The 72,089-nt window shown below is 37.5% G+C and overlaps 1 long non-coding RNA gene across 1 annotated transcript; it reads left to right on the forward strand.

Moving 5' to 3' along the window:
- The first annotated feature begins 29,211 nt into the window (after nt 1-29,211).
- Nucleotides 29,212-31,910, forward strand: LOC110797209 (uncharacterized). Its single transcript, XR_002535777.2, has 3 exons — nt 29,212-29,546; nt 30,262-30,343; nt 31,660-31,910. It is a non-coding gene; the product is annotated as an uncharacterized lncRNA (long non-coding RNA).
- Nucleotides 31,911-72,089: the final 40,179 nt, after the last annotated feature.

Consider the following 72,089-nt stretch of genomic DNA (forward strand, 5'->3'; position numbering starts at 1 on the left):
TCACGTAAGCCACCGCACTATAGGGTTCAGTTGGGAATATTATGTATGAAATGAATTAGGATTTGTCGTGCAAGGGCACAACCCTCATGTTAATGTGCATGATGTGGAGTCTCACTTTGGTGAGGAGAAACATGGTAGTAATTTCACAAGTGTCTTGCCTTGTTGATCACAAGTCCTAAAGCATTTAAAATAAGATTGCTTTAGTTGTTGTTTATTAATTGTATGTGTGCATGTTGGTGAGTCTTGAGTTCACCTTTAATTAAAATATTAATAAACGTAAAGTGCAACCGGAACAAGCTTCAAAACTCTTGGAACGTATATACCTTGAGTATTAACAATGGGGGGAGTCTTGCCGGAAAGCTCGTACTCCTACTAATGATACAAGACGTTGTTTCATTTATATTATGCGCAGGAATTCCGTCGGTATGGCCCGACACTCGGTATGGCCCCATTTTATTATTTATTCTTTGGTGTATGGTTGGCTCCCATCACCTTTCCTTTATGGAACTTTCTTTTGGCCCGTTCGAAGCTTATTCTAATTAAATTGTGAGTCAAGAGTCGAGTCAAGAGTCGAGTCTTGTATTTACGAGTGATGGTTTATTATTATATGGCTTTTGCATGTTGATTAGTACTTAGTGAGTGATGCATGTTTTAGTTTCATTTACTCTATGCTTGTAAGTACTCAGCTTTTGCTGACTACGTGCTTTGTGTATTTTGGTCATGGCCTTTGCCTTAATGACCCTATGATGATCTTTCATTTGCACTTGCATTGATGGGGAGTAGAATAAATTAGCAGGTTGGTAGATCGGAATCATGTGGCTTGGGATGATCGAGAGAGTTGCATGTTTTCGTATTTTGAACTATTTAACTTTACTTTAATTATGTTTGAAACATTTGAATTATTTATACCTTGGGTTTTTGGGCCATTATGGTTCCAAATTGTAGGAGGCCTCAATTTTACATTAAATATGTTTTTAAAAGTTAGTTGATATTTAAATTCCGCTGCGTACTTCTGGTAATAGCCTTAACCGTTATCACGGTGGCGGTAATGCTTTAGTAATTCCTTTATTTTAAGTTGGAAAATGGTTTTATAAAAACGACGAATTATTAGGGTGTTACAAAGTGGTATTTGCAGAGCTCTAGTTTGAGAGCTGCTTTGCATTAATTTATAGTGCAAAGTGGTAAATCCTTAAACTACGATTGCAGAACTTTAGGATTTTCGAAAATTATTTTCCTAAAGTCAAAACGTATTATTTTGAGTACTCAATATTTTAAAGATCAAATATCAATTATTTTGGGTCGTTTGAAATTGGTGGAAAATTCGGATTATTATTTAATATTAATTAAATTTTTCGAAATTTTTTTTTTTTCCGAATTTTTTCGAATTAATTTCAAATTTATTTTATTAATTTCGGTAATTATTTTATTTAATTATCCGAATTATTTTAATCATTTATTTATTTATTTATTTTATTCGAATATTATTTCGAATTTATGTTTAAAATTTTCGGATTTCTTTTTTTTTATTTATCCAAAATTTATTTATTTACTTATTTAATTAATTAATAATTCTTATTAATTTTCGATTTTAATATAAATAATTTCAACAAAGTTAGGAGTTATTTCTTAATTAATTTCGAAAATTAATATTATTTTCAAGTGAGAAATGGGTAGATTAAGAAAGGGCATATTAGTTTAAGTATGCATTTTATGTGATTATGTGGATTATTAATTGCCATATATATGTTCTAATCATGTTTTATCTTGCTTTATGTGATTAATTGCATCATATTTCATGTTGAGCATATATTTGTGCATTGAAAATGTATGGCTCCACGAACTATTTATTGTATCCTTTGGGGTTGGAATTTCTATGGAAACGCGTTAGTAAGACTTTTGAGTTGTGAATTTTCAGGAATTAAGGATGCTACCTTCTAAGTTCACCAGTCTAGTATACTTAGAGAAGATGGATAATGAGATCCCTCGCACGTATGTTCAGAAGATCGTGTTTGCTTGTGACTATTTGGCCTCGACCAAGAATATGCCCCACCTTAGGCACAAAGATATGATGGCTAGTATGGTTATACATTGTTTACCCCATAAGAACCCTTACATAGGCCTCAAGAACAAGTTCAGTGACATGCATTTTGGTGATGGTACCCCTAATTGGTACAAATATGGGACTAGTGATGGTAGGTGGAAGTATGACTCTGAGGTTCTTGCTACTATCTTAGAGGTTGCGGAAAATAGCTATGAGGATGGAAAGTACTCTGCGGGTCTAGGTATGGGCTATGGAGGAATAGAAAGTGATGGTGAGGATGGCATGATCCATGATGAGCACACTAGTGAGGTTAAGGAGGATAGTGATGATGATGTGGTAGAGATTGAGAATCCTAACCCTATAGTTCCTGAACCAACTATTGAGATATCCAGTGGATCTGAAGATGAGTTTGAAGAGAATAATGTGGTTGATAGTGAGCCACAGCAAAATGATGAGGCTATGGATGAAGACTCGGATCCGGAAGAAGACTTGGATGATCCTAATGATCAAAACTTTACTCCGGAGCAATACAAGGAAAGAAATGATCGTCGTGATGACGTTAGTCTCTAGAGAAATGTAATCCTTAGTTTTATTTTTCGTTGATTAATAAAGTGGCAAAGCTACTATTTATGGTTTTTAATTAGTTTATTATAGTTGGAGAATAAATGCTATGGCATTAGTGGATGTAAGACTTATTCATTGGAGTTTTAATAAAAGAATAGAATTTCCTTTCGTTATCCTTTAAGTTCAATTCTAAATTCTAATTCTTGTGGGTATTGTTGGGATATAAACCAAGTCCCACATCGAAAGAGGAGGCAAAAATTGCCTAGCATATAAGTGTTCACAATCTCCTATGAGTATGAGGCCTTTTGGGAAGGAGCCCAAAAACAAATCCGTGCGGGCTTGGCCCAAAGCGGACAATATCATACTAATGTGGAGTCGTGGCGGTGTGTGGCCCGACAAGGTGGGTGATCCGGGGCCCAACAAGTGGTATCAGAGCCAAGGTTCGGCTGCACTTGCGGTGTGAGGAGAATCCCCTTATGTGTGCCCTCGTGATTGAAGATCATGTGTCGAAAGTCTTCCTAACAAATGTGGTGGTTAGGCAGCGTGTCCCATTGGTGAAAATGGCGGTGCAAGATGATTTCGTTTGAGGGGAGGCCACGGGTTAGTGGTCCTTGGTTTGAGGGGAGGAGTGTTGGGATATCAACCCAAGTCCCACATCGGAAGAAGAGGCAAAAATTGCCTAGCATATAAGTGTTCACAATCTCCTATTAGTATGAGGCCTTTTGGGAAGGAGCCCAAAAACAAATCCGTGCGGGCTTGGCCCAAAGCGGACAATATCATATTAATGTGGAGTCGTGGCGGTGTGTGGCCCGACAAGGTGGGTGATCCGGGGCCCAACAGGTATCGCAAAGGGATTAATTGTTATTTCTTCAATGAAATTTTATGTGCAAGGTGGTCAATAGCAACCATCTAAATTTACTTGCATCGAATAGTGGGGTGAGAAGGCCCAAAAATGGCGCGAACTCTTCCCCTAGGTTGCGCCTAAATGTGTTCTTGTTGTGAGTAGGTTTGTTGTCGAACTAGTGCCTTAGTAATGTCATGTCCAACCAATATTAAAGTTAGTATTTTTATTTATTCAGGAGAAGGGATATGGCTAACCAAGAGATTTCTAAAGTGGTTAGACAACTAGCTGAGGTAGTTTGAGACCTAGCTCAAACCAGAGCCAACCCAATGCAGGATCCGGCTGGGAAAATGTTTAAGAAAATAGCTCAAAGCAAGCCTCTACTCTATAGCGGAGAGATTGAACCCACTGTGCTTGAGAACTGGTTGTGAGAGTTTGATAAACTCATTGTAGCTGTGAATTGCCCCGAAAACCTTAGGGTGAATAGTGCTGTGTACTACTTGAGAGGTGAAGCTGATTTATGGTGGCAGCGATGTGAAAATACCCTTAGAACCACACCTAACTTTGGATGGGAAGCATTCAAAACTGCACTAAGGAACCAGTTTTACCCACCTTACCTGAAGAAGCAAAAGGCGCATGAGTTCATTGAACTCAAAATGGGAGGTCTATCTGTGACGGAATACTATTCTAGGTTTGCACCTGAAGTGGTGGCAACGGAGGAGCTCAGGGCTCAAAGATTTGAGAATGGTTTGACCATGGACTTACAGCTGTTGTTGTCTGGAGAGACCTTTACCTCGTTAGACACCCTGTACGGAAAAGCTGCTCACCTTTATGGGTTACAGCAAAGGAAGAATGGTAGTGCTGAAAAGAGAAAGGATGGTGGAAGCTCGAACCAGGGAAATAACCATCAGAATCAGGGGAATTTTAAGAAGCACAAAGGAAATGGGAATTTCCAGTTTAGGGCTAACAATGGTGGTAATCGCAACAACCAAGGTGGTGGAAATAAGTTTGGAAGGAATGGAGTACGGACCTATGAATGTAGGCGCTGTAACATGAATCACCCTGGAAAGGATTGTGATGGTAATTTGGTGACTTGTAGGTTCTGTCAAAAGTTAGGCCATAGGGAGTGTGAATGCTATTCTAAGAATGGAAAGCCTAACCAAGGTAACCACCAAAGCAATAACCGGAATAATCAGAACCGGAATGGGGGAAATGGAGGTGGAAACCAAAGGAACCACCAAGGTGGTAACAATGGCAATAGAAATGGAAATCAACAGAACCATGGAAAGCCTGGAGGAAACCAACAACAGAATGGGAACCGAAACAACAATGGGAACACCAATGGAGGTGGCTATAACAAAGGAGTTGCCCAAGGAAAGTTGAATGTGATATCTAGGCAAGAAGCGGAAACTTCCTCTGACGTCATAGCGGGTACTTTTTCTATTAATTCCGTTTCAGTTAAAGTTCTATTTGATTCTGGTGCGACTTATTCTTTTATATCAGTAGATGCTTTGGGGAAACTAGGGTTGAAAGAGCCTGAAACAATTGAAGTACCTATAGTCATACCTACTGGTAGTATAGTGATGTGTACCAAAATTCATAGAGATGTGCCTTTGACCATAGCCAAGACCGTGTTCTTATCTAAGCTAATCGAATTTGAGTTAGGAGAGCTAGATGTAATTCTAGGGATGGATTGGTTGGCCAAGTTCAAAGCCAACATAGATTGTGAGAAGCATAAGGTTCACTTGAGGTCTAGCCTAGGCAAAGTAGTGTCATATCGTCGTTTTGGTAAGCCTAAGAACATAGGAATCATCACGGCAATGGAACTCGTGAAGCTAGTCAGTAAAGGGAACCCAACCTTCTTATGTAATGTGAGGAACCTAGAGCATGTGATCAAGGATCAGACTGAGGATATTGTAGTAGTCAATGAATTCCTTGATGTATTTCCAGAAGAGATCCCGGGGATGCCTCCCAATCGACCTATCGACTTTACCATAGATTTAGTGCCTCGAACCGCCCCTATTTCAAAATCACCTTATCGAATGGCTCCAGCAGAAATGAATGAGTTAAAAGGCCAACTAGAGGATCTATTGGAAAAAGGTTATATTAGGCCAAGTGCATCGCCTTGGGGAGCACCAGTGTTGTTTGTGAAGAAAAAGGATGGAAGTATGAGGCTTTTATAGACTACAGGGAGCTCAATAAGGTCACAATCAAGAACAAGTATCCATTACCTAGGATAGAAGACCTATTTGACCAACTAAAAGGAGCTGGAATCTTTTCAAAGATCGATTTGCGTTTGGGTTATCATCAATTGAGAATCGCTGACCATGACATACCAAAGACCGCATTCAGAACTAGATACGGACATTATGAGTTCACTGTTATGCCTTTTGGGTTAACCAATGCCCCTGCAATATTTATGGACTTAATGAACCGTGTATTCTATGCCTATTTGGACAAGTTTGTAGTGGTTTTCATACATGACATCCTAGTGTATTCAAAGAGTGAAGAAGATCACGCGGAACACTTGAGATCGGTGTTGAGTACCTTGAGAGATAACCAGTTGTATGCCAAGGTCTCAAAGTGTGAGTTTTGGTTGGAAAGTTGCATTTTTGGGACATTTTGTGTCAAAGGAAGGAGTGGCAGTTGACCCTGCTAAGATCAAAGCTGTTACTGAATGGCCTACACCCAAGAGTGTGACTGACATTCGTAGTTTTCTGGGATTAGCTGGCTATTATAGGCGCTTTGTGAAAGACTTCTCTAGGATATCCAAGCCCATGATTACCTTGATGAAGAAGGAAACCAAGTTTGAATGGAGTGACCAGTGTGAGGAAGCATTCCAAGCCTTAAAGACGCGATTGACAACCGCGCCAGTATTAACCTTACCAGATGAGAGTGGTGCATACGATGTGTATAGTGATGCCTCTAAGAATGGTTTAGGGTGTGTATTGTTGCAGAACGGGAAGGTTATTGCGTATGCGTCAAGGCAATTGAAGCCATATGAATCCAATTACCCTACCCATGATTTAGAGCTAGCGGCTATAGTATTTGCATTGAAAATATGGAGACATTATCTGTATGGTGTGAAGTGTAGGATATTTACGGATCACAAAAGTTTAAAATACATCTTCACACAGAAGGATTTGAATATGCGCCAACGAAGGTGGTTGGAGCTGATTAAGGACTATGATTTAGATATCCAGTACCATGAGGGAAAAGCCAATGTAGTCGCGGATGCCTTGAGTAGGAAATCAAGTCATAGTGTTAATGCGTTAGTCGTTGCTAACGAGCTGTGTAAGGACATGCAGCGTTTGAACCTTGAAATAGTGAGTGGTGAAAGCCTTGAGGGAATGACGAATGCCTTAACCATCCAGCCGTCAATATTTGATGAGATTAGGGAGAATCTAGCTGGTGATGTGAAGTTAGAGCGAATCAAGGAAAAGATTTCGCAAGGGAAAGAGTTAGAATTCCGAATCCATGATGATGGAAGTTTGAGGTACAAAGGCAGGTGGTGCGTGCCTTAAAAGTGTGGAGAACTGAAAGAGAGATTGATGAAAGAAGGGCATAATATGCCATATTCTGTGCACCCAGGTGGTGACAAGTTGTATAAGGACTTGAAAAAGATCTATTGGTGGCCAAGGTTGAAGAACGAAGTGGCTGAATTTGTGGCTAGATGTCTGACTTGTCAGAAGGTTAAAATTGAGCATAGGAGACCTCAAGGGAAGGTCCAACCTCTAGAAATTCCAAGCTGGAAATGGGACTGTATTTCTATGGACTTCGTCACTTGTTTACCTAAGTCAAAGACTGGGAATGATACAATTTGGGTTGTGGTAGATAGGTTGACTAAGTCAGCAGTGTATATACCAATGAAGGAAACCTGGAAAATGGAACAACTTACTAAAGCCTACATTAAGAATGATGTGAGGTTACATGGAGTTCCTAAGGATATCGTATCAGATAGGGATTCAAGGTTCCTTTCGAATTTCTAGAAAAGTGTGCAGAAGAGCTTTGGTACGACATTGAAAATGAGTACAGCCTTCCACCCAGCCACGGATGGAAAAACTGAAAGGACTATCCAAACCCTGGAGGAAATGCTTCGGGCATGCGTTATTGATTTCCAAGGAAGTTGGGAAGATAGCCTAGATTTGATTGAGTTTTCCTATAACAATAGCTATCATGCTAGCATTGGAATGGCACCATTTGAGGCTCTATATGGACGAAAGTGTAGTAGTCCACTTTGTTGGAACGATATTAGTGAAACCGTATTGTTGGGACCTCAAATGATAGAGGACACCATGAACCGAATCCGAACCATCCAATCAAAGATTCAAGCGGCGCAGGATCGCCAAAAGAGTTATGCAGACTTGAAACGTAGGGATGAAGAGTTCAACATAGGTGATAAAGTGTTGCTCAAAGTGTCACCAATGAAAGGTGTCATGAGATTTGGAAAGAAAGGGAAGTTAAGCCCTAAGTACATAGGCCCATATGAAATCTTAGAAAGAATTGGAAAGGTAGCTTATAGACTAGCCTTGCGTATGGACTTGCATAGAGTGCATTATGTGTTCCACAAATCGCATGTGTTGCAACCAGAGACCATAGAATTAGACCAAAGTCTAACCTTTGAGGAAAGACCTGTCAAAATCCTTGATAGCAAAGTGCGTAGTACGCGTACTAAAGATGTGAAAATTGTCAAAGTGTTGTAGTCTAAACAAGAATCTGAGGAAGCCACTTGGGAAGCGGAGGACGAAATGAGAAAGAAATATCCCGAGCTTTTTCCCCAGGTTAGTTGAGTTACGGGGTCGTAACTCGTGTCTTTTAAGGGGGGTAGAGTGCGGTAGAATTTCGCGCTTTTTACCTTGTTTTCCCCTATTTTACGCTCAATTTAGTGCTTTCTATTGAATTTGCACTTATTATTGTCCTGTTTAATCATGTGAAGAGTACAGCAACTTAAAATTTTTGTAAATGGACGTATGGAAAGTCTCAGAAAGTCTCAAGTTTTGAGTTGAATTTTGAATTCCGAACCCAAGTTTCGGGACGAAACTTCTTTTAAGGAGGGTAGACTGTAATACCTCGTATTTTTATAATATTTATAAGTATATTTTATTATATTTATAAAGCATTTTACGATTTATTATCATTTAAATAATATTTAAATGTATTTTATTTAATGAATTTTAATTAATTAGAATATTTATTATTTTAATTAATTACGAAACGAATTTAATTCTTGAGTCGGGAAAATAAATGAGTTGCAAGTAATTTTTTAAGCTTCGGATTTTAAATAAAAAGTCCAATTCGTTTTATTAATCGAGCCCAATCCAAAGAGTTTAATTTAAATCCTAAGCTAGCCCAATTCATTTAATTCCTAAGCCCAACTCAAATATTCTAAGCCTAGCCCATCAAGGGATTAGGGAGCCTATAAATAGGACTCCCCCATCATTAAATGAGCCCCTAAAATTCATAAACCCTATTTTTGCTTTGCTTGCCCAACACTCCTCTTTCCTCTCCTCTTTTCTCGGCTCGTCCGCACGCTGCACGGCCCTCGTGCCCTCGAGCTCGTGCCCTCCTGCTGTTGCGTTGCTGCTGCTCGACCTCACGCCCCAGCGCACAGCGCCCCTGCTCCCTCGTCCCTCTCGCGCGCCTAGCGTGCTGCCCTGCCCTGCTCCCTCGCGCCCCAGCGCGCGTCCTTCTCTGCTCTCTCGCGCCCCAGCGCGCGCGTCCCTCTCGCTCGTGCCCTCGCGCACAGCGCTGCACCCACACTCTCGCTCTCTCCTTCGCGCCCAGCGCGCGCGCGCCCCTCTCCCTTGCTCGCGCAAGTTGCTGTTCGTTGCCCCTTGATGTGCGCACACACACGGACGTGTGTGTGTGTGTGTTGTTCGTGTTCGTTTTCAATTTCTTTTTCGCCCAATCACATTAATTCGTGGTTGTTCCGTGCTATAGGCCGGATTCGTATAATTCTCTTCTTCCTTACCTATTCTATTTAAATTCCGTATTTTAAATTATTATATTAATATTGTTTTGAGTAATTAAAATGCTGGGAAACGGTTATGAATATCGTGGTTTGAGGATTTGTGTGTTGTGATTCATTAGGTTTGTTTTAATTATTAAAGGAGGAATTTTCAGATTTGTTTATTCAATAAAGCATTGATTTTTATGATAATAAACTAGTTTTATTGGGATTTTCAAGTTAGGGTTTTAACCTAGACCTAATGAGTCAATTGATTAGCATAATTAGGTGATGATTTTGATTATGATAATCAATTATATTTTCAGATTTGAATAAAGGTTTAAAGTGTTGATTTTTATTGATTTTAAAGGCGGAAAAAGTATGTTTTCGTACTAGGGATTGATTTTGCAAATTGAGACGATTTTATTATTGAAAAACGATTGAATTCTAATGTCTAAAGGAGGTTTTAAATTTTATAAAGTTGCTGGAAATTTAATGAACATGGAAATAATTTAAGTTTCATTATTTTGATGATAGGAGGTGATTTCTAGTTGAGTGCTCGTTATTGCAAAGTGGCCCCTACGCTTAGGTATTCAAGGTACGTACAAGTCTAGGGCGACCACACCTTTTTGTCAATGACATTACATGATTGTAGATGATGTGAATTACATTATGTGGAATCATGTTTATTTTGGTGAACGAGCATGTGATGTGTGATGTTGGATTTATTGGATTAATTGCTGAACAAGCATGTTGAAATTATTATGAGTATGGATTTCATTGTCAATCATGTTGTTCAATATTTATGCATGTATGGTTTATTTCACATGCAAGGGATGGATTATTTATTTGTATGCTATTGTACGGGATGTCTAGCATACTTTGAGCCATTTATTCGTACCTCATTGTACTATTTATTTTACCACATGTGAAGGGTTAGCTCACGTAAGCCACATGTAGGGTTCAGTTGGGAATATTATGTATGAAATCAATTAGGATTTGTCGTGCAAGGGCACAACCCTCATGTTAATGTGCATGATGTGGAGTCTCACTTTGGTGAGGAGAAACATGGTAGTAATTTCACAAGTGTCTTGCCTTGTTGATCACAAGTCCTAAAGCATTTAAAATAAGATTGCTTTAGTTGTTGTTTATTAATTGTATGTGTGCATGTTGGTGAGTCTTGAGTTCACCTTTAATTAAAATATTTATAAACGTAAAGTGCAACCGGAACAAGCTTCAAAACTCTTGGAACGTATATACCTTGAGTATGAACAATGGGGGAAGTCTTGCCGGAAAGCTCGTACTCCTACTAATGATACAAGACGTTGTTTCATTTATATTATGCGCAGGAATTCCGTCGGTATGGCCCGACACTCGGTATGGCCCCATTTTATTATTTATTTTTTGGTGTATGGTTGGCTCCCATCACCTTTCCTTTATGGAACTTTCTTTTGGCCCGTTCGAAGCTTATTCTAATTAAATTGTGAGTCAAGAGTCGAGTCAAGAGTCGAGTCTTGTATTCCCGAGTGATGGTTTATTATTATATGGCTTTTGCATGTTGATTAGTACTTAGTGAGTGATGCATGTTTTAGTTTCATTTACTCTATGCTTGTAAGTACTCAGCTTTTGCTGACTACGTGCTTTGTGTGTTTTGGTCATGGCCTTTGCCTTAATGACCCTATGATGATCTATCATTTGCACTTGCATTGATGGGGAGTAGAATAAATTAGCAGGTTGGTAGATCGGAATCATGTGGCTTGGGATGATCGAGAGAGTTGCATGTTTTCGTATTTTGAACTATTTAACTTTACTTTAATTATGTTTTAAACGTTTGAATTATTTATACTTTGGGTTTTTGGGCCATTATGGTTCCAAATTGTAGGAGGCCTCAATTTTACATTAATTATGTTTTTAAAAGTTAGTTGACATTTAAATTCCGCTGCGTAATTCTGGTAATAGCCTTAACCGTTATCACGGTGGCGGTAATGCTTTAGTAATTCCTTTATTTTAAGTTGTAAAATGATTTTATAAAAGCAAGGAATTATTAGGGTGTTACAATTGCGTATTTTAAATTATTATATTAATATTGTTTTGAGTAATTAAAATGCTGGGAACCGGTTATGAATACCGTGGTTTGAGGATTTGCGTGTTGTGATTCATTAGGTTTGTTTTAATTATTAAAGGATGAATTTTCATATTTGTTTATTGAATAAAGCATTGATTTTTATGATGATAAACTAGTGTTATTGGGATTTTCAAGTTAGGGCTTTAACCTAGACCTAATGAGTCAATTGATTAGCATAATTAGGTGATGATTTTAATTATGATAATCAATTATATTTTCAGATTTGAATAAAGGGTTAAAGTGTCGATTTTTATTGATTTTAAAGGCTGAAAAAGTATGCTTTTGTACTAGGGATTGATTTTGCAAATTGAGACGATTTTATTATTGAAAAACGATTGAATTCTAAAGTTTAAAGGAGGTTTTAAATTCTATAAAGTTGGTGGAAATTTAATGAACATGGAAATAATTTAAGTTTCATTATTTTGATGATAGGAGGTGATTTCTAGTTTAGTGCTCGTTATTGCAAAGTGGCCCCTACGCTTAGGTATTCAAGGTACGTACAAGTCTAGGGCGACCACACCTTTTGTCAATGACATTACATGATTGTTGATGATGTGAATTACATTATATGGAATCATGTTTATTTTGGTGAAAGAGCATGTGATTTGTGATGTTGGATTTATTGGATTAATTGTTGAACAAGCATGTCAGAATTATTATGAGTATGGATTCCATTGTCAATCATGTTGTTCAATATTTATGCATGTATGGTTTATTTCACATGCAAGGGATGAATTATTTATTTGTATGCTATTGTACGGGATGTCTAACATACTTTGAGCCAATTATTCGTACTTCGTTATACTATTTATTTTACCACATGTGAAGGGTTAGCTCACGTAAGCCACCGCACATGTAGGGTTCAGTTGGGAATATTATGTATGAAATGAATTAGGATTTATCGTGCAAGGGCAAAACCCTCATGTTAATGTGCATGATGTGGAGTCTCACCTTGGTGAGGAGGAACATGGTAATAATATCACAAGTGTCTTGCCTTGTTGATCACAAGTCCTAAATCATTTAAAATAAGATTGTTTTGGTTGTTGTTTATTAATTGTATGTGTGCATGTTGGTGAGTCTTGAGTTCGCCTTTAATAAAATATTAATAAACGTAAAGTGCAACCAGAACAAGCTTCAAAACTCTTGGAACGTATATACCTTGAGTATGAACAATGGGGGGAGTCTTGCCGGAAGGCTCGTACTCCTACTAATGATACAAGACGTTGTTTCATTTATAGTATGCGCAGGAATTCCGTCGTTATGGCCCGATTTTATTATTATATATTTGGTGTATGGTTGGCTCCCATCACCTTTTCCGTTTGTGGATTATTCTTTTGGCCCGTTCGAAGCTTATTCTAATTAAATTGTGAGTCAAGAGTCGAGTCAAGAGTCGAGTCTTGTATTCATGATTGGTTGTTAATTATTATATGGCTTTTGCATGATGATTAGTACTTAGTGAGTGATGCATGTTTTAGTTTCATTTCACTCTATTCTTGTAAGTACTCAGCTTTTGCTGACTACGTGCTTTGTATGTTTTGGTCATGGTCTTTGCCTTAATGACCCTATGATGATCTATCATTTGCACTTGCATTGATGGGGAGTATAATAAAATAGAAGGTTGGTAGATCGGAATCCTGTGGCTTGGGATGATCGAGAGAGTTGCATGTTTTCGTATTTTGAACTATTTAATAATACTTTAATTATGTTTCAAATGTTTGAAACTATTTATGTTTTGGGTTTTGGGCCATTATGGTTCCAAATTGTAGGAGGCCTCAATATTTCATTAATTATGTTTTTAAAAGTTAGTTGACATTTAATTCCGCTGCGTAATTCTGGTAATAGCCTTAACCGTTATCACGTTGGAGGTAATACTTTAGTAATTCCTTTATTTTAAGTTGGAAAATGGTTTTATAAAAGCAAGGAATTATTAGGGTGTTACAGCAAAGTTCTCAACCTAAGGCCGGTCTAAGTTTTGTATGATGCAAGTGGTCGGCTTTGGGTGTCAAAAGGGTACTTGACTAAGAGGCGAATCCGACAACAACTTGCACATCCACCTAAGGGACGTGTGTGTCGGATTGCAAGTTGTTGCCGGATCCGCCTCTTAGTCAAGTGGATGTGCATGTAGTTGGAGGCTAATGATTTTTAGACTAGGGGTTTGGTTTCCTAGTTGGAGGCTAATGGTTTTGGAAAAGCCAAGTTTCGGTAGGCGCGGAAATGGTCACACACTTTGGTCATGAACCGTATGGAGAATCACCATTTCGTTGCCCCCGAGGCTAGCCCGAATGTAGAACACATCCGTATTGGGCAAGGTAGAAATTCGTTTTGCACAAATATGGTTTTCGAAATATACATGAGATGCCTAGAAATTGAAAATTGAAAATCGCATTTGAATATTGTATTTGAAAGGCTCGTTTTTTGACATTCGTTCTCAAGGTTTGGGAGTGTCCTTCGAAATTCAAAAGCAGAACTGACTCACACTCGAGAATTTGAGCAGCATGGGCAACCAGCCACTGTGAGCCACTGTGCTGGATGCAGGCAGTGGCGTTTGGCGCACGGACCTGCGCCTGGTGCCAAAGCTGGCATCCAGAACTTAAACAAAGCAGTGTCTTGTTGCTCAAAGCATGCTCGTTTTATCGAATTTGAAATCATAACTCCCCAGTGGAGTCGCCAGAATTGTAGGGGGGTTTTTCTTCCGTTGACAAATTTGTATTTCCCCTACGGAAGGCTTTTGTAATTTTTGGATTTCGAAGGAGTCGCCACCAAACATTTTTAAGGGTCCTGTTTGGAAAGACCAAAATTGACTCTATATTGGATAAGGCATTGAATCTTAGAAACGAATGGGTGAGATCCGGGCAAGGGAACGAGATGCTTATTCCGCGAGCCTTAGAAATTGTATTCAAATGCATAGCATAAAACATTTTCGAAATACCCTAGTCATAACACTATGTGGGTTTGAATTTAGAACTTGCACAAATAGAAATTCTACTTTTGTATTGTGACCACTCCGCTTTAAAGTTAATTTAAGGGAACCTAAGGCCGGTTTGTCTAAGAAATTATCTTTGTTAAGCGTGGTGTAACTTTCCACTTTGTTGTATTTAGCATGTGAGGTGATGAAATCAATAAACAAGTAAAGCATCATCACAATAGAAAATAAATGGGTAATTAGTAAACTATATCACCACCTAGAAAAGGACTAGGTGGGAAACCACATTGCCTAGAAGAACTAGGCAAGTAAAGTTGCATAAATAGAAAGTGCGGAAGTGAAAGGTGCAATATTTAAAGGCATTATTGAAATTGCGATATTGAAGTGCATAATTGAAGGGCTGAAATTGCGGTATTGAAGTGCATAATTGAAAGATGCGATATTGAATTTGAGATCCAAACGCCAAACGACTTCTTAAGAATAAATGCGTCTGACACGGATTCAAGTCTAAAAATCTCAACTTTAGGACAGGTTGCTCATCCTAAAGTGTCGTAGATTTTGGACATAGAAATTGAACTTGAAGAATTGAATCTTGAATATTATACTTGAATATTGAAATGAGGAGTCTTTAATCTCAAAGATTAGACCTTTTAATGTTAAAAAGGTTTCACGTTTGATATGCTCCATATGTTGAAATGACTATAGTTTAAGGAAGTGATTACAAACAACCTTAAACATCATAGAATCTTGAAGATGAAACTTGAACTTGAATATTGAAAAGTGGAGTCTTGAATCTCAAAGAGTAGACCTTTAAATATTAAAAAGGCCTCACCTTTGATTACTCCATGTTTTGAAAATGATTCTAGTTTAAGGAAGTGATTACAAACAACCTTAAACATCATTGAATATTGGAACTTTGTATTTGTATCATAGAAAGTGTTGATTTTGTAAAAATATGTGATTGTTGTAAGTGACACTTTTAAGAGTAAAAGTGCCAACTTTACTAATCATTTTGAAAGAGAAATTATAGAAACATGATAGTGTGAGGGGGTCGAAAAAGCACGAGGCTAATGCATGACCTCGTCCCTCGTGGGCGTGACGTTGTCAGATCAAGTGTAGTTAGATTTCCTGTGAGTTTACACCCAATCGACTAGTAATATAGGAGTCGCCATTCAGTTTTTAACGACAATGAGAAAAACTGACAAAACCCGGTTATCGTGACATAAAGGGAGTGCAATTATGTTCGACCACGACGGCCATAGGTTCCCTTGTGATCCCTGGTGGTGGGATCGCTCAACGTACACCCGCAGGGCAGAGATTGAGGGTTCGGGGGACTATTTCTCATTTTATTTAACGAATCTCGGGTTTCCAAGCAATGTTCCAGTATTTAGGCTTAATTCATCAGCTACAAGGGACAGGATGCGTTCTGTTCGACTTTTGGGTCGATTGCGACAGAACGCCGGATCAATTTCGCAGCGTGAGGCTAGGCTTAAGGCTAGAGTCAATACTCAAGTTATGGAATTGTGTGTTGTGTGTTCACGTCGGTTTTGAGACTGTATTTATAGGGAAAGAGTTTATGGAAAGATACATTTTAAGATACGAATCCAAAAAGAATCCGGAAATAAAACGGCCCTAGGCATTTTCAGCGCCCAGGGCTGGGCGTCAAAGATTTCGGCGCCCAGGGCTGGGCGTTGAAAATGTGATCTGGGCCGAGTTCTTGTCAGATTTGGACTCTTAGAATACGGAGCTTTTGAGATTTATCCGAGTCTCTTAGTGCGTATTAACTTTATGACGGAATGCGTCTGGGCCCGTTACGAACTCTAGGTTCGTTAGGAATTTAGTTCATACGTGACTCTTATTTTCGAATTATATCAAGAATGCAAATTCTATCTCTTTTAGGATTTATGTTGGAGTGCAACACCTAATTCTGACAGGTTCCTATCTTTTATGACTTTGCCACTTTTAACAACTACCTTTTACGGCAGTTACTATTCTTAGCAGGTTTCCATAAATAGCAGTTTTGGCTGAAATGAAAAGGTGATTGAGATTCGTTTTTTATAGGAGATGTGTTGCCAAGTGGAGATTTATGTTCTCATCATCGAACCTTCCCTTTCGGGAATGTGGACAAAAAAAGGTGTCTACAGTTAGCCCCCACTTTGACTAAGTCTCGAGGTGAGACGATGGTCAAAGTACTAGACGGAGTGCGTCATACAAGCCATGGTGTATGTGACCTGTTTTGCAAGGGTCTCACGAGCCCCCGAGTGATAACATTTGACTTAAGGGTCATCACTTGAAGTGTTAACACATTCCTCACGTGTCATTGGAATTTGTTAACTGATAGTATAGAAACTCCCTCACTTTGTCATTGGAAGTATCTAAAGATGTTTTCGAAATCAAAGCTATAAAGTGTAACTAGGCCTGGCGAAGCCCAGTCACGAGGTAAAATATTTTTAAAGATTCTCATTTTTTAGGGTTAGCTAAACGAGAAAACCCCCTTGTTTTTATAGGACGTAAAACGAAGGAAAATCCAGCACATCGCTCTTTTTTGGAAAAGCGGAAAACCAATCCTTTGTTTTTTGGAAAAGAGAAACCATCTTTTGATTTTTGGAAAAAGATAAACCATCTTTTGATTTTTGGAAAAAGATAAACCATCCTTTGATTTTTGGAAAAGGGAAACCATCTTTTGATTTTTGGAAAAAGATAAACCATCCTTTGATTTTTGGAAAAGGGAAACCATCCTTTGATTTTTAGAAAAGGGAAACCATCTTTTTATTTTTGGAAAAGGGAAACCATCTTTTGATTTTTGGAAAAAGATAAACCATCCTTTGATTTTTGGAAAAGGGAAACCATCTTTTGATTTTTGGAAAAGGTAAACCATCTTTTGATTTTTGGAAAAAGATAAACCATCCTTTGATTTTTGGAAAAGGGAAACCATCTTTTGATTTTTGGAAAAAGATAAACCATCCTTTGATTTTTGGAAAAGGGAAACCATCCTTTGATTTTTGGAAAAGGAAAACCATCTTTTGATTTTTGGAAAAGATAAACCATCTTTTGATTTTTGGAAAAAGATAAACCAGGAAAAGTTATCGCTGCAGCGACTAAGGACCTGCGCGGTTAGTGGCGCAGACCCCGCCCGCTGAAGGTGGGCGAGCCTGTCCGATGAGGGTGGACGCCCCGTCCGATAGAAGTGGACGAATCTGTTTTGATGTTTTGAAAATAAGGACCTACGCGGTTTGTGACGTAGACCCCGCCGGCTGAAGATGGCGAGCCTGTTTTTTCGTTTTTGAAGAATTTATTTGCTTTTCATTTTCGAAAACTGAGGACCTGCGCGGTTAGTGACGCAGACCCCTCCGGCTGAAGATGGCGAGCCTGTGTTTGTTTTTGAAGAATTTTATTTTCTTTCGAGGGATGCTCGGATTTAGTTGCAACCTGAATGTGGGTTGACAACATGCTTATACGGACCATTGTCTCGTGGTTATCGTCTTTCATGGTTTTGAGCTAGTCTTTACGGCTCAATTTTGCCACTACCTGGGTCCTTGATTGGGGGACTACGTATAAGTATCAACGGCGACCTTTGTTTTGAGGTCGTAATCCGTTTTTATCTTTTGAGATTATCCAAACATGGGACTTCGTACAGCGTAGTCTGGGAATATTGTTTTAACTTTGGATACTCTCTTTTAAAATATATATTTTCTTTCGAGCCCTCAAGCACTCGTGCTTCACGGTCATTTCTTGTCAAAGAGGTTCCTTGGGGATACGCATTTTGTAATGTCCTTGATGGTGTCTTGGATCGTGCTCGTAAGTGCGAGCGATCTTTGTAGTGGTGTGCTACTCTTAACAAAGCCGTGAGGTGCGACTTTCAGTAAAGAAATCGGCAATTTTTGGGTCGAATGGATACAGTAGGACCCTATAGAAGTCAGGGCTTCTTTTGGGCCTGGGTTCATTTTCGGCGCCCAGGCCTGGGCGTTGAAATAATTCACGCCCTAGGTTGGGCGTTGAAAATGTTGTTTGGGCTAGTCTTTTGATGACACAGTTGGCCTCTTGTTCGTTCGTTTTTTCTTCACCTGGAAATTCTACGTATTCCCTTCTCTTTTGTTTTTCTTTATTTTTGGAACGTAGAATTTTATTAGGGATCACAATGAGTTGATCTGATTTTCAGCGCCCAGAGCTGGGCGTCGGAATATCTGGCGTCTGGTCCTGGGCGTTGAAAGTGCGTCCCAGGCAAGACTTTCTCGTGATGATTTCTCAAGAAGCCGTAGCCGATTGGTGGACTACGGTGTTTGTCGCTTTGGGGCGATTATTTAAAGGAACTGTTGCTCTTAAGGCGTACAATTATTGCAATAGTCGGGCGAGTCCATATGGCCCGAGGAATATACTTTGAGGTGTAAGACTTTGATCGCTCTTGTTGTTATTTTGAACGTATATATTTTCTCTTTTTAACGTGTTCGTGAATGTTCGATACTTAGAATGTACGTGCGAACGAGAGTTCATAGAATGGCCGTTGCGTGCGGTCCATTAATCAGTTTGCTTGAATCAATTTTTTTTTGAGCAATGACTGATGTTCAATAGTTTGCTTAGAAGCTTGATAGGTTTCAGGCCCATTCATGAAGTGGGCTCAAGCATCGTGCCCTTTTGATCGTTCAAACATTTGCTTTGAGACTTTTTTTTTTTTTTTGCTATGGTCGTTTTGTAGCTTGGAGCCCCCAAGCATGCATGTTGGGATGCTTCCTTTTGGCGTATGATTTTTGTAGGTTCTTTCGAGAAAGATGCCTTGGGGTTCCGCTCGTGTAGGTGCGAGCTATCCCTTCCGTGGTAGGTAATGTTTTTCTACCTTTAATCCTTAATGTAGAAGTCGTGTGGCTTGCATTTTGAATTTGGGCGATAAGTATTCTTTGCCTCTTTTACACATGCTCTTGGTCGTGCCCGCATTAGTGCAATATGCCTTACTCTTTTTTTTAGACTTGTACCGTGGGATGGTTGAACTTATGGTGCGACGTAAGCTTGTATGGCCTAACAGCGTGTCTTAGAATATTCCTCCAGGTGTTGGGATATCATTATTTATTTTTTGCATTGGAGTACTTCATCACGCCTCGTTCAGGTACTGCTCGAACAAGTGTAGCACCTTCTGCGTGGGTGTGCACGGCTTATTACTTCTTTCGATGTGAGGATTCATAGATGTTTCTTTCTTCTTCTTTTTTGTCCTTGATTTTCTTTCGCTTTTGCTTTGGAACGACGTAAACTGTGTAACGGGCGCTTGTACGGCGAGCGTTATGTGCAGTAGTTTGATCGGAGTTTTGGTGACTTGTGATTTTCAGTTACCCTTGTTAGTGGGGTGACTTTATATATTCTAAGTAGCGTTTAGAATTTGGGAGGGGTTGTAGCCATTCTAAGGTTAGTTTTACACGATCAAACCTTAGGATTGTGCCCCTATGACGTGTGTATAGCCTTAGTCGAGAATTTGCGATAAAATCGTCATTTCGAGCATTTTTAGAGTGTTTTTCTCAGGCCCCCAATTGTAGCTACGGGATTGGCTTGGTGCTATAATGCTTGGCACACGTTTTTGTGCATTCATGGTGACATGGATCATGAATAGTTTGAACCAGAATCATTTAGTGCGAGGTACGTTCGAGTAGTGATTTGCTACTTCTCTTGTAAATATCATATTGTGCGACATTGCGATGGTCAAGGTAGTCACATGTTGAAGTGTACCTTGACCAAAAGCTAGGTGCCTTTCTTTACCCATAATCATTTTTAGAAAATTTTTTGACTCACTTGCAACATCGAGATAAACGCATACTTAGCTTAAACCAACGACACTTTATTATGTTCGAAGAGGTCTTTGAAAATTATTTGAAATTCGAGTCCTACTGTGTACAATCCAAGGTGTCCTAAGTAAGTTGACTTATAGAAGGGTTTGTACAGGATTACATGAGTGAATCAAAATACTGTTACGATGTTTAGAATGCTGTCTAAGGATTTGCTGGAAGCCAGGGTGCAGGCGTCAAGATATTACTTGTGCCCGTGTGGCACGTGCTTTAGGTTTTTAGGGTCCTCTTTTCCAGAATTGCGAGAGTATAAACCGTTTTCAAATTGACTTAGATTTACTCGGTGTATGTCTGCACAAAAGGTCAAGGTATACTTAGTTCTTTCCCTAGCTCTTTCATTTCAATTTTTAGCTCCTAGTTGCTATTATGTCTTCTCATTAATGATGCTTTCAGATTTCGATTTTAGATGCCCGTGTCATATGTCTGAGTAGGGTGAGCCTTGGTTAAGTGCCAAGTCCTATTGACAATGTCTGATTTTTTCAAAGGGGATTCGCAAGCATTTGAATTACCATGAACGGATACCCTGAGTTCGAAGGAACGATGGGGCGATGCCGTAGGACAATCCTCTTTATTGCAAGCTTACTGCCTTTACTACTTGTTGGCGATTATGATTGTGTCTAGTGGTGAAAGAAGGTCTTTAAGTGAGTTAGTTCGCTTTAGGGAGGGTCAAGTCGAGTACTTTAGAGGTAATGGACGCTTGCGCTAGCCCCCATTCAGTTGAGGCAAAGCGATCTTTTGAGTCTTGGCTAAGTGCCTAGGAGTGTGAGTGCTCCTTCTGGCAAGAGTACGTGCCCTTATTATTTTTCGATGTAAGCTCATTTTGGCATCTTGATGACTTGGATTCTTTCTTTGACTTAAATTTTTCTTTCGATTTGGATTGCAAGTAATTAAATTTCAATAAGGGACTCTATTTTTTATTCTTGTTATTCTATAGGCTTTAACATTTTTGCAAATTGGTTGGACCGAATCATGGATTGCCTACGTATCCGTCTTAAATAGATTTAATTTGAAATCAGGTCTTGCGTAGTTCTTAGCCAGAAAATGGTTTCTTAGAATGCCGATTTTAAACAAGTACGTTCGAGTGGAATCGTAATGTTTGAAATAGGGTGAAATAAGTGAAGTTTATTATTATTTTAATCTGCTGCTTTGCCGTATGCCAAAAATTTGTTTTATTTTTAAAGTACACGTATTTGCACAAAAATCTTTTCATGTGTTTTTTTGGTACGTATATCTGAATACGTGTTGTACCCCTCCAAGTGTTCGTTATTTTTCCGTCTATGTGCGGATAAAATGACGAGCACTTCTGGACAAAATTTGGCAAGCAGAGAGATTCAGCGCCCAGGCTGGGGCGTTATAGATTCCGGCGCCCGGCTCTAGGCGTTGAAAGTGATTTCTGGGGAGATTTCTTGGCGCGTTGCTTCTTTTCGTTTTGTGCCAAATATTTGCGAATCTTTTTTGCGCTAAATGCTTCTTTTTTCTTTTTAGATGAACTTCAAAGGCGCTTTGCAAAGTTTCTTTTTTATTATTTATTTTTATTTCACGTTAAGTGTAGAATGTACTTTTCATTTGTCTTTTTTTTTTATTCGTGACTCAAGACTGCTTGAAAAATGGGTTGAATGAGATAGGATAATTTGTATAGGTATTTAGTCAAGCATGAGGATTGGAAAGGGTAGAAGATCGTAGAACCTTATGTAGTTTTTGTGGTATGATTTGGATTGGTCGACTCGATTCTTTTCCTTCGTTTACTCAGGTAAATTTCGCACTTTGGGAGGTACGGGCTAAGTATTTCATGGCTCGCTCTTTTCGCTCTCCCTTTTCTCTTTCTTTTTAAGTATTTCATGGCTCGCTCTTTTCGCTTTCCCTTTTCTCTTTCTCTTTTTCTTTTTTGCTTGGGATTTCTCCCCTTTTTATTTTGGCTAAAAGGTAGATGGTTGTGGTCTTTGAGTCATGAGGCGAGACTGAGTGAGCCTCGTTTGGTAGGCCTATAGTGGACCTTTAATTTTAGTAGGCCTAGGATGGACCTTTAAATTGTCTTACTTTGCAAGCGTTTTTACTCGTTTCTTAAAATGTGCAAATAGCGTAGATTCAAAATGTTTTTTTTACTTTATTGAAATATAACGAAAGAATTACATCGAAAATAATTTTTTTTTGCTTCTTTTCAGATTCCGGGATTTAATTGGAAGTTGTGATTTAGACTCGAACTTTCATTAATTTTTCTGATTATAACCCGTGTATGAATACAAGGAGGTGGCCTAGACTCAAAATAATGACGTGGCGTAAGCCTATAATACTTGACCAAGCGACTCTCAGACTTAGGCTAATTGGACCATAACTTTCGTTGGTTGACACTTTAGATTTTAACCCTTGGGTGTTCATTTGTTGTGCGCCATTTTGCTTAATGTTGGCAAGGTAGTTAGTTGGGGAGATCGAGTTTTCATTTTTGCAAGACTAGAATCATTAGTGCGGCTTCCCTCTTAGTGTGTATTGCTTTACCCCAATGGTAGCCTTATGGCATGCCGACTTGGGTATTTTCATGGTTCGTCATGTTGCATTCATGGAAAATCTTTTAGTCCGTTCTTAGGAGTATTTTAAGGAGCGAGTGGCTCGAGAGGACTATGATAGTCGTGACCCAATGTGATCATAAGCCTTGAGGCCATTAATTTTTGCCAATGGTATTGACACCTTAGGTTCACTTTGGGGGTTGTGCGATTATGGAGGAATGATTTTCAGAATGTGACTGTTTCCATTTTGCAAATACTTGAATTACATAATATATTCTTTTTATTGGTGAGAGAGAGTATTGAGGTCGTAGATTCTTAGCAAGGGATGGGAATTACATATGGGTGCTTATTGATTTAAATGTTAGGAAGGGAGACTCAATATGGTTTAACCTTTTAACTTGCAGAACGACACCAAGCATTAGGACCGATTCTATGGACAGACAACTAACACTTAGGATTTAGATTGTACTTTGGCATAGCCTAGTCTAGACTCGGATTTATTTATTTTTTATTCGAACATTATTTTTCCTTGAAAACTTTATTTGAACATCATTTTTTGAATACTTTGCCCATGTGACATTCAAGGTCATTTTAATTAGCATGCTCGGTTTTGGTGCCGAACATTGTCGTCATAGGAGGCCTAATGACGACACAAGGAGTTATTTGTTTTATAAGTCGTTCTTAGAATCGAGTGCCTTTTTCCATATGTCCTCGTAGAGAATTTGTTGCGAATTTTTTATTGCTACGTATATTTTACGCGCGGGCACCGAGGCTGTTGTGCCTGACCAAAAGGCCAAGCAGCAACTTCAGCACCCAGCAGATGCGTTGAAATAATTGGCGCCCAGCCAGGGGCGCTGAAAATGCGTCCTTACTGGTACTTGTATTCTGTTCGTCTATTTTTTCGTACATACGACTTAATTTTGCGTGCTTGCCCAATAACGTCCTTTGCGAGTTATGCAGCGTCGTGGGATCCGTTACAGGCCGTCCTAGGCGTCGCTTATTTTTTGTGGCGATCGCTCGGGACTGCGGGACACGTATTTAGGTATAACTCTTTGGCCAATTGGTGTTTATGAATGTTTGGGCAATTTTTAAGGTCGTTGGTTTTCCGGTACTATTTGCCGCACACAATCACATAATTCGCTACACATAACTAACATTACAACATGAAGCAAAAATAATATGTCATGTAGTTTATGATAGGCTTCTATGGGTAATATTTGCGCCGGCTTGGTACCGCTTCTATCGTAGATCCAACACATGCCCCGGTCGAGGTAGTGCATTCAACAGACGAATTTCGTCCCAAGAGGCCAATCACGATGTAAGCCAAGGGGGCATGCACCAATGAGAGGGACCTTAGTGGGCGAGCGATTGGGTTTGGGACGGGTGTACTACAAGCGAAAAGTGCCGAGTGGACAACATTCGAAGCGTATGCACCCCCCGGTTGGCGATGGGTATCCTTAGTCCCAACTCCCGAGATAAAACATGCCAAGGGAGCCGAGATTCGTTATGCGGTTCTGTCCGTTCACAGTAATATGCTGATTTTCAGGACGTCCCAACTTGATAGGGAAATAAACGCGGGGTAGGATCGTTTCACCCTTCGGCTATTTTGATTACCTACGAGCACGAGTATTTCATTAACGTCCTCAGCGGAGTCGCCACTGTGAGGGGGTCGAAGAAGCACGAGGCTAATGCATGACCTCGTCCCTCGTGGGCGTGACGTTGTCAGATCAAGTGTAGTTAGATTTCCTGTGAGTTTACACCCAATCGACTAGTAATATAGGAGTCGCCATTCAGTTTTTAACGACAATGAGAAAAACTGACAAAACCCGGTTATCGTGACATAAAGGGAGTGCAATTATGTTTGACCACGACGGCCGTAGGTTCCCTTGTGATCCCTGGTGGTGGGGTTCGCTCAACGTACACCCGCAGGGTAGAGATTGAGGGTTCAGGGGACTATAACTACCGAGAGGAGTGCTCATCGATAACTCCAGAGGCAGGTTATCCTTACTAGCTCAGCATAAATAATTGAAGGGACATGCGTTAAACTTATTAAGCTATTCTGAATTGATTTTAGCAATATGCAACACATAACACTAAATCGATCGCGATTATCTTATTTAGATTGATTTAAGGTACCTAGCATGATAATTCAATTGTCCAAGGTATTATCTTATTAGGCGTGATAGATCAATCAAGTTAATAGTTTGACAATTTTATAAAAGGGTGATGAAAGTGATTAAATCATATGAGGGACACATTACAACGCACCCTTGAGAGGTGCGTTACGGTTCTCAGAAAACTAACCACTTGGCTTTGATATTTCTCCTTTTGTTTAACGAATCTCGGGTTTCCAATCAATGTTCCAATATTTAGGCTTAATTCATCAGCTACAAGGGACAGGATGCGTTCTGTTCGACTTTTGGGTCGATTGCGACAGAACGCCGGATCAATTTCGCAGCGTGAGGCTAGGCTTAAGGCTAGAGTCAATACTCAGGTTATGGAATTGTGTGTTGTGTGTTCACGTCGATTTTGAGGCTGTATTTATATATATGGAAAGAGTTTGTGGAAAGATAGATTTTAATATACGAATCAAAAAAGAATCCAGAAATAAAACGGCCCTAGGCATTTTCAGCGCCCAGGGCTGGGCGTCAAAGATTTCGGCGCCCAGGGCTGGGCGTTGAAAATGTGATCTGGGCCGAGTTCTTGTCAGATTTGGACTCTTAGAATACGGAGCTTTTGAGATTTATCCAAGTCTCTTAGTGCATATTAACTTTATGACGGAATGCGTCTGGGCCCGTTACGAACTCTAGGTTCGTTAGGAATTTAGTTCATACGTGACTCTTATTTTCGAATTATATCAAGAATGCTAATTCTATCTATTTTAGGATTTATGTTGGAGTGCAACACCTAATTCTGACAAGTTCCTATCTTTTATGACTTTGCCACTTTTAACAACTACCTTTTACGGCTGTTACTATTCTTAGCAGGTTTCCATAAATAGCAGTTTTGGCTGAAATGAAAAGGTGATCGAGATTCGTTATTTTATAGGAGATGCATTGCCAAGTGGAGATTTATGTTCTCATCATCGAACCTTCCCTTTCAGCAATGGGGACAAAAGTAGGTGTCTACAGGTAGATTAGGATTGGGATTAGGAATTACCTAGTTAGGTTTAGGCTAGAATTCCTCTTGGAGCTCCCAATTTCTTAGAAACTTGAGATTTGTATGGGATTTTTGAAGAATTTGTATTTTGGATTTTGAGTGGCAATTTCAGAATTACGACGTTCTGGTTGTGAATTGCTGCCCTAAAGTGCTGGAAATTAGGGGTTTAAATAGGAAATGAGAGGCTGATCGCCAGCTGACAGCTGCGCCCAGCGCATCAACGGCGCCTGGCGCCACAGAAGACGCTAAGCAAGGACGAAGATGTCGTCCTTGCGTTTGGCTTGTAGTGGGCGTACCCTTTGTAAGAATTGTACTGTTTTTTGGCACGTATCTTTGCTTGGTAGTTAAGGAAATTTGCGACTAAAAACTAGCTGTTTCGGGTTTTTGAATTCGGTTTTAGGGGACGAGGCCAGGCTTGCTCGGTTTTGTGGATCGGCTCCCGAATTTGGATTGCTTAGTGTCATTTTGACTGGAAAAGGCCTTGTAAAACCAATGGAGTGGTCCATTGGGTGAGATTGAACTTGGATTTTGAAATTGATTTTTAAAAATTGTATTTTGTACCGAGTTCCGTGATGGGAACGGTCTCGGGGATAAGATTTTGGATCTTGGATTTTTTGAATAAGTTTTAGCAATTGGGACTTCCGCACGGAGTTGTTCCAACCACCTAGCAAGGATAATGGTATCGTCATCATCCCAATGGGGAGACACAATTTAGGTGTCTACACTAAGTATTTGCACTCATCTATCACCCTTCAACCGATCTTACCGCGTCAACTCTCTAGGTCCCATTCACCCTCAAAGATAGCTTCTCGTGACGCCGCGAAGGCTCCGGAAAAGACAAGAATTTCAAGAGAGGAAAGAAGGCTACTCGAAATCTCGGCATGAAAATCCCGCTCCATAAATTTGACCAATTCCTCCCTCCACCGACAATGACTCAACTCAAAAGGGCCAAGAGGGCTTTTATGGTGTAACGTTTAGGCTAGGGGTAAGGGCGTGGAATAAGTTTGGGATTTGGAGATAAAACCTAAAGTGAACAACAAAATGAACTTTACTCAAGCAAATATAACCAAAACAAATTAACACCACTTATTTGGGGCACCCCCCAAGCTTATTCAACAACAAAACTAAACTATACTCTTTTTGAAATTTTCTTGATTTGATTTTCTCTTTTTTTAAGTTTCAATTGAAACTTTTCTCTTTGCCTTGTTTTTCTCTATTTTTGGTTTTTTTTTCAAAACTTTTACTTTTTTTTTTTTTTTGCTTTTGCTTTTGCTTTTGCCACTTATTCAATATATAAAACATATTTCTCCAAACTTTCCGTTCTAACTAACAACCATCATTTCTCATCATATGCATAAAAATTCAAAACCACAAAGCACAATTACACTAGCTTCACAATCACTTCTAAGGGTGAAAATAAAACAAAGGCTAACTGGCCTGTAATGAGCTAATAGAAATGAAGGGAAAAGGCTCAAATGGCTAGCAAAGGGGAAAATGCAAGCAAAAATATGAGAGAAAAATATAAAATGATGTCCTAATATATACAAAGAAAAATAGTCACCGAAAGAAATGCCTCTATCGTCCCCTAAAGTAGTTCGGTCGCGGTCTCGGGAAGTAAAAAGTCAAATTCAGGATATAGGAAAGTCAATGCCAAGGATCCAAGCCACTCAATATTTGTGTTTGAGAATTGGGCTAGAAAGAAAAAGATCCTCACATATGGGTAGCAATTACTATCCTCTCCGGTTTCAAGTCACTAGAGAGAACGTCACCATCTTACCACAAACCAAGGGTTCAAGACTCATGCTATCTAAAGTTCTAACCGACTACCTTTACACCCAAATCCTAGACTCGAACCAAGACATTCTAAACCGTGCACACCTCTACCTATTAGGAATAAAAGAATTCTAACCTACAAGTTCCAATTTTATTAAGCCCGAATCAGGAATAAATCCTAAAAACTAGAAAAACTTGTCTTGACAAAGAGAAAGAAAAAGGAAAGAAAAAGGAAAAGGAAACGAAAAAGAAAAAGAAAAGAAAAGAAAATAAATGAAAGAAAATAAAATAAAGAAAGAAAAAGGAAAACAAAAGAAAACAAAAGGAACCTAAAATCAAAGAAACTAAACAAGAAAAACTATACAAGAGCACACAAATACACGCAATCAATGGCATGAAAATCATAATGGCAACCACACAATAAAATCTCCCCCCAGACTCGAATTAGGCCATGTCCTCAAGGCCTAAAACGAAACAAGGAGGGGCACAGCTACCCATCCAACCAATGCCCGACATGAATAATGCCCGATCCCAAATAATGGAAGTGAGTTAGAAGGATAATACCGGAGATGCCGTGGGAGCAAGTCCCGCAAAGAACCGGAAAAACGAACGAACTCACCAAAAATATAATCGGGCATGGCAAAGGCGGATGAAATGAATCCACACCAAGAAAACGCACAAAAACATGCACAAGAACCCGCGGGGTTCCTCCCGGAAGCGCTTCTTTAACGTCACTAGCTTGACGGTTCCCCCTAATTCATGGGGGGTCCTTGAGGTCCATGATGGCAAATGAGCTAAGAGAGTCATGCATATAATAATGCTTAAGCCGATGACCATTGACTTTGAAGTTGTTGGTATCTTGTACCCGAATCTCAATAGCAACATGGGGGAACACTCTCTCTACATCAAATGGGCCGCCACCACTAGAAAAAAAGGTTAAAGCAACGCCCTTTTATGCAACGGTTTTACTAGCGTTGCCATATCATAGCTATTGCAACAGTTAAACAATTATACATTTGAGTAAACTTTGAGTTTGGAAAACTGTTGCCATAGAAAAACTATAGCAACGGTTGTATATTTTGATTATTCTATTGCAACAGTTTTTATGTTTTTTTATTTTTGATAAGGTATGGCAACGGTTTTGGTGAAGCATATGAAATATGTTAAAAATAAAATTAATTAATTAATTAAGGTACTAAGAGTTTCAATAGACCACATTTTAAGGCTTAATTAGAGTTTCTTAGTTAGGAAAATTCGTATGATTTTTCTTTCTGGTTTTTTTATGCGTGTACGATTTAATTACAAAATTCTTTGTTGATTTCTCATTAAATTTTGGAGATCGGTCAATGGGTTATTTTGGATGAATTTAGTTCTGAATTTTTGTAGAATTGTTTGAACAATTATATTAAACTGATTGAGATTGATTATCGGGGGCAGAGGTACACTGTGTCATCGTGTGTCACGTGACACAAGATTATTTTGAAAAAAATAAAATAAAAAATTAATCAAACCCACGGGAAAGCAGTAAGAGTTTAGAAACCTAAAACATTTTCCCGCAAACTCCTCTACAAATCTTTGGCTCTTGAATTATCGTCGGCCGTCGCCCACTCCCGACAGTTGCCTCCTTGTCGGAGTGACCCAACACCGTTCCACCGCCGACCGCTGGTCACCCACGATCCACAAAGAAACAATGTTACAAGTCAGGGTCACTCAAAGAAACAGCAGCGAAGCAACCAACCGGTTTTGAAGCCGCCGTCGGCTCGTGGCCCTCGCTTCTCCGCCACCGCGCCACTGGTCGATTCGCCGCTCTCGCTGAATCGTCGTTCCTCACCGACTCCCTGTTGCAGGTTCAAATACTTGATTCCTTTTTTAATTAAAGTTGAACAAATTCAGATTTGTTGTTGATTTGTTAGCAGAATGGTAGCAGGGACGGAGGTACCAAATTCAGAAAATAGTTGATTTGTTGTTGATTTTTTAGTTTAATTACTTGAACAAATTCAGAAGATACTTAATTTCTTTTTGGTATATTGTTGATTTGTTATTGAAATTGTTGCAGGATGTTAGGGTTTAATTTAATTACTTGCTAAATTATTATTGTTGTTAGTTTGTGATGGACTGAAAATATGAAATTGTTAACAGAATGCTGCTCAAAGTTAAAAAGAGTTTTAGGTTTATGTATTTTCTGAGTATTTCTGCTACTTGAGCCTTGTTGAGTTGTTGTACCATTATTCTGTGTTATTATTAGTTGTTACTCTGTTAGTGTTAATGTGTGATTATAATTGTGAGTGTGCCAGTGGTTCTGAAATACAGGTAAATCCATTAACTTTCCCCTCCACTTTTAAGTAATTTGTTACCTTATTTGGGAAGCAGAGTAATCACTTAGTAATGTCATATAACTATTAAATCTTAACCAGCTGACTATACAAAGGACTTTTATGAAATTTCATACTTGCAGTCACATCATTGTGTCTTGCAATACTGAAGACGATATAAAGAAAATAGACTATGAATCGGTCTGTACAAAATACAGAACCAAATCTTCACCATTTGTTATTATTTCAGTTTAGGAACTGGAGAAAAACCTTGGAACCTCGAGAAGCGACTCGTTGAAATTAGTTTGTTTCACTCAATTCACCATAATGAGGTTTGCTAATTTCTCTGTATATTTTTGGGATTAACTTTTCTTTATATATCGTGCTTCCATATATATTGTTGTTAGTTTCTTTCCCAACATTTTCAATGGGTTATGCTGAGGCACATTAATCAATTTTCTTCAAATATAGTATATTATTTCTGAGATGTAGTTTTAAAATTGAGAAAAATCAAACAACAAACTTAGGTTATTGGAGCAACTAGGGCCTTTTACATAGCTCAAGCAAACTGACTAACATAGATAAGAGGTCAACTTTTGTTCAAAGATGAGTTAAAATGCAGAATAGCTAATTTATAAGATTTAAGGGATATTAAAGATGGGTAGGCTTTGAACTACAGATCTACCTTGAAGTCCAATCTGAAGACAAAGTGACTGTAAGAAACTTTGCCTGATAAGACTCCACAACTAGACCAAAAAAGAACATAGATACACCCAATCATAGATGATTTGGGTACAATTTATGGGATGATGCAGGTACAATGTGTAGAGACTCTCATGGATACTCTTAATTGATTAAGCTATTAAAACAATGGCTTTTAGTGGAGTGTTGTATCTGACAGACTGACATGATCTGATAGCTGAAGTAGACATAGGAAAATTCTAGTGTGACCAAGAGTCTTGTTTATAGTAGAGATTTCTATGTAGATTATTTTAGTTGAAACACCAAAATATTGTTGTTTGATACAAAGATTTGTGATCTGGTTTTTGTTTTATCAATAGAGAGGCAATAATAAGCAGAACTTCATTTTTAGTAATGAATATACTAGCAGAGTGAAGATTCAAAGTTATTTCCGAAGATTAATTGACACTGTAACCAAATACTAGAATAAGCTGTTGTAGATAAATTACTAATTTCGACGGTTCATTATGTATTTATGATATACTATGTTTGTCATTTTCGTCCAAAATTCAAGTGTTTAAGTCTCATATGGGTAAAATCAGCACTTAATATATTTTTCATTAGTTAGAAGTATTAGATTGATTGTGTTTAGCCTTTAGAGACTTGTTGTTCAATTCTGTTCTGATCTGCTTTGTTGTTCAGTTCCGTTTTGATCTGCTTTGCTATTCAATTCAGTTCTGATCTACTTTGTTGTTCAATTCAGTTCTGATCTTCTTTGATGTTCAGTTCAGTTCTGATTGGTTGCTTTTTCAGTTCCGTTTTGATCTGCTTTGCTCGTTTGTGTTTCTTTCAGTGCAAATGTGTTGTGTGGTTTTCAGCTGTTGTTTTGCAGAATTGATCATATTATTTCATTTTAATTACATGCATTAATTTCTTATTATATTGACAATTATTTTTCTGTTTTCAGGATGGTATATAGAAGGAGAATGGTAGATAAAAGGATTGCATGAAGGGCATAGATTGAAGTTCATTTGGACTGATTTGGACAAATAAATTAAATACTAGATAGATTTTAGATTGCTTAAACTATTAGTTCTTTTTGGAGATTCATTAGTTTTCTTAATTGATGTATTTATATTATAACAATGGTTTTTGTTATTAGAATGATTGTTATGGATATTTTATTTTAATAATAAGTAAAACTTCATTCAAAATAAATGTTTTCTATTTGTGGTAGTTGGATTATTTTCATTTTAATGAGGTATTAAATAAACACGTATGGAATTGTTGCTATAAGCTTACATTAAAGTGCCACAACAGTTGTATGAAGAAACGTTGCTACATGCTCACATAAAAATGTCGCAATAGTTTGGCAAGAAACGTTGCTATAGGCTCATGTAAAAGTGTCGCAATAGTTATCAAGAAATGTTGCAATAGACTACAAAATTGTTGCAATATTAGAGCAATAAACGTTGTCATAGACTTTTGATAATGTTGCTTTAGATAATAAAAGTGTTAGCTTAGACACTAAAACTGTTGCTTAAAATCCTAAATAATTGTTACTAAAACTTAATAATTGTTGCCTTAGATATAATAAAACTGTTGGCAAAAGTTAAAAGTCGTTGCCTAAGAAAAGTGTTGCTAATGATAACTATGACAGCAGTTTTATAATGTTGTTGCCTAAGGCATAATAATTGTTGCTATAGAGTTAAAGCAGCGCCACCTATTGGCAACGCCATATAAACTGTTGCTATAGGTATATGGCAACATTTAATGGATCTTTGCCAACACATTTAGGCCGTTGCTATAGCCCTATTTTGTAGTAGTGGCCGCTCCACCAGGACTTGAGCTTGCCCGGAAATAATTTCAAACGAGAATTATAGAGGAGAACCTTTTCTCCTTCCTTGAAATCTCGCTTCTCAATACGAACGTCGTCATATTGCTTGGAACAAGCTTTGTAGATACTTGTCGAATCATAGGCGTTCATTCGGAGCTCTTTAAGCTCATGGAGGTCAAGTAAACGCCGCTCACCGGCACAAGAGAGCTCAAAATTTAAGGTTTTAATGGCCCACATGGCCCAATGCGCTAGCTCAAGTAAACGCCACTCACCCGCACAAGAGAGCTCAAAATTTAAGGTTTTAATGGCCCACATGGCCCGATGCGCTAGCTCGACCGGCAAATGGCAATTCTTGCCATACACAATCTTGTACGGGGTCATCCCAATCGGGGTCTTGAAAGTCATCCTATAAGCCCATAAAGCATCATCGAGCTTGATTGCCCAATCTTTTCGGTTCTTAGCAACCGTCTTCTCAAGGATGGACTTAATTTCCCGGTTGGTTACCTCAACTTGCCCACTTCTTTGGAGGTGGTACCCCAAACCACTTTGTGATTCACACCATATTTCTTCAAAAGTGCCTTGAACTTCCCATGGGAAAAGTGGGATCCTCCATCACTTATCACCGCTCTAGGGACTCCGAAACAGAGGAAGATAATCTTCTTGAAAAGAGAAAGCACCACCTTATGATCATTGGTGGGTGAGGCGATTGCTTCCACCCATTTAGAAACGTATTCAACTGCCACTAGGATGTACAAATTGTCGTAGGAAGAAGGAAAAGGGCCCATGAAGTCAAAGCCCCAAACATCAAACACTTTTAGCTCGAGAATGGAAGATTGGGGCATCTCTTGCCTCTTAGACACATTACCCATGCGTTGGCAACGATCACAAGCTTTGACAAAGGCCCATGCATCCCGGAATAGTGTGGGCCACCATAGCATACTTTGAAGGACCTTGGAGGCGGTTTTATCACCTCCCATATGCCCACCACAAGGAGAGGAGTGGCACATGCGGAGAACATTAGCAAACTCATCATTCGGTACACACCTCGGTAATAGCCCATCCGGGCATCTTCTCAACAAGATAGGCTCATCCCACACATAACACCGAGCATCATATTTCAACATCCTCCGTTGTTGAGTAGAGAGATCCTCGGGGATCGCTCCACAAGCTAGGTAATTCACAATGTCAACGAACCAAGGGAGAGTGGAGCTTTCGACCATATACAAGGTATCATCTCGCAAGGTATCCTCAATTGGCATATCATCCTTAACCCCATCCCCAAGCTCAAGCCTATAGAGATGATCGGCTACCACATTTCGGCTCCCTTTTTGTCACGAATCTCAATGTCGAATTCTTGGAGGAAGAGAACCCATCAAATGAGCCTTGGCTTTGCCTCCTTCTTGTCCATAAGATACCGGATTGCCGCATGATCCACTAGTAGAAAAAACCCCTGTTGAAGCCCCCTTGTTGCAGCGTACATGTGTTAATACGCTTCAACAACCAGTCGGTCAACGTGGGTCAAACCCTTTAAAGGGTTATTGCAGCGTACAATTTAATTGTTCCCTGCAAAAAAGTTTGTTGTAGCGTACATTTTAAAAGCCCCCTGCAATAGCTCGTTTTTGTTGCAGCGTACTTGTTAAAGCCCGCTGCAATAACCCGGGTAAAAAAAAAAATCGCTACAATATTCGTTTAAACTAATTCAAAACAAATTAAGCATCTCTCGCGCTCAACTCCCTTCTTCTCCCTTAACTTTCCCTGCGTCATCCCCTCAAAAAAAAAACCTTTCCCTTCATCGTCAATCTAGCTTCTTCGTAGGTGGTTCTGGCCTCCTCGCCAGAGGCCACCTATTAGCTTGCTCGGCCGTTGGTTCGAAGGAAAAACTTAGCTTGCTCGCGCTGGTGGTTTCAAGAAAGAAAGTTGCTCGCGTCCTATTTTCCGTCAACCTCTTCGTCGCGGCTAGTAATCTTCCCTGTCCCCTCTTTTAGGTTTGCTCAATTCGTTTACCTGATTTACGTTTTAAGAATTAGGGTTTGTTCAATTCATTTTTGGGGTTCTGTGCGTTTGTTCAATTCTTTTTTAGGGTTTGTTCAATTCGTTTTTTCAATTCGTTTTTAGGGTTCAATTCGTTTGTTCAATTCATTTTTAGGGTTTGTTCAATTTGTTTTTAGGGTTTGTTTAATTTGTTTGTTCAATTCGTTTGTCCAGTCACTGTAGCTAGGCCTAACATGCTAGGAATATGTGAGAGACACTGACAAAATAAATCAATGTAACAATGCAACTATTTGCTATGCGCATGCTCTGCTAGATTTCCCTGAATATAGACTTAGTGAGGTAGTGTACAGTTATTGTCACTGACTCACTGGTTTGGCTTAACTTCCCTTGCTTTATTCCAAATCATGTTTTGATGACGAGTTCCGGTCTTCACGTTATGATTATATTTTTGCCTTCATCTCTGTTCCACATCACAAGATTTTTGCTTAAAAGACATCCCAATTTGAAAGTGTAACAATTTTTTTCATGAAAGTACTATTCTTAGAGGTCGTACCCAGTTATTCTCATAAAGTTATGAGATCTCCATAGAGTCCAAGAAGTCAATGATCTCTTTGCAGCTACCATTTTTCCATATGATATGTAAGGTCGGTTATTAGTTTGTTGTAGTGTAGATTTCGGGTGATAATCATTCTGGCTTGTGAGTATAATATTTAGGTCAGCATAGCTTCTTCATCCCTGAAAATAAATCATTCGTGATAGCCTCAATCTCAAAATAGTATAATCCCCTTCCCCCCCCCCCCCCATTTGTATATATGTTTTAATTTTTTAACAGAAGATTGATTAGTTAATTCGGCTTTGGTAGGCTGTCGTTGAATATTCAGCTGATGAGGATATGGAGGAGACAGATGTTAAAGATCTAAATTTAAAGCAATCTCTGGAGTCTTCTACTTCGCAGATTAGCCAGCTAGCTCTTTCTAACAGTGCTACTGGTAAATCTTCATTGAATTCTACTGTGGGATCAGATACGGCCAATGCAGGTGTAGATATTGACAAAAAGATCCGAGCTTTAAAAAAGAAGGTACCATTCCTATCTAAGTAATTTTCGACCATAAATTGAGTATGAATTTTTGATAATTGGTTAGCGATGATCGAATTTAATCTCTGTTTCTGAAGGGTCATGAAACTGAAAAATCTTTATCTCACTCTTTTTCTTAACTCTCATACATATTTTATATGTAAAGTTCTTGAATGAGAATATAATCCCTTTGAGTGATTTAGGAACTTGTATTTTTTTTCTTACTACTACTATGTCCGTTTACAAATAAGTGAATCACTTAAGTATTCCTTTTTTGGATGGTGTTTTTGCTTGCTCTCTCCCCTCATCACATGGGCACTTTCTGCCTCTTTTGCAAACTGATGGAGAATTCTTTGCAAACTTGGATTGGTGCAGTAAATCCAAATTTTAAATCACAGAGCGTATGGAAAAGATATATTGCTTCAATTTATTGGTCTATAGTACGTGACACTTACAATTTATTGTCTGATGTTTGTGTTATTACCAGCTAATAGAATTAAGTTTGTTACTTTCTTGAATTCAAAGCTTTTACACATTGACAATGAAGTGATTTTATGTCTATACAGATTGAGGATCATGTTGGAAGTGTTAATGATCTTGCCTTCTCTTATCCTAACAAATAATTGTCTATTGTTACATGTGGAGACGACGGGCTTATTAAGGTTTTTATGGTTTTTTATTTTATCAATGTCACTCTATTTGGAATGGATTCTTAGACCTTGAATGTGTTTAGGTTTGTGATGCTGTCACTGGGGCCAAGCAGTATACATTTGAGGGTCATGAACCACCAGTATATTCAGTATGTCCACATCACAAGGAAAGTATTCAGATAAGGTTCTGTTTTTATCATTGAGTTTACTCAAATGTTACCTTCAATTTCTTTGCTTTGGTCCGTAATCAGAATGGTCATAGTGGTTATTTTTGTAGAAGTTACACTATATTTTATTGGATCTTCTTTTGTAGGAACTGGCAAGTAGAACGTCTTATATGTTTTACTGTATTTTGTGGTTTCAGCCATAGATTAATAAGTGTATTTTCTACTGCTTGATTTACTTCGTAAAAAGTGAAAGTTGCATCTCGTTTCAGCTCAATTTCTCGACTGCAACGGAAGGAAATATAAAAGCATGGATGTATGACAATGTCAATTCAAGAGTAGATTATGATGTGTCGGGCCACTCATCAATAAGGATGGCTTATAACGCCGATGGGCTAAGGTAAAGATAATACCCCCATCAAGTGCATCTCTGTCATAGTTATAAGATTAGTAGATAAAATCAGCTGAAGGCGAAGTACTATTACCAAAGAACTAGGCGCTCCAGTGGCTGCTACTTTTCAATTTCACGATGATAACTTAGGTTCGATCCCTGGTGATTGTTACTTTCCTTTCCTGGACTAACAGGCATCTGGAAACGTCACCCTTGACACAGTTCACCATATTGGACTAACCGGAGTGACCTATATTTCTAGGTAAGAACAAAAATAATTGGTTCATCTTTGCAAACAGTATGTGTTATTGACATCATTTATCATCCTGGATTCTGCTATTTTTGTGGTCAAAACTTGTGGTCCTAGAAGTTATTTCGTTGAGCATATGGTAATGTAGGAAATAATTATTCAAAAAGATTCAGAATAAATAAGCTTCTTATTTATAAGATCAAGGAGTCTTGAGGACGCCCTTCAACCCCCGGTTTCAACTAAAGCTGAAAGGACGATTTTGTAGGGAATGCAGAGATAATACATGACAATGAACAATTCTGTCAACCTCAATTTTAACTTGACATGGTTATTTACCGTTGATACTGGGTTTAGTTACTTGGTTAGACTGCATTTCTGTGAGATCTTTGCTAATATAACAAAGGTAAACCAGTTTTTGTTTAATATCTACCTCAACAATCAAACTGCATCCTCTGGATATGATATCATTTCCTTGGCAACCAGCAATAGGATACCTAATGTTCAGGACTTTGTGGTGCTTCTTCTCGATAGTAAAGAACCTCAGCAGAATCTATGGCTTGCACTGCATCCAGATTAGTGGTACTCCCAAACCCAATTACTATAACTCATTTCTGAATGGAGTTGAGATATTTAAGATGAGCACCCCCACTGGTTCTCTTGCTGGCCAGAATCCAATTCCTGCCCCCACACTAGACTTCATCGAATCTCCATCAGGCTCGTAGAATATGATCTGAAGGGGTGCAATGGTCTGTGGTCATCTGTTATAAAGTCCCTAACCTAGGGATTATATTCTGTTTTCATCTCACTTTCATGTTCATCAGATCTTTTTTCCGAAGTCAATTTTATACCAAACAGCACCAAGGGATTATATTCTGTAGTTCCTAACTTCCTAAAATAATTCTACTAAAGTGGTTTCATCTTGATGTAAAAACTGCAGGAAATGTTTCCATCAGAACGAGCCTTCACTTTTATAAATGTGTTTTGATATAGTGTTCATACTTTGTAGCATGCAGAATGAAAAGATTCATTAAGCATATCATGTTTTATAAACCTATTTATCCATGTCTCTGGAAAAGTAAGTGTTACTAAGGGTACCACTTTTATATTATCTTCGATTCTACTGAAAACTGAAGTGTAATAGTAAGGGAAATCAAAATGTTAAAGAGATGGTTTTGACTCGAGTTCATATTATTTGTTAATCTCTCATTTGGAACTAGATAGTTAGTCCTGTACTGGAACATCGTAACTTTTGCAGACATAAATCCTTGTTCCTTTTTGCCCCTTGGTTTCATTAGGAACCATTGGAAATATTTTTGGTGGAAGTAAGCATAGAAACTACTTCGTGTAAAGCATCATTGAAATTGAGCTGATACCACATCCATACATATATGTTGCCGCGGTAACTAGAAGGAGGTTATTGATTAGACAATGAGATTTAACTGTCACATTAGAATTTGCTATGCCCCAGAGTTAAGTCTTAACTGAACTAGAGTTGCAAACACGAATACAATTTGCTGATGTTAATTTCTTAATTGGGGGTCGAGTTTATATGACTGCAAATTTGATTCTATACTTCACTCACCACCCTTCTATATGTTTTACTTGATGCAGGAACACCCTAGGTACGATGATTAATTACCAAATTGTTGTTGGGCATGAATCAGAAGGTGGCATTACTCCAACAAAGGGTGACGAATCACAAGGTATTAGTACGATTACAAAGACCATTAAAGGCCGTGGTCCCCCCTCAGTAGACTCCCTGTTTTGCTCATCCCCTTCGTCAGCTAAAGTTTCCTGCGAAAGACCTCTTGATCTTAGACTTTGCACAAAGGCGCTACCAAGCTGCGCTACATCCTTTTCAATTAGGCTCCAGGGCGCAGGGAACTGTAATTGTGAAAAGGTTCCGGTCTTCACGCCCCTACTACTGCTGTGCAGCCTTTCCCCCTCTTTGATGTAATGATTGCTGAATTCAATAAGAAATTTGTTGCTCCGGTTGTTAAAGATGTTTTTCGGTTGAAAAGATATGTCTTGAGCAATCGAAGAAGAGCTTCGCTTTAGCTTTAAAACAAGCAAGGGCTGAGGTTTGAATATTTATGATCTCCTTCTCATCGAGATTGTCCTCCCGCCCCCACGAAATGTAGCTTATGCAGAACCGCTTAATTAGTCCCCTAGAAAACTTTTGAGAAAGAGCTCCTGATCGAGCTTGTGTAAATAGATGTTGCCTGGTAGGGCCCAACTTTGAACTAATATACCTAAGAACTCATTTCAAACTTATTACATTATTAATATTATTAATTTTAAGTTTCCAAGACTCAATACAATCTATTTATGCACATTTGAGATTTGTTTGGTCGTCATAGGTCATATTTAGGCTAAAATGAATTTCCGCTCCCAACTTTGAACTAAAGAACCTTAGGACTCATTTGATTCTTATTACACGATTAATATACATAGTTTTAACTTTCTAAAACTCATTCGAATATAGTTTTGCAAATTTAAGGCTCACTGGGTCGTTATAGGTCATATTTACAGCTAAAATGACATTTCCACTCCCAATTTTGAACTAAAGAACCCAAGGACTCGAATGATTCTAATTACATGATTGTTATGTATAGTTTTAACTCTCTAAAACTCATTCCAATCTATTTATGCACATTTAAGGCTCACTGGATCGTTATAGGTCATATTTAGAGCTAAAATGACATTTCCGCTCCCAACTTTGAACTAAAGAACCTAAGGATACATTTGATTCTTATTACATGACTAATATGCATAGTTTTAACTTTCTAAAAATCATTTGAATCTATTTATGCACATTCAAGGCTCATTGGGTCGTTATAGGTCATGTTTAGGCTAAAATGACATTTCCGCTCCCAACTTTGAACTAAAGGACCTAAGGACTCATTTGATTCTTATACATGACTAATATGCATAATTTTAACTTTCTAAAACTCATTCAAACCTATTTATGCACATTTAAGACTCTTTGGGTCGTTATAGGTTATATTTAGAGCTAAATGACATTTTCGCTCTCAACTTTGAACTAAAGAACCTAAGGATACATTTGATTCTTATTACATGACTAATATGCATAATTTTAACTTTCGAAAACTCATTCGAACCTATTTATGCACATTTAAGGCTCGTTGGGTCGTTATATGTCATATTTAGAGATAAAATGACATTTCCGCTCCCAACTTTGGGTCGTTATAGGTCGTTATAGGTAATTAATTAATTTTTCTTACTCTTAATTGATTCGTATTCTAGACTATTAGTACATTTTAATTAGTTGCTTGAATGTTAAAATGTGACATTTTATTTGCATTTGATCGATCTAATGCTCCCATCAAATTTTTGTTTTTGTAAAGGTTTGTACTCCGAGGACTGCGCCTTATGCTAGTGAGGAAATTGACGTGGTTCGTGAGCAATGGGCGAAGGTTTTTACTAGCAAGTATTTATTATTGACCTGAGCGCGCTTGATCGAGTTGGTTTAGATGTTATAGAATAATCTTTTATGTTAAAATGTATGCGTACGTGAAATTGGAACGTACATACATTTATTTAAACGGAAATTTCATGAAATGCCCTCGAGTTTTGCTGTAATTCACCAAACGCCCATCAAGTTTCAACAATTCATATAATACCCCTCACAATCCGTACAAATTCCCACCATGCCCTTACTGTTAACAGACGTTAACTCTCCGTTATGGGTAGTTTACCATTTTGCCCTTATTTTCCTTTTGGGCGCCATAACCCTTCCCTACCCCTGGTTACCCATTCCAAAGTTCAAAAAAATCGCGACCCTGTAACTCCTTTGCTTCTCTCTCTCTCCCCTGTTCTTCCTCCTTCATCCACCATAATTGCATCAATTAATCACTCAAAAACACACTAAAGCTTCAGTTTTGTTACTCCCCATTCTATGTGTAACAGAATAACACAATGAACCTAGTTGTTGGAGGCGGTTCGTCGCTAAAAATTGAAAACACGTAGTAGAGCTCTGCGATAGGAATTGAAGAAGGTTTGAGGTGATGAAGATCTGGGATTGAAGAGTTCCTTAAGCTTCTGATTGTGATTTGCAAAATTTTCGAGTTAATTGTTGTTCATGCTCGATTTCTGCCATTGTTGCGCCCACTTCTTTGACGTAGGGAGCTTAATTGGTTAGGAGCTTTTGGTTTGTGACTTTGTGAGTGTGAGTTTTTGATTAATTTCGATGAGTGAGGACTCGAAATTCCTGCAATAAGTGCTTAGGTGCGGTGAAAATGAAGGAGAGGAAGAAGGTGGCATTGTGGCTTCCATGGCAGCCGAAATGGAGAGAGAAAAGAAAATGGCGAATTGGACATTATTTTAGTGTTGTATAATGTGATGTCGTGGAAAAATGTGATGTCTAGGAACATTTTGATTAATGGGTATGTGTAATGTGGTGATTTTGGGAGTGCTTGAAAGGTGTTCGATGAAATGCCTGAACGAAATTGTGTTTAAAAAGAGGCATCAGTTTCAGTTTTTAGTTTCTAGGAGTTGGATGATTTGATACTTCTACAAGTATGTTACCAAGATAAATGTCTGGATTCTAAAGGAAAAAAGATTATGAATGTGTTGTTTGGACTTGTACATGCTTTTGTACGTGTAGTTCGTCCTTGGTAAAACTTATCAAATGTTGGTAGAGGTGCTAAAACATGTTTGCTCCTCATATCAAATAGTAACTCTGTAGCTGGTGATATCATCTCAGATTCTCAACAGATGGAAAAGAAGCTTAATTCACTGCCCTCATAATAGACCAATTTTATTCTTGGTTTGGTGTGTGCTATTGAGGATAATAAGGCATAAGTTTTGGCTAATTTTATAGGGACATGCTAATTCTGCTTGAATTGGATGAGATTAATTAATGTAAAGCTAAATCATTTTTGTTGCATATTATTTTAGATGGTGCCCATTCTCTGAACTCATATTCTGGTATATTTATGACTACCATTTGTTGAATTCAATTACCAGGGAGAAGTATGTGTTTGTGTTTGAGTTAGCTTGTACTATATATATCTCTTTGTTATCAACAATACGATTCAAGGCTTTCAATCATTAATATCACTCTTGTCAGAGTGCACAAATCTCATAAAATTAGCAAAGCAAAGCAAAAAAAACCTCTAAATTAGAAGAACCATTCATCAAAGGGGTTTTTATAGCCAACCATGACTAACGACTACTTTTCAAACACAAAAACTAGAAGTTGAAACATTAGAATAGCTATATTTAAGTTTGGGGCATTTGGTGAAATAAGTTTCAAAATAAGGGCATTAATGGTGAATTGAAAACTTGGTTAATGGAGGACTTACGGCACGTTATTAGTAAGGGTATGGTGGGAATTTATACGGATTGTGAGGGGTATTTTATGAATTGTTGAAACTTGATGGGCGTTTGGTGAATTACAGCAAAACTCGAGGGCATTTCATGAAATATCCGTTATTTAAAGGTATATGGTACGTGCACTTTGGTTTTGAGATATATACAAAACACAGTTATTGTTTTTATATTTGTTATACAGGTTGCGATATTCTATTAATGTTGTGACAGGTTTCGATCTATATTTGGTGCAAGGCACTCTAGCTATCCCTAAGCAAAACGAAAAAATTCCCGCCAAAAGTGCTTTGTTACAGCGTACATATATATATGTACGCTGCAACAAGTGCCAAAAATTTGGCAAAATTCTTGACTTGTTGCAGCGTACAAATAGATATACCCTGCAACAGGTTGGGTTTTTTACAGCGTACAACAATTTGTACGCTGCAACAAGTCAAGAATTTTGCCAAATTTTTAGCACTTTTTGCAGCGTACATGCATATGTACGCTGCAAAAAAGCACTTTTCGTAGCGAACATTGTACGCTGCAACAAGTTCAGGCTTGTTGCAGACCCCCCAGTTGCAGCATACGATGTACGCTGCAACAGGGGTCTAAAAGCCCGCTGCAATAAGGGTTTTTTCTACTAGTGATCGGTGTACACAATGGTTTTTGAACCCACCAAGTAGGTCAGGAATTTCTCGAATGCATGGACAATTGCAAGGAACTCTTTTTCGGTGGTAGTATAGTTGGATTGGGCTTGGTTGAGCGTCTTGGACATGTAATAAATAACATGGAGCGTTTTATCCTTCCTTTGTCCTAAGACACCCCCAACCGAATAGTCGCTTGCATCGCACATGAGTTCAAAATGGGGGGACCAATCAAGGGCTTGCACTATAGGAGTGGAAACCAAGGCGATCTTGGTTCTAAATCGATATACGAATACACGCCAATCAATGGTATGAAAATCATAATGGCAACCACACAATAAAATTTTCCCTCAAGCTCGCCTTGGAATCCCCGGCAACGGCGCCATTTTGATAAGGCGTTTTCCGTGTCGTTGAATCGGAATGCACCAAATCAAAAAATATTTGTAAGATCCTAAACCGACACACCATATGAATTATAATGGCAAGCTAAGGTATCGTCCCAAGAGAACGGTTTATTTTGTGTCTAAGAACCAAGCTAGTTTAGAAAGAAAATTACAAAGAATGTGTCATAACTAAGGAAATTAAGCTAATTAGGCAACAATTATGGGAAGAGTTAGGGAATCAAGGGTCAACTTGGGTTCATTGGGGAAAACGAGATGCAATGTAAGCATGATAATGTAAGGATATGCAATTAAGGAAGCAACCAACAATTATGGTTTGGCACCCCTCTCGGTTAGCAAACCTTGCCAATTCTAACTCTAATGATACGCTTTCGCGTCACCTTAGAACTAGGATGGGAAACTAAATCAACTAGCCACTTCAAATTCATTCATATACTCTCAATTTCTTGACAAATCCAAGAAGAACGCTCCAATTATAATGACAAGCATAGTATTTGCAACTACTAAACCAATCAAACATGGAAATCCTAAATTGCAAGTCACAATTTAATCACATCACCAATCAACAAATCAACTCTACATCCCCAATTACTCCCCAAGAATCACCCCTAACCCTAACAATTGACTACTCACTACACATTGTTGGGGGAATTAAGATAGAAGTTGAAAATTGAGTTAAGAATCATCATGCTTGAATCGAAAAACGAAATGGCAAAGCAAACAAGCAATTAAACTAGAATTCCCAAGGATTCAATTGAGATCAAAATTGAAAGAAATAGCAAAATTCAACAATCAAAACAATTAAGAAAAGTAAGGCAAGAATTGAAAAGATTAAGGAGAAGATAAGTTACTAAATGCTTGAAGAATCTTGAACTTGAAAGCAAAACTTGAATTAATCTTGAATTTCTCTCTCTAGAATTTGAAACTAATTTCTGAAAATGTAATTCTAAGCTATTACAAAACTAAAACTTAAAATCTTGTGAAATAATAAAATCGAAATCTATTTATATGTTTCCAAAATTAGAGGCTTAAATTCGTAAAAAGGGCAATCCCGCGTCGACGTGCGAGCGCATTGACCCTTGTGTGGGCGCATCAAGAAGTTCGTGTGGGCGCACAGAAATTATGTGCATCCACACAGAGCGACGATTCGATCAGCAGCTACGTACTGTGCGAGCGCACAGAATTCTTGTGCGGGAGCACAAGGTTTTGTTTCATCCTTTCCTTTTCCATCCCTTGTGTGGTCGCAGATCTCCTTTGTGTGGGCGCACAAACTTCTTGTGCGAACGCGCTGTTGAATCTTGTGCGAGCGCGCACATTTATCAGTTACTCCCCAAATTGGCATCAGGTCTGTGCGAGCGCACATACTTTCTGTGTGGGCGCACAGACTGGGATCTTCCTCTATGGCTCTTTTCCTTCACTGTGCGAACGCACAAAATTCCTGTGCGATCGCACATGCCTGATTCTTGCACAATCTACCCTTGAACTCCACATTTTCTAAATATATACCTATAAAAGCACAAGGTGGAAAAGAACATATAAATGGCACTAAAACTACATAAAAATCACACAAATCATAACAAAAACGATAAGAAAACCTAAGCATCAAATATATATTTTCAAAATATTAATATTTTTATAACTTATTATAAAATGTAGTTAAAGATATTGGTGGTCAAAGTTGTGCTTTGGAAAGTGTGTTCAGTCAAAATGGTGCGAGTATTAAGGGATGGAGGGAGTAATCTATGAGTCAAGAGTCGTGTCGAGAGTCGAGTCTTGTTTTCATGATTAATTGTTTACTTAATTGGCTTTGCATGTGATCTAATTTATCGTTGGAATGAAACATGATAGACATACGATTTCATTTTAGCTTGTTTGTACTCGGCTTTAGCTGATTATGTGCTTTGTGTTTTGGTCATGGCTTTTGCCTTAATGACCCTATGATGATACATCAATTGCATTTGCATTGTTGGGGAGTAGTCTATCAATAACAGGTTTGTTTAGAGGTGACTTGTAGGACAAGTAATCTTTCATGGGTTGATTGAGAGAGTTTTTGTATTTGCATTATTCTAAACTCTAATTATTTTATCTAGTCTAGACTATAACGTTTATAACTAGTTAATGGATTTTTTTGAAAGTATTTTGGTTTGGGTCGTTATGGTCCAACTTGTATGAAGGCCATTAACTATTATTATTGTTTTAAAAGTTGATTAATTCTGTTGCGTAATTCTAGTAATAGCCTTAACCGTTATCAAGGTGGCCGTAATGCTTTAGCAATTCCTTATTTGGAGTTGGAAATTGGATTTAAAATAGTAAGGAATTATTAGGGTGTTACAAAGTGGTATTGCAGAGCATAGCTCTAATTTGTGTTATTTTGTAGTAAGTCATATTACAAAGTGGTACAATAGAGTGCAAGGTAAGAAGCTACTTTGTAGTAAGTAAGACTACAAAGTGGTTATCAGAAGCTTTAGGTTGCAAAGTGTTATCAAGAATCCAATGCTACTTTGTAGTAATACCATGCAAAGTGGTATCAAGAAGCCAATGCTACTTTGTAGTAAGTAATTCTACTAAGTGGTAATCAAGAGCTTAATTTAAGTCATATTTTGCATTAAATAATAGTGCAAAGTGGTAATTCCTCAAGATACGATTTAAATGGCTACTAAATAATAATTCATACTATTTGAGTGATTTTGCGGAACTTTAGGATATTTTGAAAGTTTATTTAGCTAAATTTAAAAACGATATTTTGAGTACTCAACATTTTTGAAAAGTCAAATACCAAGTACTCCCTCCGTTCCTAAATATTAGTCATATTTTGACTTTTCAACTCATTTCAACTCAATATTTAAACGTAAATATCTCCAAATACGTATGTTAAAAAAAATATAAAAACTTGATATTGTTAAACTACATATTAAGACGGACAAAATAAGATATCACGTGAATATGTTTTGAAGTACGTACTGGAAAGAAATTAGAAGATTCTCTTCAATTGTAAATAGTGTCAAGATTCCAAATGGGACTAATATTCAAGAACATGGGGAGTATTTGAGTTTATTGGAAATCAAGTTGAATTTCTAATTATTTAATCATTTATTTAATTTCAAATTTTGAGATTTCAATTTAATTTCGAATTTTAATTTGAATTTATTTTCCAAAAGTATCATTTATTTATTTAAATTCGGAAAAGTACTTATTTAAATTCGATTTTAATTATTTTTAATTATTTGATTACTTAATAATAATTTTCGATTTTGATTCAAATAACTTCGATTATTTAGGAGTTATTTCTTAATTATTTTAAAAAATTATTATTTATTTTAAGTGAGGAAATGGTAGATTAATAAGGGCATATTTAGTTAAGTATGCATTAAAGTGTCTTTTATAAAGTGTTTACTTAATCGAATTCATTTAAAGCTTTGATCATATTTTATTTTTCTTTATGTGATTAATTGCATCATAATTCATGATTAAGCATGTGCTTGTGCATTGGAATTGTTTGGCTCCACGAACTTAATTTGCTTTCTTTTAGGGGTTGATTTTTTTACGGGAACACGTTAGTACGTAAAACCTTTAAGTTATGTGTTTACAGGGATTAAGAATGTTGCCTTCGAAGTTTTCCAACCTACGACAGCTTGAGAAACTTGATAGTGATACCCCACACCTTTATGTGAAGAAAATCGAATTCGCATGCAACTACTTTACCACATTGAAGAACATGCCTCACTTAAGAAATAGAGACATCATGGCTGATATGATCATCTAGTGCTCGCCTTATAGGACCCTTACATATCCCTTAAGAACAAGTTCAAGGATATGCATTATGAGGACGGTACGCCTAATTGGCACAAATACGACACTGGGGATGGTAGGTGGATATATGACACGAAGGTCATGACCACTATTTTAGAACTGGCTGAAAGTTGTTTTGAGGATGGAAAACTTGCTGAGATTTTGGGCTTAGAGTTTGTGGAGGGTGATGATGAAAGTGAAATTGAAATGGAGGATAGTAATAATGGTAATGATGATTAGGTTGTTGAAGTGGAGAATCTGAACCCAGTGATCCCCAACCCTACTATTGATGTATCTAGTGAGTTTGAGATCGAGCCTGAAGTTGACTGTGAGGTCAATAGTGTGAATCAACAAGGTGGTGAAGTGATGGATGAGGATTCTGACCCAGAGGAGGATATGGATGATTTTTTAGATCAAGAAACTTCTCCTCAAGTTTGTAGGGGAGGTTGGATAGAGGAGTATCCATAAGCTTTCGAAGTTGTAATAGTTAGTTATTTTCTTTTATGTTGTTGAACAGTTAAGTAACAAACTACTTTTATGGTTTAGGTGGAGTAATCTTTTGTTATGATGTAGGAATCTTATTAAAACAATGGAAGTATGTAGTTTCTTTTGTTAATCTTCAAAGTTATAAGTTCTAAGTTATTCCAAATTCAAGTGAGTTGAGTGATTAATGCAAAGGGATTATATGCTTATTTCTTTAATGAAATTCTAAATGCATTGTGGTGTACATGTATACCGCTTAACTATTTGATAATAGCAAATAGGAAGGAGGGCCGTAAGTGGCATCACTCTTTCCCATGTGTTCAAAATATTTGATGCTTTATTGCATTTAAAGTGATTTACTTGTTTGAACTACAACCTTAGTATTGTCTATGTCAAATCCAGTTATTGAAGTTAGTCTTTTAATCCATTCAGGAGAAGAGATATGGCTAACCAAGGAATAGCTGATGTGGTTAGGAAACTAGCTGAGGTAGTTCAGATCTAGCACACACTAGGCGGAACCTAGTTCATGACCCGGCTAGGGAAATGTTAAAAGTAGGTAGCTCAAAGTAAGCCTCCACTGTACCAAGGGGTGTCTGACTCAAGTGTACTTGAGAACTGGCTAAGGGAATTTGATAAGTTGATAGCGGATGTAAACTGTCCCGAAAACCTTATGGTTAATAATGTTATGTATTACCTTAGGGGGGAAGCTGATTTGTGGTGGCAAAGGTGTGAGAATGCTTTAAGGGCTACACCTGTATTTGGATGGGAATTATTCAAAATTGCATTAATGAACAAGTTTTACCCACCGTACCTGAAGAAACAGAAAACCCAAGAGTTATTGAGCTGAAGATGGACAGAATGTCTATGACCGTGTAATCTTCCAAGTTTATAGAATTGTCTAGGTTTGCACGTGAAGTGTTGGCTACGGAAGAGCTTAGGGCTCAAATGTTTGAAAATGGATTGTCAATGGATTTGCAGTTGTTGCTATGTGGGGAAACCTTTAATTCTATAGACACCCTGTATAGAAAAGTTTCCCATCTGTACGGACTACAGTTGAGGAAGAGCTCTGGTGAGAAGAGAAATGATGTTGGAAACCAAGGTTATGGAACTAACCAACATAACTGGGGGGAACTTTAAGAAGAACAAGGGGAATAACCATTTCCATATCAAGGGAAACAACTGTGGGAATGGCAACAAAAAATATAACAACAACAAGGGTAATGAAAACCAGTCTGGGAGGAACGGAGCGAGAAGCTATAAATGTAGGTGTTGTAATACAAACCACCCTGGAAAGGATTGTGATGGTAATGCAGTGAATTGTAGGTTTTGTGATAAGTAGGCCATAGAGAATATGAGTGTTATGCCAAGAATGGGAAGCCTAACCAGAACAATCACCAGAAAAATCACCAGAACAACAACCGGTACAACTAAAACATGAATGGGGGATATGCTGGTAATAATGGAGGAAACTAATAATGGAGGAAACTAGAGGGGTTACCAAGGTGGTAACAATAACAACAGTAATCAGAATAATGCAAAACCTGGGGGAATCGAACAGCAGATTGTGAAGGAAATATGTCCTTCACCCAAGGTGCATTAAGTCTAATACCAAGGTTCAGATTAATTGCAAACAATTAATTCAGTGAGATCAAGTGATCGGAACAGCTAGCTGGAGCAATGCTTCCGATCAGTGAGTTCTAATGGATATTGAACTCACAACTTACTCTTGACTGAACCTACAAGGTCACACCAATGACACGTAACAGATTAACGGATTAAATAAATTGAAAATTCATTTAATAGCCTTTCGGGATTTAAGTTGGAAACGTATTATACGATACGACCTTACATCGGAATCGTATATCGTATCGCGAATATTTGTAAGCTAGGCGAGACGAATAAATCGTATCATACGACGGTGATTCGTCGTATACGAAACGATAAATAATATATCGGAAATATATTTAATCGTGAATACGAGGAGCGGCCCACGAGCCGAATGCACGAAGCACTCAAGGCCCATGGGCGCACGCACGACTAGGCGAGCAAGCAAAGCAAACGCAGCAGCAGCGAGGCCCTTGTGGCGCGGAGCTGTGCGCGTGTGTGTGTTTGGCGTGCAGGCTTGCTAGCCGGCCTTGCCTCATGGCGTGGTCGGTTGGTAAGGTTATGTAAATAACCTTACAACCTATTTTCCAACTTAGCACAATCATAACACAGTACACACACCCCTAGGAGAAAATAGAGAACCCTAATTCTCTTTGTGCCTCCATAGTGTGTTCATCCCAAAAGGCGAAGTATCTTGATCGATTGTCTAAGCTACGATAATCAATACGCATCTGATCGTGTCGGTGAACCAAGTAGAGGAACGACAAGTGGAGTTCTTTGTTCGTGTTCGTTGATAGATTATTGTGGAAAACACGCTTCGAATGTATGTTTGCTTAATCTGTGCTTTATACATGTTTCCTGGCTTTGGGGTTTGTTTCCGCACATGTTATTATGTTTAACTGTATTCCCCTACAGTGGTATCATGAGCCTTATGTATTCAAAGCATGAATTAGCATGATTTTATTGTTTTTGCATCTGTCGAAATTTTTGAATTTTTTGTTGAATTTTCGAAATTTTTACGAATTATTGGATGAATTGCGTAATAATCAGGTCCGAAATCAAAAATGTTCGTTTTTCGAGTTTTAAAACCCTAATTTGATTGAAAACGATTTTCTAAGATCAAATCATGGGAACGGAATTGCAAAAACAGGCCTCGAAGTGTCGTTTTTTGGTCGTTTTTGTTAATTTTTCATTAAAAATTAAAAGTGTCGGACAGTAATTCAATTAAAAGGTCGACCTAAACTACTTTGAATTGCTTGAAATTTTGCCACAATGTTTCTGGGTATATTCTTGATCTATGGTAAAAATTTCAGATTTTTCCGATAAGTATAAACCCTAATTTTGCCTTTCCCCATTTCCTAAAATTTGAAACCCTAATTGAATTTAATTAATTTTGGTTTAATAATTCTGTTAATTGGGAAAGGGGATATAATTTCATGGGTCAGTGGCTAATTTTAAAAATTATTGGATTAAAATTTTGAATGGTTTCGTTAATTTTAATCGCACTTAAACCAAATTATTAAAAATCTGAAATTTAATTGTTTATGAACGATTTAAAGCTTCGGATTTTATTAATTAAAAGTTCAAAATTTAATGTTGATTCGTTCGTTTTTAAAAGTTTGAATATTGTTAGCCCTTGATTTAATAATTTACGAAATTGGATTGTCGTTGGAATTTATTAAATCGGTAAAAATCGTAGTTTTTCGAAAATAAAAATCGTAACTTTTTGAAAAAAAAAATTAATGCAAGTCCGTGAAATTAAATTAAATTTTAATTGAGTTTTTCGTATCACGAACAAAAGGCACGAACACGAGTGTGGTGGACGTATGGCTCGTCGAGCCATACGGGCTGCTACACGAACGCCGAGCCGCAGCGACACGGGCAGCAGCAAGCATGCTGCGTGCCTCGTGCGCGTTGGGCGAGGAAAGGGCAGGCGGTATGCTTGCGGGGCTGCGACGAAGCAAGCCGCGAGCCATGCGACGTCCAACACACACGAATGCACAACACGCAGCGCAGGGGCAGCGATGGCTGCAGGCACGCGCGCGCGCGAGGGCCTGGGGGTATGCGAGCCTTGCTTCAAGACAATGCCAAGATAACAAGTATTTCTAAGTTTAGAACTTTAAGTTAGCATTTGAACGAAGATTCAAGACGATGCCAAGCTAACAAGGAGGTGATGAAGATTGAATGCTTCAAGACAAGAAGTTTTGGGCCATACTAGATCACCATTTATTTATGCAATTTAATATATATATATATATATATATATATATATATATATATATATATGTATATATATATATATATATATATATATATATATGTATATATATATATATATATATAGGCAAATTTGTCCAAAACTACCTTATAAATTTAATTATTTGTAAAAAACTACCTTATAAAAAAAATATTGCAATTAACTACCTTATAAAAAATTTATGTTGTAAGAAACTACCTTTTCCCGAATTACGAACGTTTGATCGAATTTCCGGGATTGACTTTACCATATATATGTCACGTGCCATTTAATTACGTCTTTCCCGTTAGATGTCGCGTAATATGCACCTAGTAAAATTAACGTCGTAATTTTGAATTAATGCTCATAATCTAGCCAAAGGTAGTATCTAACAATATAACTTTTTTATAAGGTAGTTTATTACAACATTTTTTTTATAAGGTAGTTTTTCGCAAAAATCATATTTTATAAGGTAGTTTTTGACAAATTTGCCATATATATATATATATATATATATATATATATATATATATATATATATTATGCGTGAATGTATGAATGTATGTATGCTTTGCATGAACAGGTTGTTTCCTATGAATCGATTAGTTTTAAGTTCACTAAATAATCGAACCAACATAGAAACAACTAGGTCCAAAGTAATATTGAGTTTAAAAAAAATTGCCTTCCAAATCAACCACTTACAAAAATCTAAGGATCTAAGATAGTAGGTTTACGCTAAAGCGAGGTGCTATTTTAGTTGACTTAGGTGGTAAGGCGTCCTAAAGGAGCACGTTGATGGTGGTTTCAACTCAAACAACAATGGCATTATGTTGTGGCAATGGGATAAATTATGGTATTAATTTATTAACCATGAGTAATTTGGAGATTACTAGCAATAGGTTTTGCTTACCTAAAATCTTAAAATACTTAAGACATGCTAAAGCTGCTTAAGGATTTAGGACTTATGGGGTCTTGGAATCGTTTCATTCATTTTGGACCATGTTTTTGCTTTTTGCATGAATGAAATGTTTAATAGCTTTGATGATTGCGTGAATGCTTTTATTTCAAGTTATTAAAGTATGATAAGTGTTTTTCTTTGCTAGTTCATTTTGTAGAATCGTAAATCTTCAACTTTATTGCGTTCGGACGATAGAACTGTGATATTTCCTCGATCGGTTGGTAACAATTTTGAGAGTGATTCTCAAAGAAAAGGAGAGTGAGAGCGTATCTTGAATGCTATTTTATTATAGTGATCTTCATGGTTGTTTTCAAACTAGAATTTGAATGGTAGACCAATTGGACCTCATATATTCAGAATACTAGGTAGTTTTGAAATAACAAAGTATTGAGTTAAAGACTCATGTATAGCCAATGGTTAACAACCAAATTTCTTTTGATTCGATAATGAATTAGACTCATTGGATATTGTCATTCAAAGTGAACAAAAGAAAGGGACTTTGTACGCATAACAAAGTAAGAAGATCAAGCAAAGAGTAAAATCTTTAGGACTATAAGAAAACATGCTAGAAAGGATAGGAAAAGGGAACAAAAGAAATGAATTCAAGATTCAATTTCTACCTTGAAGTTTATGTTAAAGAGAAACGACTTAGCAAATAGACTCCTATGGTATTAGATTACCGCTTGAGATTCTAACTCTTGTTAAGAACTCAAATTCCGGGAGCTAAGTCTGGTTATTGACCTACAAGTGGGAAATGAAGCAAAGTTGTGCTACATTGATTGTAGGGTCATCATGTTTATTTTAAAGTCCTTCTAAAGGCTGGAACTTAATGGTATTATGTTCCATTAATCATCATAATCAATTTCTGTTTAGACAACGGAAAGACTCACATTCAAAGTAATCAAAAACATTCGTTGAGTGTTTATTTGAATGAAATGGTCATTTAAGGGTTGAGTCATATGATTGATTAATAAACAAACGAATCTCTTCACACTCAAACTTCAGAAGGTTCAAATCAAACACTTTGATTTGTGTTCCACATATCTTTGGCAATGTCATACGACCATATCAGCAAGTCAACATTCTAAGATTCCATGGCATGGATTTCTGAAAGTTGGTTAATTTAAGACACGTGGGTCTTGCTTGTTGAACATGACATAGAAATGGACTATTGTTAGAAGTTTCTAGACAATGAAGTTCATGGGCCAAAGATGGATTTTATGACTTACCTATTTCATAAGAATTTGAGAAAATATGGCTATATTTACTCAAAGTGAAATGTGTGAAATGCTTCAATGTAATTCACAAAAGGGTATAAAATCAACTTGGCAAGAATTTTGGAACATCTAGGCTGGGTCAAGGTGATGTTTGCATGAGCCAAGAAATATTATCTAGATTGTTTATATGGCATTATAACAATCGAAGCTCCATAAGAATATGGTATGTCCAAATGGAAAAATCGGAATCTATTTCGATTAACGATAATCACGACTATTTTCCTATTTAGTTTCTAATTACACTCTCAAGTGACTTTCACACTAAACAAAGTTGTCAAAGCTAAGGATAAGATGTCATAAGGATTGAACATCGGTTCAGTACATCTTTTCAGTACATATATATCTAGGGTTGTCGAACCCAGTGGGAGTTAGTGTTTACATCAAAGAAACTCAAGGATAGATATATGTTTATTTATGAGCGACTCATAGAAACAAAAGGTATTGATTCTACCACAAATCTGAGAACATATGGTTGTTGCTTAAGATAATGTCTTTTAGGAAACCATCATATTTCCAAAAAGGCAAGTGGGAGAAAAATGACCTCGAATGGACTTCGAGTCAAGCAACAAACAAATGTAGGATACTTATGAGCCTTTGGAAAATCTCCGTACTTAGAAGCCTTTGGAAGAGCTTCATGAAGACTTTAGAAGTGCTTCAAAAGAATCCTAATACTCAAAGGACTTGAGTAATGTCTTTATAGACACTAACGTTTGATGTTCAATATCTTGAGGAATGAAAACTATGAAGACTTTGGAAAGTGCTTCAAGAACATACGACTTACATCTTAGCTACGACGAATTAAAAATTCCCAAGTATGGTTTGAGGCCATCAGAAACATAAGTATGGTTCGAGGCCATACAAAATGGTTTGAGGCCATTTTATCCAAAATATCTTCATCTTAGAGAATCAAATCTATGATTTGGTTGATTTGCATAAAGGGTTTACTCCCATTGGTTGCAAACATGTTTTCAAAACAAACAGAGATGATATTGTATACACATACAAAAGAGAAGCTAGATTGGTGGTTAAAGATTGTAAACAACTTCACGGCGTTGATAATGTTGAAATCTTTTTCACCAAGTCGGAATGCTTGAACTATTTTGGATAAATCTAGCAATCATTGCATATGGCAATATGGCAATTGGAAAACGAAACACCTTACTCAATTGGAATTGTAGAAATGAATTGTGTACATCACACAATGTAAAAGTTTTGGATGCTAGATAAAAGAGCAAGCTTAAGAAATCTATTCGTAGATTAAAGCATGCAAGTGGGAATTGGACCATATTTGTCTAAACGGCTATTTAGCAATCATAGCTTTATGAAAATATGGATCATCTTATAGATGAGGAGTTTAGTGGGAGCTAAGTCCAGTTTATTGGTTCTATATATGAGATACATATCTCTGTATTGAATACAGACATTCAAATTCTAAATGGTTAGATTTGAAAGTATTTTATTAGAACCATGGCGAAACTTAGAACATACTGGGTTAAAGATCTATTGGATAGGATCTAAAGCGTTGTTTGGATTCTATAAAAGTAATTACTAAATCAAACACAATGGAGAGACTCAAAAGAGACTCTCAACCCATATGAGTAAGTCTAAGTTATGAATGCTTTAACTAAGTATAAAGCTAGGTTGTTATCACTAAAGTTAAGCATGGAGGACCTTGAAGAGGTGCCTTCACCTTATATCACATGGCAATGCCAAGATTTTAGCAAGATTCAGTGTCTCTTGAAACAGAATGAAGCTAACAGTTACATGGATGGATTTTAAAATGCAAATGGTTTTTGCATTACAATCAATCATGTATAATGTGATATATAGATCGCCAAGATAACTCGTGAACATTGGATCGTGACGAGTTTATACCAATCTCTATTGATCTGGATCAAATATCATTGGAACAGTATCAAGACCATCCAATACATTTGGATATGTAGGATGAGCACTTGATAAGAGGAAGTGAAGATAACTAAATTTTTGATGCTACATGCATTTGCCTAAGAAAAAGTTAGATCGTGTTGTTAGGCAAACCACAAACAAACACGGGCAATTAGGCGTCGTGATTAAAAGGTGGTGCATGGGAAACTGAATCAATGATTAGTTTCCAAGTTCTCAGTTGAAAGATGTATCTCCCACATCTATGTGAACTGGTTGGAGTATTCCAAAAGGGAAGCATCATTTGAAATTCTACATAATTGATATGAATTCATTATTGCCTAAGAAGCAAAAAAAGGGAATTGTTTTTAGTGGGAGTTCTTCAATGAACTCAGGTTGATCACAAGTCTGCTACCTGGATGATTTTCTATTTTAGATATGATTATCATTCTAAACAGCAACGAAAGACTAGATCATTCTAGAAACATATTCAAAGATCTTTTCATCTTACATCGAAAGGCTTTTGATATAAAAGATGCTAAGGATAGCAAAGTACGATAAACTAAACCTCTGCATTGAATAATACACAACATTCATATGCAGATATGGAATCAAGTTTGAGTTCCATGAATGTTTTAAGTATTGGGTGAAAGGCCTATATCTGTAAAACATTAAATGCTTGATTTTGGGTTAGAGGCCCACAAATTGGTAAGCATTTGTTTTAAACATTTATCATTTATGAAATTATATTTCATAGTTCATTTAATCTTGGTTTAGTATTAAATGATAAGTCCATGTGATTCAAATCATTCAAATGGGATGTCAAGATGGATTCTTCGACAAAGAAACACCCATAAGTGAACTTGAATATTGAAGTGACAAAGAATCCCTAATCCAGGTCATTGAAAGGTGAACGGCCAATGACTAATGAAGATTAGATTGCAAGTAGATTACTTGGTTCTGTTTCTTGAACTAGAGTGACTGGATGTCAGAATCTTTTGCATAGATACTTATTGGATCTTGTATCGGATTGACCATGAGAACACTTTAAGAGATTAAAGTCATGTCATAAGTAGTTCTCATTAATGATGATTAGAACCATTCCTCGGAACATGAGCGATTATGTCTGCTCGTTTGAGAATTAGTTCGCTTTGATACTAGCTAAATGTCGCACCGTAAAAGGAGGCTATAAAAGCAGTTATTGGGCGTACTATGAATCAAAGTGAGTGTTCATAGATTGCAAGAATGGATTGTCCTCCAATATTTGATGGGATATGGTGTTGTTGTGTAACAAGGCCTCTCGGAGAGTTAGATACTGTAAAATGCATGGCCGTGCTCAGAATGGTTAAGGCTTAACCTTCTACAAAAGTTTAACAGTTGAGCTATGTAATCCGAGAAACACTTCTGGACCTAATAAGGATGGCTTGGATCTTACCTTATGTTCAGTAAGTAACACTAAGTGACAAAGGAATGTGGATGCACACTTGTCTGAATGACAAGTGGGAGATTGAAGGAAATATATCCTTCACCTAAGGTGCATTAAGTCTAATACCAAGGTTCAGATTAATTGCGAACAATTAATTCAATGAGATCAAGTGATCGGAATAGCTAGCTGGAGCAATGCTTCCGATCAGTGAGTTCTAATGGATATTGAACTCACAACTTACTCTTGACTGAACCTACAAGGTCACACCAATGACACGTAACAGATCAACGGATTAAATGAATCAGAAATTCATTAATAGCATTTTGGGATTTAAGTTGGAAACGTATTATACGATACGACCTTACATCGAAATCGTATATCGTATCGCGAATATTCGTAAGCTAGGCGAGACGAATAAATCGTATCGTACGATGGTGATTCGTCGTATACGAAACGATAAATAATATATCGGAAATATATTTAATCGCAAATACAAGGAGCGGCCCACGAGCCTAGTGCACGAAGCACTCAAGGCCAATGGGCGCGCGCACAACTAGGCGAGCAAGCAAAGCAAACACAGTAGCAGCGAGGCCCTTGTGGCGCGGAGCTGTGCGCGTTCGTGCGGGCCGAGACCACGACACAAGAGCAGCGCGGCCCACGGCCCATTGGCTGTGCGTGTCCGTGTGTTTGGCGTGCGGGCTTGCTAGCCGGCCTTGCCTCATGGCTTGGTCGGTTAGTAAGGTTATGTAAATAACCTTACAACCTATTTTCCAACTTAGCACAATCATAACGCAGTACACATGTAGGGGAATACAGTTAAACATAATAACATGTGCGGAAACAATCCCCGAAGCCAGGAAACATGTATAAAGCACAGATTAAGCAAACTTACATTCGAAGCGTATTTTCCCAAGTAATCTGTCAACGAACACGAACAAAGAACTCCACTTTTCGTTCCTCTACTTGGTTCACCGACACGATCAGATCCGTCTTGATAATCGTAGCTTAGACAATCATTCAAGAGTTTGTGCTTTTGGGAAGAACACATCCATGGAGGCTAGAGAGAATTAGGGTTTCTCTCTCCTCCTTAGGGTTTGATGTGTAATCTGATTTTTGCATTAGGTTATTGGAAAACGTGAGATGGATTAATATTATAACCCTTAGGTTATAATATCAACCGGCCAAGGCACATAGGCCATGCGCCAGCCAGCCCCGTCCGTGCAAGCCCACACGCGCACAGCCACATAGGCGCTGGGCCTTGGGCCGCGCTGTGTGCGCTGCTGCTGCTGTTCCTCGCATGCGCGCCCAGCCAAGGCTTGGGCCTTGCGCGCTGGCTCGCTGCTACGCCCAGTGGGCCTTGCACGCTTGCGCGCCTTGGCTCGTTGGGCTGGCAGCGTTGCCCCTTTCCGTATCCGCGATTAATATATTTCCGATATATTATTTATCGTTTCGTATACGACGAATCACCATCGTACGATACGATTTATTCGTTTCGCCTAGCTTACGAATATTCGCGATATGATATACGATTCCGATGCAAGGTCGTATCGTATAATACGTTTTCCAACTAATTCCCGAAAAGCTATTAAATAAATTTCCGATTCATTTAATCCGGTGATCTGTTACGTGTCATTGGTGTGACCTTGTAGGTTCAGTCAAGAGTAAGTTGTGAGTTCAAATATGCATTAGAACTCACTGATCGGAAGCATTGCTCCAGCTAGCTGTTCTGATCACTTGATCTCATTGAATTAATTGTTCGCAATTAATCTGAACCTTGGTATTAGACTTAATGCACCTTGGATGAAGGACATATTTCCTTCAATCTCCCACTTGTCATTCAGACAAGTGTGCATCCTCATTCCTTTGTCACTTAGTGTTACTTACTGAACATAAGGTAAGATCCAAGCCATCCTTATTAGGTCCAGAAGTGTTTCTCGGATTACAGAGCTCAACTGTTAAACTTTTGCAGAAGGTTAAGCCTAACCATTCTGAGCACGGCCATGCATTTTACAGTATCTAACTCTCCGAGAGGCGTTGTTACACAACAACACCATATCCTATCAAAGATAGGAGGAAAATCCATTCTTGCAATCTATGAACACTCACTTTGATTCATAGTACGCCCAATAACTGCTTTTATAGCCTCCTTTTACGGTGCGACGTTTAGCTAGTATCAAAGCGAACTAATTCTCAAACGAGCAGACATAATTGCTAATGTTCTGAGGAACGGTTTCTGATCACCATTAATGAGAACTACCTATGACATGACTTTAATCTCTTAAAGCGTTCTCATGGTCAATCCGATACAAGATCCAATAAGTATCTATGCAAAAGATTCTGACATCCAGTCACTCTAGTTTAAGAAACAGAACTAAGTAATCTACTTGCAATCTAATCTTCATTAGTCATTGGTCGTCCACCTTTCAATGACCTGGATTAGGGATCCTTTTGTGATTTCAATATTCAAGTTCACTTATGGGTGTTTCTTTGTCGAAGAATCCATCTTGACATCCCATTTGAATGATTTGAATCACATGGACTTATCATTTAATACTAAACCAAGATTAAATGAACTATGAAATATAATTTCATAAATGATAAATGTTTAAACCAAATGCTTACCAATTTGTGGGCCTCTAACCCAGAATCAAGCATTTAATGTTTTACAGATATAGGCCTTTCACCCAATACTTAAAACATTCATGGAACTCAAACTTGATTCCGCATATAAATGTTGTGTATCATTCAATGCAGAGGTTTAGTTTATCATACTTTGCTATCCATAGTATCCTTTCTATCGAAAGCCTTTCGATGTAAGATGAAAAGATCTTTGAATATGTTTCTAGAATGATCTAATCTTTCGTTGCTGTTTAGAATGATAATCATATCTAAAATAGAAAATCATCCAGGTAGCAGACTTGTGATCAACCTGAGTTCATTGAAGAACTCCCACTAAAAAAAATTCCTTTTCATTGCTTCTTAGGCAACAATGAATTTATTTCAATTATGTAGAATTTCAAATGATGCTTCCTTTTGGAATGCTCCAACCAGTTCACATAGATGTGGGAGATACATCTTTCAACTGAAAACTTGGAAACTAATCATTGATTCAGTTTCCCATGCATCACATATGGTTTAGAACCTATGTTACCACCTTTTAATCACGACGCCTAATTTCCCGTGTATGTTTGTGGTTTGCCTAACAACAAGATTCAACTTTTGCTTAGGCAAATGCATGTAGCATCAAAACTTTAGTTATCTTCACTTCCTCTTATCAAGTGCTCATCCTACATCTCCAAATGTATTGGATGTTCTTGATACTGTTCCAATGATCTTTGATACAGATCAATAGAGATTGGTATAAACTCGTCACGATCCAATGTTCACGAGTTATCTTGGCGATCTATATATCACATTATACATGATTGATTGTAATGCAAAAACCATTCACATTTTAAAATCCATCCATGTGACTTTTAGCTTTATTCTGTTTCAAGAGATACTGAATCTTGCTAAAATCTTGGCATTGCCATGTGATATAAGGTGAAGGTACCTCTTCAAGGTCCTTCATGCTTAACTCTAGTGATAACAGCCTAGCTTTATACTTAGTTAAAGCATTCATAACTTAGACTTACTCATATGGGTTGAGAGTCTCTTTTGAGTGTCTCCATTGTGTTTGATTTAGTAATTACTTTTACAGAATCCAAACAACGCTTTAGATCCTATCCAATAGATCTTTAACCCAATATGTTCTAAGTTTCGCCATGGTTCTAATATTGACAAATACTTTCAAATCTAATCCATTTAGAATTTGAATGTCATTTTCAATACAGAGATATGTATCTCATATATAGAACCAATAAACTTGACTTGGCTCCCACTAAACTCTTCATCTATAAGATGATCCATATTTTCATAAAGCTAAGATTGCTCAATAGCCTTTTAGACAAATATGGTCCAATTCCCACTTGCATGCTTTAATCTACGAATAGATTTCTTAAGCTTGCTCCTTTATCTAGCACCCAAAACTTTTACATTGTATGATGTACACAATTCCTTTCTACAAGTCCAATTGAGTAAGGTGTTTTGTTTTCCAATTTCCATATTGCCATATGCAATGATTGCTAGATTTATCCAAAATAGTTCAAGCATTCCGACTTGGTGAAAAAGATTTCAACATTATCAACGCCGTGAAGTTGTTTACAATCTTTAACCACCAATCTAGCTTTTGTTTTGTATGTGTATACAATATCATCTCTGTATGTCTTGAAAACATGTTTGCAACCAATGGGAGTAAACCCTTTATGCAAATCAACGTTGTATGTTTAGAAAACATGTTTGCAACTAATGGGAGTGAACCCTTTATGCAAATCAACGTTCTATGTTTAGAAAACATGCTTGCAACTAATGGGAGTGAACCCTTAATGCAAATTAACCAAATCATAGATTTGATTCTTTAAGATGAATACATTTCGGATAAAATGGCCTCAAACCATTTTGTATGGCCTCGAACCATACTTATGTTTCTAATGGCCTCAAACCATACTAGGGAATTTTTAATTCGTCGTAGCTAACCTGTAAGTCGTATGTTCTTGAAGCACTTTCCAAAGTCTTCATAGTTTTCATTCCTCAAGATATCTATGTATCTATCTTGGTTGAATCCTATTCCTTATACGATTTACCTAGGTATTGAACATCAAACGTTAGTGTCTATAAAGACATTACTCAAGTCCTTTAGTTATTAGGATTCTCTTGAAGCACTTCTAAAGTCTTCATGAAGCTCTTCCAAAGGCTTCTAAGTACGGAGCTTTTTCAAAGACTCCTAAGTATCCTACATTTGTTTGTTGCTTGACTCGAAGTCCATTCGAGGTCATTTTTCTCCCACTTGCCTTGTTGGAAATATGATGGTTTCCGAAAAGACATTATTTAGATCAACAACCATATGTTCTCCGATTTGTGGTAGAATCAATACCTTTTGTTTCTATGAGTCGCTCATAAAGAAACATATATCTATCCTTGAGTTTGTTTGATGTAAACACTAACTCCCACTGGGTTCGACAACCCTAGATATATATGTACTGAAAAGATGTACTGAACCAAAGTTCAATCCTTATGACATCTTATCCTTAGCTTTGACAACCTTGTTTAGTGTGATAGTCACTTGAGAGTATCATTTAGAAACTATATAGGAAAATAGTCGTCATTATCGTTAATCGAATGGATTCCGATTTTTCCATTTGGACATACCATATTCTTATGGAGCTTCGATTGTTATAATGCCATATAAACAATCTAGATAATCCTTCTTGGCTCATGCAAACATCACCTTGACCCAGCCTAGATGTTCCAAAATTCTTGCCAAGTTGATTTTATACCCTTTTGTGAATTACATTGAAGCATTTCACACATTTCACTTTGAGTAAATATAGCCATATTTTCTCAAATTCTTACGAAATAGGTAAGTCATAAAATCCATTTTTGGCCCATGAACTTCATTGTCTAGAAACTTCTAACAATAGTCCATTTCTATGTCATGTTCAACAAGCAAGACCCACGTGTCTTAAATTAACCAACTTTCAGAAATCCATGCCATGGAACTTAGAATGCTGACTTGTTGATATGGTCGTGTGACATGGCCAAAGATATGTGGAACATAAATCAAAATTTTTGATTTGAACCTTCTGAAGTATGAGTGTGAAGAGATTTGTTTGTTTATTAATCAATCATATGACTCAACCCTTAAATGACCATTTCATTCAAATAAACACTCAACGAATGTTTTTGTTTACTTTGAATGTGAGTCTTTCCGTTGTCCAAACAGAAATTGATTATGATGATTAATGGAACATAATACCATTAAGTTCCAGCCTTTAGAAGGACTTTAAAACAAACATGATGACCCTACAATTAATGTAGCACAACTTTGCTTCATTTCCCACTTGTAGGTCAATTACCAGACTTAGCTCCCGGAATTTGAGTTCTTAACAAGAGTTAGAACTTCAAGCGGTAATCTAATACCATAGGAGTTTAGTTGCTAAGTCGTTTCTCTTTAACACAAACTCTTAGGTAGAAATTGAATATTGAATTCATTTCTTTTGTTCCCCTTTCCTATCCTTTCTAGCACGTTTTCTTATAGTCCTAAAGATTTTACTCTTTGCTTGATCTTCTTACTTTGTTATGCGTACGAAGTCCCTTTCTTTTATTCACTTTGAATGACCACATCAAATGAATCTAGTTCATTATCGAATCAAAAGAAGATTGGTTGTTAACCATTGGTTGTTAACCATTGGTTATACACGAGTCTTTAACTCAATACTTCATTATTTCAAAACTACCCAGTATTTTGAATATATGAGGTCCAATTGGTCTACCATTAAAATTTTTAGTTTGAAAACAACCATGAAGATCACTATAAGAAAATAGCATTCAAGATACGCTCTCACTCTCCTTTTTTTTGAGAATCGCTCTCAAAATAGTTACCAATCGATCGAGGAAATATCGCAGTTCTATTGTCTGAACGCAATAAAGTTGAAGATTTACGATTCTACAAAATGAACTAGCAAAGAAAAACATTTACCATACTTTAATAACTTGAAATAAAAGCAGTCACGCGATCATCAAAGCTATTAAACATTTCATTCATGCAAAAAGCAAAAACATAGTCCAAAATGAATGAAACGATTCCAAGACCCCAAAAGTCCTAAATTCTTAAGCAGCTTTAGCATGTCTTAAGTAGTTTAAGATTTTAGGTAAGCAAAACCTATTGCTAGTAATCTCCAAATTACTCTTGGTTAATAAATTAATGCCATAATTTATCCCATTGCAATAACTTAATGCCATTGTTGTTTGAGTTGTAACCACAATCAATGTGCTCCTTTAGGACGCCTTACCACCTAAGTCAACTAAAATAGCACCTCGCTTTAGCGTAAACCTACTATCTTATATCCCTAGATTTTTGTAAGTGTTGATTTGGAAGGCAATTTTTAAACTCAATATTACTTGGACCTAGTTGTTTCTATGTTGGTTCGATTATTTAGTGAACTTAAAACTAATCGATTCATAGGAAACAACCTGTTCATGCGAAGCATACATACATTCATACATTCACGCATAATATATATATAGAAGTGCATAAATAAATGGTGATCTAGTATGGCCCAAAACATCTTGTCTTGAAGCATCCAATCTTCATCACCTCCTTGTTAGCTTGGCATCTTAATCTTCGTTCAAATGCTAACTTAAAGTTCTAAACTTAGAAATACTTGAAAATAATAAAATTACATCAAAATTTCCATGGTACGCAGACCATATTTAAAACTTTACATTCAAAGATAGAACGGTACGCAGACCGTATTTAACTATTCTAAATTGGCCATACTAGTCACTTGGAGTACCTGCATTACATAAAATAGACATTCTATGCATTTATCCATTCGTGTGCTAAAACGAATGGCCCATGTAAATATGCAAGTATTTACGTGAATTAATTAAAATTCACGTTCACATAAACGCGTCCTAAAAGATTAATCAATTTCCAAATTATTAATCCTTAGACTTTATTCTAATTAAAATTGAATTTAATTAAAATAATGCGACCTACGAAAATAATTAAAAAATAATTATTTCATTTTAATTTCATTTTGTGGCTCCCACTCAAACCAATAATTATTCCGGATAATTAATTATGAAATATTAAATTAAAACTCGCGGCCCGGCCCAAGCAAATAAAATATTAAATTAAATATCCCGTTAGCCCAAATTAATGCAAATATACGAAGCCCAACGAATTAAACGATTTTTAATAAAAAAAAAGTCCAATTGCTAAATCGGGCTAGGCTTGCGCCCAGCCCCGCCTTGCGTGAGGCCCAAGAGCACACGAGCAAAGCTCGCGCACCCCCAGCCCCATCGCGCGAGCGCGCACCGCGTCCCCGCAGCCATGCTGCCCCTGCGCTGCGTGTTGTGCATCGTGTGTGTGCTAGACGTCGCAAGGCTTGCGCCTCGCTTCGTCGCAGCCCCGCAAGCTCCCTCGCCTGCCCCTTCCTCGCCTAGCGCGCACGAGGCACGCAGCACAGCTGTAGTTGCCCGTGTCGCGTGGCTCGGCCTGAGCGCAATGGCCTCGTATGGCTCGACGAGCCATACTTCCATCATGCTCATGTTCGTGTTTTTGGTTCGTAATACGGACCAACTTAATTAAAATTTAATTTAATTCACGAACTTGCATTAATTTTATTTTTCAAAAAGTTACGATTTTTATTTTCGAAAAACAACGGATTTTAACGATTTAATAAACTTTAACGACAATCCAATTTCGTAAAATTAATAAATCAAGGGCTAACAATATTCAAACTTTTATGAACGAACGAATCAACATTAAAGTTTGAACTTTTAATTAATAAATTCCGAAGCTTTAAATCGTTCTTTAACAATTAAGTTTCAGATTTTTAATAATTTGGTTTAAGTGCGATTAAAATTAACGAAACCATTCAAAATTTTAATCCAATAATTTTTAAAATTAGCCACTGACCCATGAAATTATATCCCCTTTCCCAATCAACCGAATTATTAAACCAAAATTAATTAAAATTCAATTAGGGTTTCAAATTTTACGAATTGGGGAAAGGCAAAATTAGGGTTTATACTTATCGGAAAAATATGAAATTTTTACCATAGGTCAAGCATGTACCCAGCAACATTGTGTCAAAATTTCAAGTAATTCCGAGTAGTTTAGGTTGACCTTTTAATTAAATTACTGTCCGACACTTTAAATTTTTAATGAAAAATTAACAAAAACGCCCAAAAAACGATACTTCGAGGCCTGTTTTCGCAATTCTATTCCCGTTAGGTTGATCTTAGAAAATCGTTTTCCATCAGATTAGGGTTTTAAAAATCGAAAAAGCGATGATTTTTGATTTCGGACCTGATTATACGCAATTCATCCAATAATTCGTAAAAAATTCCGAAAAAACAACAAAAAATCCAAAATTTCGACAGATGCAAAAACAATAATAATCATGCTAATTCATGCTTTGAATACATAAGTCTCTGATACCACTGTAGGGGAATACAGTTAAACATAATAACATGTGCGGAAACAATCCCCAAAGCCAGGAAACATGTATAAAGCACAGATTAAGCAAACTTACATTCGAAGCGTATTTTCCCAAGTAATCTGTCAACGAACACGAACAAAGAACTCCACTTGTCGTTCCTCTACTTGGTTCACCGACACGATCAGATCCGTCTTGATAATCGTAGCTTAGACAATCATTCAAGAGTTTGTGCTTTTGGGAAGAACACATCCATGGAGGCTAGAGAGAATTAGGGTTTCTCTCTCCTCCTTAGGGTTTGATGTGTAATCTGATTTTTGCATTAGGTTATTGGAAAACGTGAGATGGATTAATATTATAACCCTTAGGTTATAATATCAACCGGCCAAGGCACATAGGCCATGCGCCAGCCAGCCCCGTCCGTGCAAACCCACACGCGCACAGCCACATAGGCGTTAGGCCTTGGGCCGCGCTGTGTGCACTGCTGATGCTGTTCCTCGCATGCGCGCGCGCGCCCAGCCAAGGCTTGGGTCTTGCGCGCTGGCTCGCTGCTACGCCCAGTGGGCCTTGCGCGCTTGCGCGCCTTGGCTCGTTGGGCTGGCAGCGTTGCCCCTTTCCGTATCCGCGATTAATATATTTCCGATATATTATTTATTGTTTCGTATACGACGAATCACCATCGTACGATACGATTTATTCGTTTCGCCTAGCTTACGAATATTCGCGATACGATATACGATTCCGATGCAAGGTCGTATCGTATAATACGTTTTCCAACTAATTCCCGAAAAGCTATTAAATGAATTTCCGATTCATTTAATCCGTTGATCTGTTACGTGTCATTGGTGTGACCTTGTAGGTTCGGTCAAGAGTAAGTTGTGAGTTCAAATATGCATTAGAACTCACTGATCGGAAGAATTGCTCCAGCTAGCTTTTCCGATCACTTGATCTCACTGAATTAATTGTTCGCAATTAATCTAAACCTTGGTATTAGACTAAATGCACCTTGGATGAAGGACATATTTCCTTCAACACACAACCCTAGGAGAAAACAGAGAACCCTAATTCTCTATGTGCCTCCATAGTGTGTTCATCCCAAAAGGCAAAGTATCTTGATCGATTTTCTAAGCTACGATAATCAAGACGGATCTGATCGTGTCGGTGAACCAATTAGAGGAACGACAAGTGGAGTTCTTTGTTCGTGTTCGTTGATAGATTATTGTGGAAAACACGCTTCGAATGTAAGTTTGCTTAATCTGTGCTTTATACATGTTTCCTGGCTTTGGGGATTGTTTCCGCACATGTTATTATGTTTAACTGTATTCCCCTACAGAATGGGAATAGAAGCAGCAATGGGAATGCCAATGGAGGTGGTAACAACAAAGGGGTTGCCCAAGGAAAGATGAATGTGATCTCTAGGCAAGAAGCATAACTTGATCTAATGTCATAGATGGTACTTTTTCTATTAACTCCATTTTAGTTAAAGTGTTATTTGATTCTGGTGCAACTTATTCATTTATCTCGACAGATACTTTGGAGAAATTAGGTTTGAGCGAACCTGAAATAATTGAAGTACCAATAGTTATACCGACTGGTAGTATTGTGAAATGCAATAGAAATATGCCCTTGAACATAGCCAAGACCATATTTCTGTCTAACCTATGATTGAGTTTGAATTAGGAGAATTGGATGTAATCCTAGGGATGGATTGGTTGGCCATGTTCAAAGCCAAGATTTACTGCGAGAAGAAGAAGGTTCATTTGAGATCTAGCTTAGATAAAGTGGTATCCTATTGTCGTTTTGATAAGCCTAGAAACATAGGAATCATCACAGCAATGGAACTCGTGAAGCTAGTCAATAAATGCAATACAGTTTTCTTATGCAATGTGAGAGACCTCGATAATGAATTTAAGGATAGACCAGGGGACATTTCAGTTGTGAATGAATTTTTAGATGTGTTTCCGGAAGAGATCCCGCGAATGCCTCCCAATTGATCTATTGACTTTGCTATAGATTTAGTACCCAGAACTACACCTATTTAGAAAGCTCCATACCGGATGGCTCCAGCAGAAATGAGTGAGTTGAAAGGTCTATTGGAGGAATTTCTAGAAAAGGGTTATATTAAACCAATTGCATCGGCATGGGGGGCACCAGTTCTATTTGTGAAGAAGAAGGATGGAAGCATGAAACTCTGTATAGACTACAGGGAGCTCAATAATGTCACAATCAAGAACAAATATCCTTTCCCTAGGATAGATGATCTGTTTGACCAGTTGAAAGGAGAAGGAATCTTCTCGAAAATCGATCTACGTTCAGGTTATCATCAATTGAGAATCGCGGATAACAATATACCAAAGACTGCACTTAGGACTAGATACGGTCATTATGAGTTCACAGTTATGCCTTTTGGGTTGACCAATGCACCTGCGATATTTATGGACTTGATGAACCTTGAGTTCCATGCATTTTTGGACAAGTTTGTAGTGATTTTCATAGATGACATCTTAGTCTATTCAAGGAACGAAGAAGATCATGTTGAACACTTAAGGTCCGTGTTGAATAAACTTAGAGAAACCCAATTGTGTGCCAAGTTATCGAAGTGTGAATTTTGGTTGGAGAAAGTTGCATTTTGGGACATTTTGTGTCAAAAGAAGGAGTTGTAGTGGACCCTGCAAAGATTAAAGGTTTTAGTCAATGGCCTACACCTAAGAGTGTCACCGGTATTCGAAATTTTCTTGGTTTAGCTGGATATTATATGCACTTTGTGTGAAATTTCTCTAGAATATCCAAGACAATGACTACTTTGATGAAAATGAAGATAGGTTTAAGTGGAATGAGCAGTGCGAAGAAGCATTCCAAGCTCTTAAGACGCGATTGACTATCGCGCCAGTGCTAACTTTACCAGATGGAAGTGATACATATGATGTGTATAGTGATGCGTTAAAAAATGGTTTAGGGTATGTATTGATACAGAACGGGAAGGTCGCTACGTATATATCATGGAAGTTTAGGTCATATGAAGCTAATTACCCTACACATGACTTAGAGCTAACAGCCATAGTGTTTGCATTGAAAATATGGAGACATTACCTGTATGGTGTGAAATTTAAGATATTCATAGATCATAAGAGTTTCAAGTACATTTTCACACAGAAGGATTTTAATATGCGTCAAAGTAGATGGTTGGAATTTATTAAAGACTATGATCTAGACATCCAATCTCACTAAGGGAAGGCTAATGTATTTGAAGATGCCTTGAGTAGGAAATCAAGCTATAGTGTGAATGCATTAGTAGTTGCTAATGAGTTGTGCAAGGATATCAACGATTGAATCTATAAATCGTGAATGGTGAATGTCTTGAAGGCATGATGAATTCATTGACTATACAACCATCAGTATTTGGTGAGATTAAGGAGAATCAAGCTGGAGATGTTAAGTTGGAGCGAATCAAGGAAAAGATTTCGCAAGGAAAAGAAACGGATTTTAAGATCCATGATGATGGAAGTTTGAGGTACAAAGGAAGGTGGTGTGTGCCTCAAAAGTGTGAATAGTTAAAGGAAAAGCTTACGAGAGAAGGTCACAATAAACCATATTCTATTCACCCAGGTGGTGACAACTTGTATAAGGATATAAAGAAGGTCTATTTGTGGCCAAGAATGAAGAATGAAGTAGCTGAGTTTGTAGCTAAATTCCTGACTTGTCAGAAATTCAAGATAGAGTATAGGAGACCCTAAGGAAAAATTCAACCACTAGAAATTACGAGTTGAAAGTGGGACTGTATTTCAATGGACTTTGTCACTTATTTTCCCAAGTCGAAAAGTGGATATTATAGCATTTGGGTTGTGGTAGATAGATTGACCAAGTCAACAGTATTTATACCAATGAAGGAGACCTAGAAGATGGAGCAACTTACTAAGGATTACATTAAGTATGTTGTGAGACTACATGGAGTTCCTAAGGATATCGTATCAGATAGGGATTCAAGGTTTTTTTAAATTTCTGGAAAAGTGTGTAGAAGAATTTCGGTAAAACATTAAAATTGAGTACAACATTCCAGCCACAAATGGACAAACTAAGAGAACAATTCAGACACTTGAGGATATGCTTCGTGCATGTCTGATTGATTTCCCAAGGAAGTTGGGAAGATATCTTAGATTTGATTGAACTTTCCTATAACAATAGTTATCATGCCAGTATAGGAATGGTGTCATTTGAGGCATTGTATGGAAGGAAGTGTAGAAGTCCACTATGTTGGAGCGACATCAGTGAGATAGTTGTGTTAGGACCTCAAATGATAGAGGACACCATGAACCAGATTAGAACTATTCAATCCAAGATTCAAGCAGTGCAAGATTGCCAAAAGAGCTATGCGTACTTGAAACATAAGGATGAAGAATTCCAAGTGGGTGACCTTTGCTTCCATTTTTATGCCCGGTTACAGCAACTATGTAATTTTTCCGTGCTATAGGTCGGCTTGGTATTATTTCTCTTCTTCCTAACCTTCTCTATTTTAAAGTTTGGATTTTTATTATGTTTGATTATGGATTTTGATTTATTATTGTACTCGGGATTGGTTATGAACACCAAAGTTGAGGATTTTGATAATTAGAATGTTGAAGACTGTTTTTTATTAAAGGGTATTAATTTTTAGATTTGGTTATTAAATAAAACTTCAATCTTTAAGGATTTTTAATGATTTTAATGATGATTTAGGGTTAGGGTTTTGGCTTAAACCTTATGGCTAATTGATTAACATAATTAGATAAAAAAAATTAATTATATCAATTGTAATTTTCAGATTTGTTTTGATGCCTAAAGTGTCAATTTTAATGGTTTTAAGCATGAAATTAGTCAAATTTCATGCTAGGGTTTTAAGCGATTAATTGGGATTGTTATTTTAACGATTAACGATTAATTTATAATTAATTCAAGCGTTTTAAATCTTAATAAGGTTGCTGGAAATTTAATGAACATGGATAATGATTAAGTTTCATTATTTTAATGATAGGAGTAAATTTCTATAGTGGATTAAATCACAAAGTGGCCCCGTGCTTAGGAATTCAAGATACGCGCAAGTCTAGGGTGACCACCTTATTTTCATGGGAATTCATGTGATGATTTTATATTGTGATTCATGTACTTGGAATATGGTATGGATTCATGTTTGAATATGTGAGCAAGCATGTTATGACTGGTTATGTTTGTTGAATTGAAGTGAACAAGCATGTTATGATTGGTTATGTTTGTTGATTTTATATAACAAGCATGTTATCCAAGTATTGTTATGCATGTATGGTTGATTCACATGCAAGGAATGATTTACGGTATGTAATGTCTAGCATCTTCTTAGCCAAGTATATTGTGCCTAGTTGCACTATTTTATTTACCACATATGAAGGGTATGCTCATGTAAGCCATTGCATATGTAGGGTCGACTTTCGAGTCATGTTTATTAACTACATATGAAGGGTATGCTCACATTAGCCACCGCATATGTAGGATGAGTCAAGGTGAATTGAATTAAGGACTTTTCGTGCCTCGTGCACAACATGCACGTTAACAGGCATGTCGTGGAACTCAACAGTATGTTAAGAAGGAACAATGGGAGTAATTTCACTTGAGTCTTGAATGTTTAATCACAAGTCCTAATGAACTCAAAAAGAGTATTGTTTGGTTGATCGTTTATTAAATGCTTTGCTCGTTTATGTCTTGAGTCGCCTTTGTGAATAAAATATTACTAAACGTAAAGTGCAACCAGAACAAGCTTCAAAAGTCTTGGAACGTATATACCTTGAGTATGAACAATGGGGGGAGTACCTTTCCAAGTGGCTTGTACTTCTACGAATGATACAAGACGTTATTTCATTCTTTTATGCGCTAGAATTCCAATGATATGCTCCGACATGGTTACTTTCTTCCGTAATTGATATTCATTTTAGTGTTTGGTTGGCTCC

This window comes from Spinacia oleracea, chromosome 3 (assembly GCF_020520425.1).
Source record: "Spinacia oleracea cultivar Varoflay chromosome 3, BTI_SOV_V1, whole genome shotgun sequence".
NCBI lineage: Eukaryota > Viridiplantae > Streptophyta > Magnoliopsida > Caryophyllales > Amaranthaceae > Spinacia > Spinacia oleracea.